This window comes from Elephas maximus, chromosome 7 (assembly GCF_024166365.1).
Source record: "Elephas maximus indicus isolate mEleMax1 chromosome 7, mEleMax1 primary haplotype, whole genome shotgun sequence".
Taxonomy (NCBI): Eukaryota; Metazoa; Chordata; class Mammalia; order Proboscidea; family Elephantidae; genus Elephas; species Elephas maximus.
In genome coordinates, this window is record NC_064825.1 from 136,855,709 (window position 1) to 136,916,656 (window position 60,948).

At 56.2% G+C, this 60,948-nt stretch overlaps 1 protein-coding gene across 1 annotated transcript; it reads right to left on the bottom strand.

The window, feature by feature from the left end:
* Positions 1-15,551: 15,551 nt before the first annotated feature.
* Positions 15,552-52,906, bottom strand: LOC126080709 (mucin-2-like). The gene is made up of 58 exons (XM_049891888.1): positions 52,831-52,906; positions 51,655-51,931; positions 50,409-50,523; positions 49,797-49,887; positions 49,611-49,720; positions 49,291-49,507; positions 48,965-49,090; positions 48,378-48,495; positions 48,163-48,301; positions 47,814-47,924; positions 47,631-47,700; positions 47,173-47,310; positions 46,866-47,030; positions 46,331-46,425; positions 45,948-46,074; positions 45,504-45,759; positions 45,113-45,165; positions 44,913-45,013; positions 44,312-44,463; positions 43,922-44,060; positions 43,429-43,539; positions 43,039-43,218; positions 42,633-42,872; positions 42,190-42,346; positions 41,841-41,972; positions 41,192-41,339; positions 40,587-40,630; positions 39,888-40,118; positions 39,337-39,354; positions 37,711-38,770; positions 36,537-37,542; positions 34,946-36,185; positions 34,161-34,648; positions 33,039-33,455; positions 31,125-32,333; positions 30,003-30,422; positions 29,814-29,907; positions 28,589-29,236; positions 26,010-27,334; positions 25,622-25,661; positions 24,671-24,882; positions 24,264-24,438; positions 23,539-23,786; positions 22,891-23,074; positions 22,349-22,562; positions 21,497-21,675; positions 21,218-21,287; positions 21,000-21,100; positions 20,415-20,446; positions 19,417-19,594; positions 18,957-19,061; positions 18,701-18,741; positions 18,349-18,471; positions 17,878-17,976; positions 16,620-16,748; positions 16,426-16,465; positions 15,954-16,080; positions 15,552-15,789 (listed from the first exon to the last, which is right to left on the bottom strand). The coding sequence occupies exons 1-58, from the start codon at positions 52,904-52,906 to the stop codon at positions 15,552-15,554; spliced, it is 14,379 nt and encodes a 4,792-aa protein (XP_049747845.1).
* Positions 52,907-60,948: the final 8,042 nt, after the last annotated feature.

The following is a 60,948-nucleotide window of genomic DNA, read 5'->3' on the forward strand; positions in this document are numbered from 1 at the left end:
CACGAGGCCACTGTGAACACTGGTGCTGTGGTATGGTATGCTGCTGCCTATTAGGCATCCTTCCCAGGAGGGTGTTCTGGAGGCTGGACCTGAGCAGGGGCACGTGGGACCCACCCAGCAGGGTTATTGGTGCAGGGTCTCAGGCATGAGCCCTGGTCCCCCTCAGTGGTCCCTAGGGTCTCTAAGCCCAGGTAGGGTCTGACTGTCAACTGTAGAGAGGGGAGCCCAGGCAGGGTAGTGGGACAGGCACAGAAGGGCAGTGATCCCAGCTTCCCTTGGAAGAGGTCTGGCCAGCAGCAGCTATTAAGTAAAAGAAAGACCAGCTGTCACTGAGGGCAAAAAAGTGGGGCTGACTCAGGGACAGGTGGGGGGTCAGTGGTGCCCTGGCTGTGGGCAGCTGTGTCACCGTGTCCCAGCAGCCAGATAAGCCAGAGAGGGGACTCCTGGTCTCCCAGCCATCAGCCCCTCGGGCACCACCTTCCGCTCAGGCCCTGTCCCAGTCATCCCACTGACAGCCCTGTCCTAACAGGGCTGGTCTGGGTTGTTGGCCTCGTCCCCAGGACGAGGGTCAGGTCAGCTGTGACCTGTCCCTGGACCCTGCAGCAGTGTCAGCAGTGTGGAGGGGAGAACCTCAAGCCACAAAGCCACCCTGTTGTGGGATTAAACCACAAGCCTAGCAACAAAAGGGGCTGAGGGCAGAGGAGCCTGGTGCTGTGGCCTTGGGTCTCCCTGGAGGCCACTGAGGCTGGACGTCAAGGGTCAAGAGTTACAGAGCCCCTGGAGAGAGGGCACAGTGGTCTCTTGGCCACCAAATCCCTTCCCTGGGTCCCTGAGAGACCTTGGGTGCAGCCACCCTCCGCTCAGGAAATGGGGTGATGGGTGACTCACTCCCTCTGGCCACTGCCAGGCACAATAGTAGCCATTTGTGGCCTGAAGCAAAGCCCAGTGACAGCCCCCACCCCCGAGATGAGAGTCCCCTTTGGCCTCAGGCCATCAGGAAGAAATTTCTACTGCCATCTCCCTGGGAATTTGTCAAATAGATCAGGTGACACTTGAGGAGGCTGGTGGTGACAAATGCCCAAATTACGGGCTGAATACACAAGGAGATCCTGGCCTTGGGAGGGGAGCCGTAGGCTGTTCTAGCAGGTTTAAAACAGCTGAGAGCCCCCCGGCCATGTGGCAGAAAGAGGAGAGCAAGAGGTAGCCTGGGGCCCAACTGCAGCCTGGGGTCCAACTGAAGCCCCAGGTCAACCGTGACCTCAGGTCTAACCAGAGCCATAGGGAGGAGGGGACAGAGGAGGGCACATGTCCCCCGGCACAAGTCCAAGTGGGAGCCAGACAAGGTGCAGACATTCTGAGTCTCCATAAATTTGAAAAGCGCCTGACTGAGGCAGCCAGACAAGAGAGAGGAAGGTGTTTCTGCTGACATGTAACTGCTATCAACACATAGCATTTTCAAATGGGGGAGCAACTTAAAGATCGCCCCTGGGGCTCATATGCATATGAAAGCTGGACGATGAATAAGGAAGACTGAAAAAGAATTGACGCCTTTGAATTACGTATTCAATATTGAATACACCCTGGACTGCCAGAAGAACCAACAAATCTGTCTCGGAAGTACAGCCAGAGCTCTCAGTAGAAGAGAGGATGGCAGAACTTTGTCTCAGGTGCTTTGAACACGTTATCAGTTGGGACCAGTCCCTGGAAAAGGACATCACGCTTGGTAAAATAGAGGGTCAGTGAAAGAGAGGAAGACCCTCAGAGAGATGAATTGACACAGTGGCTGCAACGGTGAGCTCAAACATAGCAACGATTGTGAGGATGGCGCAGGACCAGGCAGTGCTTTGGTCTCTGGGTCACTACGAGTCGGAACTGACTCGATGGCACCTGACAACAACAGCAGACCTGTCAAGTTGGAGAGTTACAGGGAAGGCACCAGTGCCGTTCATTAAATGTGTCTGGCTCCCCCGTCTGCTCACACTGCAGTATTGCATACTCTGGTCCCTCGCGGTTGAGCAGAGCCTCCTGACTACTGAGAAGATGGAGATACCGGGGCACGACCCTCCACCAGGTAAACCAGTTGTCACCGTGTTGATAACAACTCATGGCGACCCCACGTGAGTCAGAGTAGAACTGTGCTCCCTAGGAAGTAGATCCCTAGGCCTTTCTTCCAAGGTTCTTCTTGGTGGACTCAAACCTCTGACATTTTGGTTAACAGCTGAATGTGTTCACCCTTTGCACCACCCAGGACTGTTTAGTCTCAACTGCGACCATTGGTGATCTTTGAGATGACAGCTGTTCCATCAACCCAGGTCTTGGGGTGAGAAGGTGAGAGCTCAGCCTGGCCATGCTTCCATAGACAAGGAACATCAGTGAGAGAGGGGAGTTTCCTTACAGCACAGCAGCCTAACATACCCTGACTGATAACACTGTATTAGTAGATTGTCTGTCCTTGAACCATCCTCTGAGTCCTGGGATAAAGCTTACGTGTTTACAATCACTGGGATCTTGAAGTGTCCTCCATACAAAGTACTACCCTTCCCTGAGTGTCTGAACCAGCTGAGAAATAAGCAAAAGGAGCCAGCGCATGAAGAGGAAACCAAAACGTTATTTACTGATAAATTCTAGTGTGGAGACCTCGGATTAAGTTTGCAGGCAAGTATGCTTCCTAACTCTGCCCTCCAGAGTTAAACAGACTACCCCTCCAACCGTGAGACCTGGATAAGCCTCACTCCTGGGAGAACCAGCAGGGAGCAGGTCTCCTTGGAGGCTGGCTCAGCCCCAGAGAACGGGGAAAGACGTTGCCATGTGCATGCCATGTTTCTTTTTTTTTTTTCTGTTAAATTTCACTCAGGATTTCAGTCACTCACACACCCTGGGATGAAGTAAATACGGGGTGTAAGGGCCAGGAATGACCTCTAATGGGACCAGGTCCGCCTGGAAAGAGACGCCGGGAGCAGAAGGAACCCAGGCCCCAGCAATGCTTTTTTACAGATGCCTCAGGATTTGGTTTGCTAACGTATTCTTTTTTTTTTTTAATGTTAGGTCTTTTTTTCTTTTTATTGTGATGAAAATAGACAGACTACAACATTTGCCAATACAACTTCCATATTTACAATTCAATGACTTTGATTTTATTTTTTAGGTTGGGCCACCGTTATCACTACCCTTTTCCAAAATATTATACCACCATTAACATAAACCCAGTGCCGCCCAAACAAAAAATCCCCCTTCCACCCTTCTTCTCACTCTTGGTAATCATTCAGAATCTTTAGTTTCTACATATTTGCTTATTTCATATAAGTGGGATCAGTCCTTTTGCAACTGACTTATTTCGCTCAGCATAATGCTTTTTTTTAATAATTTTTATTGTGCTTTAAGTGAAAGTTTACAAATCAAGTTAGTCTCTCACACAAAAACCCTTATACACCTTGCTACACACTCCCAGTTACTCTCCCCCTAATGAGGCAGTCTGCTCTCTCCCTCCACTCCCTCTTCTCATGTCCTTTTCACCAGCTTCTAACCCCCTCCACCCTCTCATTTCCCCTCCAGGCAGGAGATGCCAACATAGTCTCAAGTGTCCACCTGATCTAAGAAGCTCACTCCTCACCAGCATCCCTCTCCAACCCACTGTCCAGTCTAATCCATATCTGAAGAGTTGGCTTCGGGAATGGTTCCTGTCCTGGGGCAACAGAAGGTCTGGGGGCCATGACCACCGGGTCCTTCCGGTCTCAGTCAGACCATTAAGTCTGGTCTTTTTATGAGAATTTGGGATCTGCATCCCACTGCTCACCTGCTCCCTCAGGGGTTCTCTGTTGTGTTCCCTGTCAGGGCAGTCATTGGTTGTAGCTGGGCACCATCTAGTTCTTCTGGTCTCAGGATGATGTAGTCGCTGGTTCATGTGGCCATTTCTGTCTCTTGGGCCCGTAATCACCTTGTGTCCTTGGTGTTCTTCATTCTCCTTTGATCCAGGTGGGTTGAGACCAACTGATACATCTTAGATGGCTGCTTGCTAGCGTTTAAGACCCCAGATGCCACTCTTCAAAGTGGGATGCAGAATGTTTTCTTAATATATTTTATTATGCCAATTGACTTAGATGTCCCCTGAAACCATGGTCCCCAGACCCTCACCCCTGCTACGCTGGCCTTCGAAGCATTCATTTTATTCAGGAAACTTCTTTGCTTTTGTTTTAGTCCAATTGTGCTGACCTCCCCTGTACTGAGTGCTGTCTTTCCCTTCACCTAAAGTAGTTCTTATTTACTATCTAATTAGTGAATACCTCTCTCCCACCCTCCCTCCCTCCCCACTCCCGTAACCACAAAAGAATGTTTTCTTCTCAGTTTAAACTATTTCTCAAGTTCTTATACTGGTGCTCTTATACAATATTTGGCCTTTTGCAACTGACTAATTTCACTCAGCATAATGCCTTCCAGGTTCCTCCATGTTATGAAATGTTTCACAGATTCCTCACTGTTCTTTATTGATGCATAATATTCCATTGTGTGAATATACCATAATTTATTTATCCATTCATCCGTTGATGGGCACCTTGGTTGCTTCCATCTTTTTGCTATTGTAAACAGAGCTGCAATAAACATGGGTGTGCATATATCTGTTCGTGTAAAGCCTCTTATTTCTCTAGGATATATTTCAAGGAGTGGGATTGCTGGATTGTATGGTAGTTCTATTTCTAACTTTTTAAGGAAGCGCCAAATCGATTTCCAAAGTGGTTGTACCATTTGACATTCCCACCAGCAGTGTAGAAGTGTTCCAATCTCTCCACAGCCTCTCCAACATTTATTATTTTGTGTTTTTTGGATTAATGCCAGCCTTGTTGCAGTGAGATGAAATCTCATTGTAGTTCTGATCTGCAATTCTCTAATGCTTAATGATCGTGAACATTTCCTCATATATCTGTTAGCTACCTGAATGTCCTCTTTAGTGACGTGTCTATTCATATCTTTTGCCCATTTTTTAATTGGGTTGTCTTTTTGTAGTTGAGTTTTTGCAGTATCATGTAGATTTTAAAGATCAGGCACTGATCGGAAATGTCATAGCTAAAAACTTTTTCCCAGTCTGTAGGTAATCTTTTTATTCTTTTGGTGAAGTCTTCGGATAAGCATAGGTGTTTGATTTTTAGGAGCTCCCAGTTATCTAGTTTTTCTTCTGCGTTTTTCATAATGTTTTCTATACTGTTTATGCAATGTATTAGGGCTCCTAACGTTGTCCCTATTATTTCTTCCATGATCTTTATCGTTTTAGATTTTATATTTAGGTCTTTGATCCATTTTGAGTTAGTTTTTGTACATGGAGTGAGGTATGGGTCTTGTTTCATTTTTTTGCAGATGGATATCCAGTTATGCCAGCACCATTTGTTAAAAAGACTGTCTTTTCCCCATTTAACTGATTTGGGGTCTTTGTCAAATATCAACTGCTCATATGTGGATGGATTTATGTCTGGATTCTTAATTCTGTTCCATTGGTCTATGTATCTGTTGTTGTACCAGTACTAGGCTGTTTTGACTACTGTGGTGGTATAATAGGTTCTAAAATCAGATAAAGTAAGGCCTCCCACTTTGTTCTTCTTTTTCAGTAATGCCTTATTTAACCGGGGCCTCTTTCCCTTCCATATGAACTTGGTGATTTGTTTCTCCATCTCATTAAAGAATGTCCTTGGGATTTGGATCGGAATTGCATTATATGTATAGGTCGCTTTTGGTAGAATAGACATTTTTATAATGTTAAGTCTTCCTATCCACGAGCAAGGTATGTTTTTCCACTTATGTAAGTCTCTTTTGGTTTCTTGCAGAAGTGTACTGTAGTTTTCTTTGTATAAGTCTTTTACACCTCTGGTAAGATTTATTCCTAAGTATTTTATCTTCTTGGGGGCTACTGTAAATGGCATTGATTTGGTGATTTCCTCTTCGATGTTCTTTTTGTTGGTGTAGAGGAATCCAACTGATTTTTGTATGTTTATCTTGTATCCCGATACTCTGCTGAACTCTTCTATTAATTTCAGTGGTTTTCTGGAGGATTCCTTAGGGTTTTCTGTGTATAAGATCATGTCATCTGCAAATAGAGATACTTTGACTTCTTCCTTGCCAATCTGGATGCCCTTTATTTCTTTATCTAGCCTAATTGCTCTGGCTAGGACTTCCAGCACAATGTTGAATAAGAGTGGTGATAAAGGACATCCTTGTCTGGTTCCTGATCTCAGTGGGAGTGTTTTCAGACTCTCTCCATTTAGGGTAATGTTGGCTGTTGGCTTTGTATAAATGCGCTTTATTATGTTGAGGAATTTTCCTTCTATTCCTACTTTGCTGAGAGTTTTTATCATGAATGAGTGTTGAACTTTGTCAAAGGGCTTTTCTGCATCAACTGATAAGATCATGTGATTCTTGTCTTTTATTTATGTGGTGGATTCCATTAATTGTTTTTCTAATGTTGAGCCATCCCTGCATGCCTGGTATGAATCCCACTTGGTCATGGTGAATTATTTTTTTGATCTGTTGTTGAATTCTATTGGCTAGAATTTTGTTGAGGATTTTTACATCTACATTATTGAGGGATATAGGTCTATAATTTTCTTTACTTGTGGTGTCTTTACCTGGTTTTGGTATCAGAGATATGGTGGCTTCATAGAATGAGGTAGGTAGTATTCCATCCTTTTCTGTGCTCTGAAATACCTTCAGTAGTAGTGGTGTTAATTCCTTTCTGAAAGTTTGGTAGAACTCTGCAGTGAAGCAGTCCAGACCAGGGCTTTTTTTTTGGTTGGGAGTTTTTTTTATTACCTTTCCATCTCCCCTTTTGTTATGGGTCTATTTAGTTGTTCTACGTCTGTTTGTGTTAGTTTAGATAGGTAGTGTGTTTCTAGGAATTCCTCCATTTCTTCTAGTTTTTCAAATTTGTTTGAGTATAGTTTTTCATAGTAATCTGATATGGCTCTTTTAATTTCAGTTGAGTCTGTTGTAATACCGCCCATCTCATTTCTTATTTGGGTTATTTCCTTCCTCTCCTGTTTTTCTTTTGTCAGTTTGGCCAATGGTTTATCAATTCTGTTGATTTTTTTTCAAAAAACCAGCTTTTGGTCTTGTTAATTCTTTCAATTGTTTTTCTGTTTTCTATTTCATTTAGTTCAGCTCTAATTTTTATTATTTTTTTTCTTCTGGTGCCTGTGGGTTTCTTTTGTTGCTCTCTTTCTATTTGTTCAAGCTGTAGGGTTAATTCTTTGATTTTGGGCCTTTCTTCTTTTTGGATGTGTGCATTTATTGATATAAATTGGCCTCTGAGCACCTCTTTTGCCGCGTCCCAAAGGTTCTGATAGGAAGTGTTTTCATTCTCATTGGATTCTATAAATCTCTTTATTCCATCCTTAATGTCTTCTATAATCCAGTCTTTTTCGAGCAGCGTATTATTCAGTTTCCAAGTGTTTGATTTCTTTTCCCTGCTTTTGCTGTTATTGATTTCCACTTTTATGGCCTTACGGTCAGCGAAGATGCTTTGTAATATTTCAATGTTTTGGATTCTGCTAGGGCTTGCTTTATGTGTACTAGAAAAGAAAGTATAGTTGGTTGCTGTTGGGTGGAGTGTTCTGTATATGTCTACGAGCTCAAGTTGGCTGATTGTGGCATTTAGATCTTCCATGTCTTTATTGAGCTTCTTTCTGGATGTCCTGTCGTTCACCGAAAGTGGTGTGTTGAAGTCTCCTACTATTATTGTGGCACTGTCTATCTCACTTTTCAATGCCGATGGAGTTTGTTTTATGTATCTTGCAGCCCTGTCATTGGGTGCATAAATATTTAATATAGTTATATCTTCTTGGTGTATTGTCCCTTTAATCATTATATAGTGTCCTTCCTTATCCTTTCTGATGGATTTAACTTTAAAGTCTATTTTGTCAGAAATTAATATTGCCACTCCTGCTCTTTTTTTATTTTGTTTGCGTGATATATTTTTTTCCATCCTTTGTGTTTTAGTTTGTTTGTGTCTCTAAGTCTAAGGTGTGTGTCTTGTAGGCAGCATATAGACAGATCTTGTTTTTTAATCCCTTCTGCCACTCTCTGTCTCTTTATTGGTGCATTTAGTCCATTTACATTCAGGGTAATTATGGATGGGTATGAATTTAGTGCTATCATTTTGATGTCTTTTTTTGTGCATTGACAGCTTCTTTTTCCCACTTGCTTTTGTGTGCTGAGTAGATTTTCTTTATATATTGTCCTTTCCTCATATTTGTTGTTGTTGATTTTGTTTCTGCTGAGTCTGTATTTTTCCCTTGTATTTTATTTTGATGAGTAGGGTAGTTTGTCTCCTTTGTGGTTACCTTATTATTTACCTTTATTTTTCTAAATTTAAAACTAACTTTTATTTCTTTGTATCGCTGTATCTTTCTCTCCATATGGAAGGTGTATGATTACATTTCTTAGTCCCTCTTTATTAATTTAATGTTGTCTTCTTTTATATAATAACACCACCGTTACCCTGTGTTGGGCTTTTTTTTTTTTTTTTTGGGTTTCCCTGTCTGGGTTGACTTCTGGTTGCTCTGCCCAGTGTTCTAGTCTTGGATCGATACCTGATATTATTGATTTTCTAACCAAAGAACTCCCTTTAGTATTTCTTGTAGTTTTGGTTTGTTTTTTATGAATTCTCTCAACTTGTGTTTACCTGGAAATGTCTTATTTTCACCTTCATATTTAAGAGACAGTTTTGATGGATATATGATCCTTGGCAGGCAATTTTTTTCCTTCATTTTTTAAATATGTCATCCCATTGCATTCCTGCCTGCATGGTTTCTGCCGAGTAGTCCGAGCTTATTCTTATTAGCTCTCCTTTATAGGTGACTTTTCTTTTATCCCTCACTGCTCTTATAATTCTCTCTTTATCTTTGGTTTTGGCAAGTTTGATTATAATATGTCTTGGTGACTTTCTTTTAAGATCTACCTTATGTGGAGTTCGATGAGGATCTTGAATAGATATCTTCTCATCTTTCAAGATATCAGGGAAGTTTTCTGCCACCAAATCCTCAACAATTTTCTCTGTATTTTCTGTTATCCCTCCCTGTTCTGGTACTCCAGTCACTCACAGGTTATTTCTCTTGATAGAGTCCCACATGATTCTTAAGGTTTCTTCATTTTTTAAAAATCTTTTATCTGATTTTTCTTCAGATATATTACTGCCAAGTGATTTATCTTCGAGTTGAGAAATTCTAGCTTCTACTTGCTCAATTCTGCTCCTCTGACTTTCTATTGAGTTATTTAATTCTGTAATTTTGTTGTTAATCTTCTGAATTTTTGATTGCTGTCTGTCTATGGATTTTTCCAGCTTATTAAACTTTTCGTTATGTTCCTGAATAACCTTTCTGATTTCTTCAGTTGCTTTATCTGTGTGTTCCTTGGCTCGTTCTGCGTTTTGCCTCATTTCCTTCCTGATGTCTTGAAGGGTTCTGTATATTAAACTTTTGTATTCTGCATCTGGTAATTCCAGGAATGCACTTTCATCTAAAAGATCCCTGGATTGTTTGTTTTGAGAGCCTGTTGAGGTGATCATGGCCGGTTTCTTTATGTGACTTGATATTGACTGTTGTCTCCGAGCCATCTATAAGTTATTGTACTAGTTTATGCTTGCTTACTGTGTCATAGCTCCTTGCTTTGTTTTGTTTTGGTATACTCCTGTGGGTTGCTTGACTGAGCTAGCTTGATTATTTTCACCTTTGGAGCTCTGGTGTCCTGTCCCCAGCTGGCTAGAGCTGTTATCAGGTATATCAGTCTTGGAGTCCATTCAGTTTTCTTGTATGAATTCAGCTCAGGTTTCCAGGTAGCTGATATCAAGTGTGTGGTACGGCTCTGTCCTACAGTCTTAGAGGGGCAGGGGTGATTGGCATATATACTGGTATGTGATTGCAGCAGGAGGTCACACTCTGAACAAGGCAGGGGGCTGAGAACCAACCCCCAAATGTCTCTGAGGAAAGCATGTCTCTGTTCCCTAGAGTGTGCTGGTGGGTGGGCTCTGCAGAGGGACCGTGGGCACCCAAAGTTTTTGTTGTAAGGACTGGGAGGTACCAGTTATCTTTGGACCCCTGTCGCAGGTGGCTGGGCGACCCAAGTGGAGCCACCCTCCTTAGGTCCCTGTTGAGGGTAGGTGAGGACCTTGTTTAATAGGCAAAGCAATGTCAAATGTCAAACACCCACCGCTCCACCGCACCACTGAAATGATTGAAGTTTGCCAACAAGGGCCTCTTCTCCCGAAACAGGCCCACAAGGGTCCGTGCAGAAGGGAAAGGTGCTCAAGGTCCATGAACAGTTTATGCCTGGACAGGAGTCGCTTCTGTCCTGAGCTCCCCCAGTTAATGGAGCTGGCAAATTATCTTTTCCCCCCAGTTGGAAATTTTTTCCTTCCCCAAGGCCGGGAGGACGGCTCCAGGTGCTCACCAGGGTCTATCTCAGGCCAAGGGACTCAGCCTCTGAAGCTGGCTGGGGGTGGGGGGGGGCGGTAAAATATCCGCAAGTCCTTAGCTTTTGCCGAGAGCGCCCTTCTGCTCAGGTTCCAGAAGTGTGAGTGGGCTGTGTGGCTGCTGCTTCTCCCTGAGGAAACTGCAGCCGAACACTAGGACCAGCCCGCCACCACCGCCACTACCGCCATCCCAGGAATGGTGCCTGAGGGGTCCCCGCGATTCAGGTCCAGTAACTCCTCTCCGCTTCCGAATGGTCTCTTCCTCCCCCTGCCCCTCAGTTGGTTGTCTAAGCTTGTCTTTGATGTTCAGGGCTCCCAGCTTGTCCCAAATATACTCGTTTCACTTGTTTTTTCAGGTGGTTGTTGTAAAGAGGGCTCGCCGGAAGCATCTGTCTGTTCCGCCTTCTTGGCTCCGCTCTGCTAACGTATTCTTGAGGGAATGGTTTTTTATGTAGGCCTTGGGATTGGGTTTGCTCATGTATTGTTTAGGGCTTCTTCATCTATGTTAACAAATGAGATTCGTGTCCCACTTTCTTTCCTTCACTACCACGAACTATTTTGGTATCAAGGTTGTGCAAGTTTCCAAAACAAGATGGCCAGCTTTCCCACTTTTTCTATCCCCTGGTTTTGTGTGTGTCGCCTAATGCAGTAGAACCAAAACCAGCCCCGTTGCCGTCAAGTCGATTCTAGCTCGTGACGACCCCATGTGTCACAGGGTAGATCTGAGCTCCATAGGGTTTTCTTTTTTTTGGCTGTAATCTTTTTTTTTTTTTTTAATTGCACTTTAGATGAAAGTTTACAGAACAAACTAGTTTCTCATCAATTAGTACACACATTGTTCTACGACATTGGTTAACCACCCCATGACATGTCAACACTCTCCCTTTCTCAACCCTGAGTTCCCTATTACCAGCTTTCCTGTTCCTTCTTGCCTTCCAGTCCCTGCCCCAGGGCTGGTGTGCCCCTTTAGTCTTGTTTTGTTCCCTGGGCCTGTTCAATCTTTGGCTGAAGGGTGAACTCAGGATTGACCTCATTACTGAGCTGAAAGGGCATCCAGGGGCCATACGCTCAGGTTTTGTCCAGTCTCCGTCAGGCTAGCAAGTCTGGTCCTTCTTTTTGAGTTACAATTTTGTTCTATATTTTTCTCCAGCTCTGTTTGGGACCCTCTATTGTGATCCCTGTCGGAGAAGTCAGTGGTGGTAGCCAGGCACCATCTCGTTGTGCTGGACTCAGTCTGGTGGAGGCCATGGTAGATGTGGACTAGTCTTCCCTTGTATCTTTAGGTTTCTTCATTCTTCCTTGCTCCTGAAGGGGTGAGACCAGTGAAGTATCCTAGATGGCCGCTCAAAGGCTTTTAAGGCCCCAGACGCTACTCACCAAAGTAGAATGTAGAACATATTCTTTATGAACTATGTTATACCAATTGAGCTAGGTATTCCCTGAGACCATGGTCCCCACAGCCCTCAGCCTAGCAATTTGGTCTCTCAGGGAGTTTGGATGTGTCTATGCAGCTACCATGACCTTGCCTTGAACAGGTTTGCTGGCTTCCCCTGCATCCATGCAGTTTTCTTGGCTGTAATCTTTACAGAAGCAGATCACCAGGCCTTTCTTTCATGGTGCCATTGGGTGGATTTGAACTGCCAACCTTTAGGTTAGTGGTTGAGTCCAAACCATGTGCACCACCCAGGGACCTTAGTGTAGTAAAGCTTCTGATTTTTCATACCCCCCTGTGTCCATGCCCACACTGGTCTGGGCTTGGCTATCATAGTGGGTTGGGTGGTGGCCCCCAACAGATTTCTCCATGCTCCAGCTCCATAGCCTGTGAATGTAACCTTATTTGGAAAAAGGTCTTTGCCGATGTTATTAAGCGAAGGCTCTTAAATGAGCTCATCCTGCAAAGTGTCCTTATAAGAGACACACAGATGACACACAGGGAGAGAACACAGATGACACACAGGGAGAGAACACAGATGACACACAGGGAGAGAAGGAGATGGTCATGTGATTCCACAGGCAGATGTGGAGCCATGCAGCCATAGGCCAAGGAGTGCCTGGGGCCACCAGAAGCTGGGAGAGGCGATGAAGGATCCTCCCCTAGAGCCTTGAGAGGGAATGTGCTCTGCTGATGCCTTCATTTTGGACATCTGGCCTCCAGAATTGTGAGGGAATAAATTTCTGTTGTTTTAAGCCAAGCGGCAGCTCCTGGAAACTCACCCAGCCACGTACATGGCTTGTTTTGGCCGATGGAACAGCAGCAAATATGACACAAGCAGACATGAAAAGTGCCCTTCCTGTCCTCTAACTGCTCATGGGAACAATTTGGCCACCACGTGAATGATTGGCTTCTTTTGGAGAATGACAGAACTTGGGGAGAGGCCTCCATCAACCCAGCAGTTCCAGCCAAGGCCAGCATGAACCAGCCAGCCCTGCAGGCCCACCAGCTGACAACAGACTCACGAGTGAGCCCAGTCCAGACTAGAAGAGACACCAGCTAAGCACAGCCCAAACTGCGAATTGCAGAGTCATGAGCTAAATAAATGATGGATGTTTATTGAGCAACTAAGCTCATTTAAATTTTTTATTAAGGTATTATTTATATAAAATAAAATACAGCCATTTTACTGTACAGTTTGATAATCTTTAATAAGGTATACTGTCATGTAATCACTACCATAATTAAGATACAGAAATGAAAATCTTGCTTGTATCATTTTGCAGTCAGCCTCTCATGTCTTAATTTCCTAGGGGTGTTGTAATGAAAATGCCACAAGTGGGTGTCTTTAAACTTTGCCTATCCTTTTTTTGTTTGTTTATTTTATCCCAAAACAAAGATTTTCTTCTATATTTTTTCTAGAAGTTTAATAGTTTTACCTATTTCACTTAGGTGTATTATTTTTGTGTATGGTGTTAAGTAAGGGTTGAGGTTCACTTTTTTCCATATAAATAACCAGTCATTCCAGCATCATTTGTTAAAAGACTATCTCCGTTTTAGGCTGGGTTCTCTAGAGAAGCAAAACCAGTAGAACATATAAATATATGTTTATATTGAGAGATTTATATCAAGGGAATGACTCAGTCTGTTGTAGAGACTGGAACGTCCTAAGTCCATTGGTCAGGATAGAGGCTTCTCCTGATTTCATAGCAGCAGGGGCTGGCAAATCCATGATCACAGATCAGACAGCAGGGCTCTTGCTCAAAGACTGTGAAGATCAACAAACTCCAAGATCGGCAGACAAGACGGTAGGTAAGCTGCTAGCTCAAGTCCCCAAGAACTGGAGGTCAGAGGAACAGGAGCCAGCTGCAGGATCCAGAGTGAGCAAAAGCCCTCGAGCCTTGCCAGAAAGTCCACCTACATTGGATGCGGGCCACAAACCCAAGGAAACTCCCTTTCAGCTGATTGGCTACTCACAGCAGATCCCATCATGGAGGTGATCACATTATAACAAATCTAATCATGGAAGTGATCACAACATCATAAGACTGCCAAACCACTGAGAATCACGGCCCAGCCAAGTTGACCTTAACCATCGCAATCTTTATCCTATTAATTACTTTGGCATCTTTGTTGAAAATCAATTAATCATAAAAGTATGCATTTACTCCTAGTCTCTCTACTCTGTTCCACTGATCTATATGCCTACCTTTTTGTTCTGTTGTGCATAGGGTGACCATGAGTTGGAACCAACTCATTGGCACCTAACAACAACATCTTTGTGCCAATACAGCATATTTACAGTATTAATACTGTAGCTTTATACTGTGTCTTGATCAGGTAAGGTGAGCTCTCCAACTTTGTCCTTCTTCAAAAAAAATTTGGTTGTATTAAGTGCTTTGTCTTTCCATGTAAATTTTCAAGTCAACTTCAAATCAACTTAACTTTGGGATTGTACTAATTTTTACATCCATTTGGGGAGGGCAGCCATATTACCTTCCAAGCCATGACTGTGGTATACTGCTCCATTTACTTAAGTATTTTTAAATTTTGCTTTGTAATGTGTTGTAGTTTTTAGTGTTCATGTATTATACAGCTTTTGTTAAATTTATTCTCAAGTATTTTATTTTTGATACTGTTATAAAGTTGTTTTCTTTAATTTCATTTTCTAATTGTGCATTTGTATGATATAGAAATATAATTGATCTTTGTGCATTGACCTAGTATCGTGCAATGTTGGTGTATTTACTTATACATTGTAATAGATATTTTATAGGGCTGTTAGGGTTATCTACACACACCTGCAAATAAGGAGAGCTTTACATATTTCTTTCTCATCTGTATGCCTTTCATTTCTTTTTCTTGTCTTATTGCACTGGCTAGGACCTCCAGCACAAAGTTAAAGTGAAGTGGTGAGCAAAGACATCCTAACCTTGTTCCTTTTTGTCTCTGGGCTGTAGGAGCCCTCGCCCTGCCCTCCTGGTGCGTGAGCTGAACCTTCACTATTTTTCTCAGTATAAAGCCCCATTTTACTAGGTGGGCACATTTCACACACATGCTTACACATGCACACACATGCAGACATGTGCGCATGTGTGTGCATTCTTGCTTGGGAACCATAATGGCTCCCTGGGGCTGGGATGAAGACCTCGCACAGCTGAAACCCTAGAAATGTCTGTCAAAGGGACCTGAGACTCCTTTTTAAAAGGTCAGGATCTGAGGGCTTCCTGGAAGGGGACTGTCTGCATCTTGACGGGCTTTGCACAAACCAGGAGTGGGACAGTTTCTTGGGGGGGCGGGCAAGGGAAGGTGGTTACTGGGGATCACATTTTGTACATAGTATTTGCGAAGGTCAGGCCCATCTGTGTATATGCACAATGTCCCCTTTGTCCTGTGGGGACTGTCCACCTTACCTTACCCTCATGAATCTGCTGGACCTTGGCCCCCACCCAGCAGCTCCTTCCACCCAGACCCACTCATGGTACCAACTCAAAACAGACCAATGAGGCAGCTCTGCGTGACTTTATTACCGGCAAGCAAAGGAGAGGACGAAGGCTAGGAATATAAATATCTGCAAAAGACCAGCCGAGTCAGGAAGCAAGGAAGCTCAGAGGGTCAGCAGATGGGCTGGGGCCAGCAGGAAGGTAGGGTCTGGACGGCCATTCCAGCAGCTCACGGCCTCCTGGGATGCCCGGGCCCGGGGGCGGAGCGCCGGTCACGGTTGAGGGCCGTGGGCTGGGCAAGCGGGAGCTTGCAGGTGGTGTCCTGGCACAGGCAGCTTTCAATGTGGGTGTAGGTGTGCCGCAGTGAGCGACCGCCCGGGCAGTGCAGCACCACCTCACGCTGGCTGGTCCGCTCCTCCTTGCAGCAGGAACATTTGTGGTCCAGGGACTGAGCCTCAGCGGAGTACCTGGGGAGGGAGAGTGGGGTGAGGGGCTGAGCCTCAGCCAAGTACCTGGGGAGGGGGAGTGGGGTGAGGATCACTCCCTCCAGGAAGACTTGGAACCCACACCGCCCCCAGCAGGGCAGGAAAGGCCCCGTGGCCCGCACAGCCCCCATAGCATGGGGACTCACATGGCGAAGGTCCCGCAGGACCCCGAGCAGTAGTTCATGTTGACCGTGTTGGTGCAGCCTGCATGTGTGATTGTCCTCCTAACCGGGATGGTGGAGCAGGGGATTCTGGTCTCATTGAGGGGGGTGCCTGAAAGAGGGTGAGGTGGGGTTCTGGGGATTACATAGGCTCCCTCTCTGCTCTCTCTTGGTCCCTGGGATGGGACTCTCTCCACCCCAAGCAAACTGCCATCAGCCACTCTCCAGGGAGGCAAGTACCCGCCTCCAGCTGCCTGCTGGCAAACTGGATTCTGTCTTGCTCCTGCCTGGGATGGCATTACAGCTCCCTCAACACCCCAGTTTCATCCCCTTAGTATCCAGATGTGAGTGGAAGGCACAGAGGGGACAGGGGTGCCTCCACTCCCTCAAGGAGGCCCAGGTTGAGCCCACCTGCCAGACCCCACCTAGGTGCCGACCCACCCGAGGTGGTACTCACATTTCTTGCAGCAGCCATTGGGCATGAGGGTTACAGAGCCCTGGGGGGGAGGGGGATGAGAATGAGCCAGAGCCCCCCACATTGAAGGGCAAGCACCCCCTCCTGCCTTGGAGTTTGGGAGGGGTAGTTCCTGTAGAAGGGCCCCCAGCACAGGGCCTCCTGCTGCCCCACCAGTGGGGACTCAGCCTGCTCACCGGGAGGCAGTCTCTGGCGTCGAAGTTGGGGCAGGTGATGTTGGAGACAGAGGAGATGAGCTGGTTGTGAATTTTCACGCAGCTGAAGAAGGTGCAGTTGTTCTTGGGGTCTTGCTTCATGTCCCCAGGCTGGGGGCAGAGCAAAGACTGGGTTAGGGCGAGCAGCAGACCTGTGGGGCCCCCCAGACCCTGGTCCGCCCAGAGCACAGACCAGAAACACCCTGGCTGGGCCGAGTCCCCAACCCCGGGTCAAACGCAGCACCTCTGGCAGAACAGGTTTGTGGGGCCAGGACCTTGAAACAAGTGGCCCCCAGTGGGGGCACCAGGGACAAGTGCCGGCCCATAGTGGGCCAAAAAGGACATTTGTGCCCTAAACCTCAGAACCTGAGATGTTATGTGGACAAAGGGACATTATAGATGTAACGAAGTTGAAGATGTAAGTTAATTAAGATCATCATGGACTACCCAAAAAACAAAAATCCAAACCCACTGCTGTCGGGTGGATTCTGACTCATATAGTGAACCGAAAGGACCGAGTAGGACTGCCCCATAGGGTTTCCAAGGAGCAGCTAGTGGATTTGAACTGCCGACCTTTTGGTTAGCAGCCAAGGACTTTACCACTGTGCCACCAGGGCAGGCTGGCCTTAATTCACTGACCAGTGCCCTCAGGAGACACAGAAGGGAAGACACCAGGAGAGGAGTGGGCTTCGTGGAGACTGAGGCAAAAAATGGGGAACACCGAGGATAGCTGGCTACCACCAGAAGCTGGAAGAGGCAAGGAAGGCTCGTCCCTTAGGGCCTTTGGAGGGAGCGTGGCCCTGCCGACACCTTGATTTCGGACTTCTGGCCTTCGGATGGTGAGGGAACACATCCGTGTGGTTTAAAGCCACACAGTTCGCGATAATTATGTTAGGGCCGTCGCAGGACACTCATACGCAGCCTTTTCCATGACTAAGAGGATTCGGCCGGGGAAGCCCCGAGTCTTCCCAGGCCCTGGCCCTGTCCCCTGTGTCAGGAGACGAGCGGGAGACCCCGCCCTCCTGGCCCGCCCACAGCCCCGGGGCCCCGCCCGCAGCCCCAGGGCCCCGCCTGCAGCTCCGCCCACAGCCCCAGGGCCCCGCCCGCAGCTCCGCCCGCAGCCCCCGGGGCCCCGCCCACAGTCCCCGGGGCCCCGCCCACAGCCCCAGGGCCCCGCCTGCAGCTCCGCCCATAGCTCCTGGCCCCGCCCACAGCCCCGCCCGGGCCCTGCACAGCCCACCTTCAGGACGAGGTTCTGGTTGTCCTGCTGTCGGATGACGCAGTGGGTCTGCTCACACTTCTTGCAGCACTCGCCGGGGGCCTCCACGAGCTCGAAGCCCTGGGAACACGGCCCGGGGACTGAGCCTGCGGTGGCCACCCACCCCAGGACTCAGCCCACCCCAGCTCCTGGGACCGCTCCCACCGACCGCGGCCTCTCGCGGGCCGGGCGTGCTGCGCACCCACCTCGGACAGGGCTGCCTTTGGAGCCGCCAAGACCCTCCGTCGTGGGAGGCGGTCCCAGGAAGGACGGTAAAGAGGTGGGCGAAGGGGAGCACGTGGAGGGGCGGGCATTGGAAAGGGGAACGGAGCTGTGGTCGGAATCGCCCTTGTCTTTGCTACAATAAGCCTTTAAGACGAGACCGTGGGAAGGGGCATGGGGTGATGGGCTCTCCGGACAGATCTAGAGGGAGGTGAGGGCGCCGGCGCTTACGGGGTTGCAGTGGGTGATGCAGGGCACGTGGGTGCAGTTGATGACGTGCAGCTGGGTCTCCTTGTTCACGTCTTTGGTGCAGAAGCAGTTCTGGCACTTGGAAGCATAAACTGGAGAGCCGGGCTTTGGGCACACGGGAGACGGTGAGGCGTGACCCCCGCGGCTCACCACCCACTTCAGAACCGCCGACTCCTGTCCCTGAGGGCGGCCCTGATCCTGACCCCTGTGAGGGAGCCTCCTAGCGTGGACCCTCACAGGTCCCCCGCCCCGCCCCCGAGTTGCCCAGGAGCCCCACCCTCTCCGCCCCACCTCCGCCTCCATCCCGCGCCCTGCCCCTGCCCCCAGGGCTCACCTGGTACTCAGCATTTTCCACGACACATACGCCCTTGGGCTCTTGGGAAAAAGGGTGAGAACGTGGGTCAGCGACAGAGGGGGGCCTGTGCCCATGGTGGGGGCCTGTGTCCATGGTGGCTGCCTGTGCCCCCCAGAGACTGAAGCCCCCCAGGCCATGCTGCTCACCCTAACCCACAGCCCTGACCCGGGCAAGGTGCCCGATGGTGGCCATCAGAATCCCCCCACCCCACGTCCAGGACCAGGGCGCTGCTCACCACATGAGTAAAGTGGGCAGCACCTCCCAGGGACTGTATTGCTCTTCGGCTCAAATCCCAGTTTGCACGTAGGAGGCTTCTCCAGACACCGGCTGGTGTTGCACTCTGGGAGGGGAGGAGAACGCAAGAACAAGAGCATGGCTCCCTCCAGGGGCCTCTGTAGATGTCCCCCCCCCCCCGCCCCCAGGCCAACCCTGAGCCCACAGCCCTCCTCCAACACTCCAACACGTGGCAACCTTCGCGGTAGGCCATACTGACACTCCAGCCTCCAGCGCAGGCCCTGCGGGGCCCCATGGGTACTCCCCCAACTAGTTCCATCTGGAAGAACTGCCACCCCAGGGGCCACAAGGGCTATGGAGGTGACAGCATGCACCCCAGCCTGCAGGGGACATGCTCAGTGACATCGAGGGCCCGGAGAGAGACCCCGCCAGGAACCCCCTGCCCCCAGGGGTCCTCTTACTGCAGGAAGTAATTTTGCAGCAGGTGTCATCAGGGTTGACCTCCGTGACGGGGTAGGTGCCATCCTCCTCACAACTTGTGGACAGCTGCAGGCTGCATTTCTTGGGCTGGCAGAAAATGCCTCTCCCGCCCTCCAGGCAAAGGCAGTCTTTGCAGTCGAATTCAAAGCGCTCCCCAAACTGCGGGGGAGGGAACGGAGTGAGCCAGGAAGAAGGGCGGCTCGGCTTTGCTGTGGTCAGCTGCACTGGGCAGCCTGCTGAGGAGTCTTGTGGGAAGGCTGTGCCCCTCCCCACCTCTGAGCAGGAGGGTGGCTGCTCATTCAGGGAACTGGTTACTAACAGCACACCGCTGTGACCGTCATCAGGGTTTGCCAGCCTGGGCCTGCTGGCATGCGGCAGGTGCACAACACGTGTCTGGTGGATTCATACAGGTCTGAGCAAACAAATCAGTCATGCACCTGGTGACCATGTGCAAGGAAACACAGGAAACCCTTGGGTAATTAAGGTGTTATCTCAGGTTTGGATACAGTGTCACTGGCCAATGGTGGTGGGTGGACAGGTAAATGGTTGGATAGGTGAGTGGCTGGGTGCTGAGTGGAAGGAAAGGTAGATGGATGGGTGGGTGAGTGAGTGGGTAGGTGTGTGTATGTATGTATGGGTGGATGGACGGCCGAATGAATGGACGGAAGGTGGCTGGGTGGTCAATGAGTGGGTGGATGAGTATGTAGCTGAGTGAATGGGTGACTGGACGGGTAGGTGAATAGATGGATGGGTGAGTGGGTGGGTGAGTGGGTAACTGGATGATGAATGAATAGATGGGTGAGTGGTAAGGTGGCTAAACCCACTAGTTCAGCTGTCCAGGACCTTAATGGCCTGTTACTTGGTTTTTGAGGCTCCCATATTCTCACATCCTCTCTCCCTCCACCACACCCCAGACCCCCAAGTTCTGGGCTGGCAACAGAATCTCCCCCAGTATAAAGGTGGGGGTAGGGGTGCTTACTGCTCTGGGCACGTCATCGGGTCCCACACAACCTGGAAGTGGGGAGGAAATAGATTCTGTTACAAGAGTCCTGGCCCCCACACCCCAGGGAGCTGGGTCAGCCTCATGGCCTCTGGGGACCCAAGGAGGTGGTGGGAGGGAGGGAAAGCCAGCCGGCATGCCAGACAAACTAGAACAGTACAGAACAGAGGACATCCCCGAGACTATCTCCCTGAGATACACTTTAAACCTGGAACCGGGTCTATCTGGAGATCACTTTTACCAAAACAGCACAGTGGCACACAAAATAAAGGATATTACCCATAAGACCAGTGTCCTACTTAAAAAACATCCTATGAGACCAAAACGTCAACAATTTCTCAAAATTAAAGATGAAAAGATAAGGAGGCAGGGAAACTAGAGGACTGGAGAGGGAACAACCTGAAGGCAATGAAGGGGAATGCTGACAAAAACGTGGTGATAAATGGAATTAATGTCACTGAACAACTTGCGTGGAAACTGTCACATGGGAACCTAACTTGCTGTGTAAACTCTCATCAGAAACTCAAGAAAATATTATTTTAAAAAAGCCAGCCGGCAACTTACCGCAATGCCGCACGCAGACGTCGAAGCCGGGGGCGTAGTTCTTGGTGCCCCTAGGACAGAAGCAGCCTTCCACCAGGTGCGTGGTGTTCTGCTTCTGGGAGCTGGGTATGGGGGTCACCGTCAAATGGAGGCACGGACGCGGCTGGACCACTTCGCGCAGATGTTGCCGCCCGGCTCCCCCTGCCGGCCCCGGCCCTGTCCCCCCGCAGGCGGCTCACCTGGACTTGCAGGTGGGCTCCTCCGCAGGCCCGCAGGCCCGGTACTCCCGGTGGGACGGGCAGGTCAGCGCTGGGGAGGGAGGAGGAGTCAGGGGCGGGGCCGGCCAAAGGCGCACGGGTTCTGAGTGACAGGCCTGCCGTCCCGCCCCCAGAGAGGCCCGCGGCCGGCTGGCGGTGCAGCGTTGCGCTCAGCAGGGCGAGGTCCGCAGCACGCCGCCCCTCCAGCCGCTCTAGTCCTGGCCCGCCTCGCCCCCCATCCCGGCCAGGAGCGGCACTCACTGCAGGCCCCCTGGGTGCGGGGTCGCCAGTCCACGCAGATGTCCGCCTGTGCACAGAGGGCCGCGTAGGTCTGCAGGCTGGCGCACTCCAGGCCCTGGCCAGGCGCGAAGCAGCTGTCAAACACGCAGGCGTCGTAGTAGTCCTGCGGCGGCGCCAGGGAGTGACACTGGGCGAACAGGCTGCGGGAGGGCGCGGGTCAGGCTCCAGCAGCAGCGACCCCTCCCCTCGCTCGCAGCCGGCACCTGCCGTGGACCACCCCCATCCCCATGCTGACGGGGCGGGAGGTGGGGGAGAGGGGGTCTGCCAGAGAGGGGTGACCGCAGCCCAGTGACCAGAGGGGCATCTGTGACTGAAGACAGAAGCAGAGAACTGTGGCCATGGGGAGGAGAGTGGGGCTGTGGCCCAGGGATGCAGCTCTGGTCAGGCCCCCAGAGGGAAGCTGCACCTCTCAACCATACCCTGTGGTGGGCCCCTGCCAGCAATGCCTCTGGGGCGGGAGCTTGTTCTCTGATTGCTGCCAGCTGCCCAGGGGATGGCCCAGCCTGCCTCCTCCCCATCAGGCCTGGCCTAACTAGGCGCGAGCCGGCTGGTCTACCCCATGCCTCAAGCCAGCTGAACGTGCGCCCTCCCAGGGGGCAGGTGACATGTAGTCAGGCAAAAAGGCACAGGCGGGAGGGATGAAAAGGCAGCGCAGCCCTGTGGGACCAGGTCCTGGGGTCCGGTGACCCAGCCTCTCACCCTGCACCATCCATCTCCATGGAAGAGGAGAGCAGGCCCAGAGAGGCTGGGCTTCCACACAGCCCTGCAGTCCCCAGAGACCAGGCTGAGGCTCAGACAGGCTGGGCAGGTCACCTGTCTTTGATGAGCTCACAGAGAGGGGACGGCACACAGGAGGTTGTGTTCGCTGGCTTGGTGACAGCTGGGCGCTTGGTGGTGCCCACAGTGTGGGGGCAGTTGGGCTTGGAGGGGTCGTTCACCACCCATTCGTCGGCCACAATCTCGCAGTTGGAGACGATCTCCCCACTGGGCCGCATGCAGTCATCCGCAGTGTTATTGGTGCACGTGCCTACACCATAGGGAGGCCGCCATGAGCCTCTCAGGAGCCAGGCTGGCCCACAGAGGACCCTCCTCACCCCAGACTGTACCCTATGACCAGCCCAGAGGACGGGGGGCACAGACTAGGCCAGGTGACTGGTTCCTCTCAGGGACTGAACCCAGATGATTGTGACAGGCCCCGAGCAGAACAGGAAGCCCACAGCAGCCACCAGGTCCATGCACACACACTCACACACATGCTCACACACATCCATCCACACACACACAGGCACACATGCTCCCACGCACAGGCAACCTCTGCCCCAGTTGCCACCCCGAGCACAAGCTCATTGGCTTACCACACTGGCCCTGGGTGTTGTTGCCAAAAAGCCTGTAGGGCAGCTTGATGGAGAAGGAGAGGCCATTGTAGGAGATGAGGGCGCCCAGCTCGGGGATATCCACCACGTAGTTGATGCCCAGCTCATACACCTGCAGCCCGTCCTTCTGGTAGGGCAGTGCCACTGCCTGCCTGTTGACCTGCACCTGCGCCAGACAGATGGACGCACCAGATCAGGGGGCAGCCGGCAGCGCCCAGAAAGGAGGCTCATCAACTGAGCAGACGCCATGCCCACCCCTGCTCTCAGATCTCTGCCCTCCGCTCTCCCCTTCCTTTTCCCTTCTGACTTCTTTCCAGCAGGACCAGGGGTGAGCCAGCAAGGGCTCTTCCCTCAGAGTCTTCAGGACGTGGGGCCCCCAGGACACCAGCAGTCAGGTGGAGTGAGGTCCCCGATGGAAAAGGCTCAGCTGGGTGAGTCAGGGCCTCACTGCATCCTCCGTCCTCGGGACGGGGCCTCTAACCCAGAGACCTGTGCGCAGAGTGGGCAGGGGCAGGAGCAGGTGAACACACTGGAGGGCCCTTGAGAGGGGCTGCCCCACCACTCTCCCACTTCTGGGAGGCACTGCACCCCAGCCTCCGTGACGCCCTGCCACTCCGCTGTGCCACGTACCTGCACCTTTATGGGCACCATTTGCACTGTCTTGATCAGTACTTCCTGCGTCTTGTGGTGCACGATGAGGGTTCGGGGACAGGAGACCTTGTCGTTGACGTCACAGTGGTAGTTGTCGATGTAGACCCCAAAGTTGTCCACCTTGGGGGTGATCTGTTCCACCAGCACGTATGTGCAGTTGCCCTGGTAGCTGTAGTAGAGCCCGTCGAAGGTGACGTAGTGTGGGTCCCCCCAGCCTGTGCAGTAGCCTGGGGAGGAAGCACCCGTGAGCTGGTGGTGCCCGGCCGGGGGTCCAGGGCTGGGACCCAGGACCCAGGACCTGGTTAGTCCAGAAAAGTCCGGCCCCCGGGCATCTGCCATGGGGTGCCGAGGTACACCCCATGGCAGCACACGCCACAGGCCAGGGTGGGGGGTGACCTGGCCTCAGGTCCAGGAGCTTTGAGCTCAAACCTCAGCTCCAGTCCTTCTCAACCTCAGTGGCACCCTCACCCCCCCGACCACACGGCACCAAGCTAGGTCCTCATTGCCCAGGCCCCAGCCCAAGGTGGTGGGTGGACAAGGGGACCTGTGACAAGTCCCTTGGTCCATGCCTGGCCCTGGCAAACACCCTGCCCTCAGGGGCCACTGTCTGACCAGGGTCTGCACCCAAGGGGCCACAGCCATCTCTTCCTGGAGCCCTAACCACTGAGGAGAGGAGGCAGGAGGACGGCAGCAGGGGTACTCACAGTCGCACTCCCAGTGCCAGCAGCAGCCATCGGGATCCCACACCTCCACGGGCTTGAGGCCGTTGGTGCAGGTGGGCATGGGCGGGGGCTTGCACTCCACCTTCACAATCTCCACCGTGTTGTCGTGCTTGCAGGTGGCCATGAGGCAGTCACAGAGCCTCCAGGTCTCATTCGCCTGCAGGCAGTGGGGGGGCACAGGGTCACATGGCTCCCAGGCCACCCAGACTCAGTCCTGCTCCCCGGGAGGGGGCTGGATGCCTACGGTCTCACCCAGGAGGCTGGAGGCTGAGGGAAGCTGTGCAGGAGGCCCCTCAGCCCTACAGACAGCCCAGGGGTGCGGCTGTGGACAGCCTGAACAATACCTGGCTCTGGGCCTGGGGTACAGCACCCACTCACCACCCACTGACCTGTCGGGGAGGATCAAAGTTAGGGCATCCAGTGGGCGTGGTGGTCGGCGGGGGCGTGGATGGTGTTGTGGAGGGACATGTTGGCTTGGAGGGTGTGCTAGCCGGTGAGGGCGTGGATGGGCAGGACCAGTTGAAGAACTCGAGGGTGCACTCCAGGGAGCAGTTCACGTAATAGCAGAGGTCCCCATGTGTGCCGTTGTACACCACTTCGCCTACGGAGAGGGGGGAGAGGCTGGTGTATGCCCTCAAGTGTCCCCATGGAGGCCTCCAAAGGAAGGCCCATCCTGCCTGCTTCAGGGGCCTGGGGGACATAGCCCTGACAAAGCTGAGTTTTCCCAGAGCCTTTTGTTAGAGAAATCATCCCACATGCTTATGTTCTGGGAAACAGCTGGGCTTACAGCAAGGAGCAAGCAAGACTTCATGATTCACTCCAGCAAACTAAGTTTCCTTTCCCTTCCTTCCTGCCCCTCTCCTCCTGGCCCCCTGGTCTCCCAGGACCCCAGTGGCCTGATCATAAGGAAAGAAAGCATTCAGTGCAAAGCGGCCCTATTGCCACCTCAGTGCATACCAGCCAATGCTAACTCAGTCTCAAGGGAGGAGGTAGGACAGTGGTGGAGCCTCTCAACCACTGCAGAGGACTCCCCGCATTACACCTTCTTCCCCCTCCCCATCCTCTCTCCCCGTGTTGCAGCTCCCTCTTGAACAAAGGCCACCCTTGCCTGTTCTAACATTCTCCTGTGCAATCTGTTCTTAGGTACCCCAACACACCTCTTTGACGTGAGGCCAACCAGGTCCTGGGCTTGTAGGAGCCCTGGCCCCATGCACCCAGCTTCTAGATTCCCCAGGAAGCTGTGTATGGACCTTCAAAAGGACTTCTAAACGACTGGCAGAAGAAGGCAGAAACCCACCACCCTAGGTTGCCAGGGTACAAGAAAGCAATAGCATAGATACCTGGGCTGAAGAATGTGCCATTCAAATAGCAGCACCATATCTCAGTGACGGTTGAGACTGGAGCGCTGCTGTAGATGACGCTGGGTGTGGGCGATGAGCTGACTGCGGAGGTGGACAAACCGGGGGTCTCCGTGGTCATGCTGGTCGTCGCAGAGGTCGTAGGCTCAGTGGTGCTAATGGGGGGTATTGGGCTCCCTGTAGCTGTGCTGATGGTGGGTTTTGGGGTCTTGGTCCCTGGGGTGGTGATGACAGTGAAAGTTGTGCTCCTTATCGTGGTGCTAATGGAAGGTGTTCGGATTGTGGCCCCTGTAGTAGTGCTGACAATGGGAGTTGTTGTCCCCGTGGGGGTGCCAACAATTGTGGTAGCGGTCCCTGGGGTGATGCTGACAGTGAGGGACGTGGAACCTGGGGTGGTACCGACAGTGGCAGTTGTGGTACCTGGGGTGGAGGTTGTGCTCCCTGGGGTGGTACTGACAGTAGGGGTCGTGGTCTCTGGGGTGGTGCTGATGGTGGAGATCGTGGTCCCTGAGGTGGTACTGACAGTGGGGGTCGTGGTCCCTGAGGTGGTACTGACAGTGGGGGTCGTGGTCCCTGAGGTGGTACTGACAGTGGGGGTCGTGGTCCCTTGGGTGGTGCTGATGGTGGAGGTCCTGGTCCCTGAGGTGGCACTGACAGTGGGGGTCGTGGTCCCTGGGGTGGCGCTGATGGTGGAGGTCGTGGTCCCTGATGTGGTACTGACAGTGGGGGTCGTGGTCCCTGGGGTGGTACTGACACTGGGGGTCGTGGTCCCTTGGGTGGTGCTGATGGTGGAGGTCCTGGTCCCTGAGGTGGCACTGACAGTGGGGGTCGTGGTCCCTGGGGTGGCGCTGATGGTGGAGGTCGTGGTCCCTGATGTGGTACTGACAGTGGGGGTCGTGGTCCCTGGGGTGGTACTGACAGTGGGGGTCGTGGTCCCTGGGGTGGTACTGACAGTGGGGGTCGTGGTCCCTGGGGTGGTGCTGATGGTGGAGGTCGTGGTCCCTGAGGTGGTACTGACAGTGGGGGTCGTGGTCCCTGGGGTAGCGCTGATGGTGGAGGTCGTGGTCCCTGAGGTGGTACTGACAGTGGGGGTCGTGGTCCCTGGGGTGGCGCTGATGGTGGAGGTCGTGGTCCCTGAGGTGGTACTGACAGTGGGGGTCGTGGTCCCTGGGGTGGTGCTGACAGTAGGATATGAGGTACCTAGGGTGGTGCTGATGGTGGAGGTCGTGGTCCCTGGGGTGGCGCTGATGGTGGAGGTCGTGGTCCCTGAGGTGGTACTGACAGTGGGGGTCGTGGTCCCTGAGGTGGTACTGACAGTGGGGGTCGTGGTCCGTGGGGTGCTGCTGATGGTGGAGGTCGTGGTCCCTGAGGTGGTACTGACAGTGGGGGTCGTGGTCCCTGGGGTAGCGCTGATGGTGGAGGTCGTGGTCCCTGAGGTGGTACTGACAGTGGGGGTCGTGGTCCCTGGGGTGGCGCTGATGGTGGAGGTCGTGGTCCCTGAGGTGGTACTGACAGTGGGGGTCGTGGTCCCTGGGGTGGTGCTGATGGTGGAGGTCGTGGTCCCTGAGGTGGTACTGACAGTGGGGGTCGTGGTCCCTGGGGTGGTGCCGATGGTGGAGGTCGTAGTCCCTGAGGTGGTACTGACAGTGGGGGTCGTGGTCCCTGGGGTGGCGCTGAGGGTGGAGGTCGTGGTCCCTAAGGTGGTACTGACAGTGGGGGTCGTGGTCCCTGGGGTGGTGCTGACAGTAGGATATGAGGTACCTAGGGTGGTGCTGATGGTGGAGGTCGTGGTCCCTGGGGTGGCGCTGATGCTGGAGGTCGTGGTCCCTGAGGTGGTACTGACAGTGGGGGTCGTGGTCCCTGAGGTGGTACTGACAGTGGGGGTCGTGGTCCGTGGGGAGCTGCTGATGGTGTAGGTCGTGGTCCCTGAGGTGGTACTGACAGTGGGGGTCGTGGTCCCCGAGGTGGTACTGACAGTGGGGGTCGTGGTCCATGGGGTGGTGCTGATGGTGGAGGTCGTGGTCCCTGGGGTGGCGCTGATGGTGGAGGTCGTGGTCCCTGAGGTGGTACTGACAGTGGGGGTCGTGGTCCCTGAGGTGGTACCGACAGTGGGGGTCGTGGTCCGTGGGGTGGTGCTGATGGCGGAGATCATGGTCCCTGAGGTGGTACTGACAATGGGGGTCGTGGTCCCTGGGGTGGCGCTGATGGTGGAGGTCGTGGTCCCTGAGGCGGTACTGACAGTGGGAGTCGTGGTCCCTGGGGTGGTGCTGACAGTAGCAGATAAGGTACCTAGGGTGGTGCTGATGGTGGAGGTCGTGGGCGCTGGGGTGGTGCTGATGGTGGAGGTCGTGGTCCCTGAGATGGTACTGACAGTGGGGGTCGTGGTCCCTGGGGTGGTACTGACAGTGGGGGTCGTGGTCCTGACAGTGGGGGTCGTGGTCCGTGGGGTGGTGCTGATGGTGGAGGTCGTGGTCCCTGAAGTGGTACTGACAGTGGGGGTCGTGGTCCCTGAGGTGGTACTGACAGTGGGGGTCGTGGTCCGTGGGGTGGTGCTGATGGTGGAGGTCGTGGTCCCTGAGGTGGTACTGACAGTGGGGGTCGTGGTCCGTGGGGTGGTGCTGATGGCGGAGGTCGTGGTCCCTGAGGTGGTACTGACAATGGGGGTCGGGCTCCCTGGGGTGCCGCTGATGGTGGAGGTCGTGGTCCCTGAGGCGGTACTGACAGTGGGGGTCGTGATCCCTGAGGTGGTGCTGACAGTAGGAGATAAGGTACCTAGGGTGGTGCTCATGATGGAGGTCGTGGTCCCTGAGGTGGTACTGACAGTGGGGGTCGTGGTCCGTGGGGTGGTGCTGATGGTGGAGGTCGTGGTCCCTGAGGTGGTACCGACAGTGGGGGTCGTGGTCCGTGGGGTGGTGCTGATGGCGGAGGTCGTGGTCCCTGAGGTGGTACTGACAATGGGGGTCGTGGTCCCTGGGGTGGCGCTGATGGTGGAGGTCGTGGTCCCTGAGGCGGTACTGACAGTGGGAGTCGTGGTCCCTGGGGTGGTGCTGACAGTAGGAGATAAGGTACCTAGGGTGGTGCTGATGGTGGAGGTCGTGGGCGCTGGGGTGGTGCTGATGGTGGAGGTCGTGGTCCCTGAGATGGTACTGACAGTGGGGGTCGTGGTCCCTGGGGTGGCGCTAATGGTGGAGGTCGTGGTCCCTGAAGTGGTACTGACAGTGGGGGTCGTGGTCCCTGAGGTGGTACTGACAGTGGGGGTCGTGGTCCGTGGGGTGGTGCTGATGGTGGAGGTCGTGGTCCCTGAGGTGGTACTGACAGTGGGGGTCGTGGTCCGTGGGGTGGTGCTGATGGCGGAGGTCGTGGTCCCTGAGGTGGTACTGACAATGGGGGTCGGGCTCCCTGGGGTGGCGCTGATGGTGGAGGTCGTGGTCCCTGAGGCGGTACTGACAGTGGGGGTCGTGGTCCCTGAGGTGGTGCTGACAGTAGGGGTCGTGGTCCGTGGGGTGGTGCTGATGGTGGAGGTCGTGGTCCCTGAGGTGGTACTGACAGTGGGGGTCGTGGTCCGTGGGGTGGTGCTGATGGCGGAGGTCGTGGTCCCTGAGGTGGTAATGACAGTGGGGGTCGTGGTCCCTGGGGTGGCGCTGATGGTGGACATCGTGGTCCCTGAGGCGGTACTGACAGGGGGAGTCGTGGTCCCTGGGGTGGTGCTGATAGTGGGGGTCGTGGTCCCTGAGGTGGTACTGACAGTGGGGGTCGTGGTCCCTGGGGTGGTGCTGATGGTGGAGGTCGTGGTCCCTGAGGTGGTACTGACAGTGGGGGTCGTGGTCCCTGGGGTGGCGCTGATGGTGGAGGTCGTGGTCCCTGAGGTGGTACTGACAGTGGGGGTCGTGGTCCGTGGGGTGCCGCTGATGGTGGAGATCGTGGTCCCTGAGGTGGTGCTGACAGTGGGGGTCGTGGTCCCTGAGGTGGCGCTGATGGTGGAGGTCGTGGTCCCGGAGGCGGTACTGACAGTGGGGGTCGTGGTCCCTGAGGTGGTACTGACAGTGGGGGTCGTGGTCCCTGGAGTGGCGCTGATGGTGGAGGTCGTGGTCCCTGAGGTGGTACTGACAGTGGGGGTCGTGGTCCCTGGGGTGGTGCTGATGGTGGAGGTCGTGGTCCCTGAGGCGGTACTGACAGTGGGGGTCGTGGTCCGTGGGGTGGTGCTGATGGCGGAGGTCGTGGTCCCTGAGGTGGTACTGACAATGGGGGTCGTGGTAACTGGGGTGGCGCTGATGGTGGAGGTCGTGGTCCCTGAGGCGGTACTGACAGTGGGGGTCGTGGTCCCTGAGGTGGTACTGACAGTGGTGGTCGTGGTCCCTGGGGTGGCGCTGATGGTGGAGGTCGTGGTCCCTGAGGTGGTACTGACAGTGGGGGTCGTGGTCCCTGAGGTGGTACTGACAGTGGGGGTCGTTGTCCCTGGAGTGGCGCTGATGGTGGAGGTCGTGGTCCCTGAGGTGGTACTGACAGTGGGGGTCGTGGTCCCTGAGGCGGTACTGACAGTGGGGGTCGTTGTCCGTGGGGTTGTGCTGATGGTGGAGGTCGTGGTCCCTGAGGTGGCACTGACAGTGGGGGTCGTGGTCCCTGGGGTGGCGCTGACGGTGGAGGTCGTGGTCCCTGATGCGGTACTGACGGTGGGGGTCGTGGTCCCTGAGGTGGTACTGACAGTGGGGGTCGTGGTCCCTGGGGTGGCGCTGATGGTAGAGGTCGTGGTCCCTGAGGTGGTACTGACGGTGGGGGTCGTGGTCCCTGAGGTGGTACTGACAGTGGGGGTCGTGGTCCGTGGGGTGGTGCTGATGGCGGAGGTCGTGGTCCCTGAGGTGGTACTGACAATGGGTGTCGTGGTCCCTGGGGTGGCGCTGATGGTAGAGGTCGTGGTCCCTGAGGCGGTACTGACAGTGGGAGTCGTGGTCCCTGGGGTGGTGCTGACAGTAGGAGATAAGGTACCTAGGGTGGTGCTGATGGTGGAGGTCGTGGTCCCTGAGGCGGTACTGACAGTGGGGGTCGTTGTCCCTGAGGTGGTACTGACAGTGGGGGTCGTGGTCCGTGCGGTGGTGCTGATGGTGGAGGTCGTGGTCCCTGAGGTGGTACTGACAGTGGGGGTCGTGGTCCCTGAGGTGGTACTGACAGTGGGGGTCGTGGTCCCTGGAGTGGCGCTGATGGTGGAGGTCGTGGTCCCTGAGGTGGTACTGACAGTGGGGGTCGTGGTCCCTGGGGTGGTGCTGATGGTGGAGGTCGTGGTCCCTGAGGCGGTACTGACAGTGGGGGTCGTGGTCCGTGGGGTGGTGCTGATGGCGGAGGTCGTGGTCCCTGAGGTGGTACTGACAATGGGGGTCGTGGTAACTGGGGTGGCGCTGATGGTGGAGGTCGTGGTCCCTGAGGCGGTACTGACAGTGGGGGTCGTGGTCCCTGAGGTGGTACTGACAGTGGTGGTCGTGGTCCCTGGGGTGGCGCTGATGGTGGAGGTCGTGGTCCCTGAGGTGGTACTGACAGTGGGGGTCGTGGTCCCTGAGGTGGTACTGACAGTGGGGGTCGTTGTCCCTGGAGTGGCGCTGATGGTGGAGGTCGTGGTCCCTGAGGTGGTACTGACAGTGGGGGTCGTGGTCCCTGAGGCGGTACTGACAGTGGGGGTCGTTGTCCGTGGGGTTGTGCTGATGGTGGAGGTCGTGGTCCCTGAGGTGGCACTGACAGTGGGGGTCGTGGTCCCTGGGGTGGCGCTGACGGTGGAGGTCGTGGTCCCTGATGCGGTACTGACGGTGGGGGTCGTGGTCCCTGAGGTGGTACTGACAGTGGGGGTCGTGGTCCCTGGGGTGGCGCTGATGGTAGAGGTCGTGGTCCCTGAGGTGGTACTGACGGTGGGGGTCGTGGTCCCTGAGGTGGTACTGACAGTGGGGGTCGTGGTCCGTGGGGTGGTGCTGATGGCGGAGGTCGTGGTCCCTGAGGTGGTACTGACAATGGGTGTCGTGGTCCCTGGGGTGGCGCTGATGGTAGAGGTCGTGGTCCCTGAGGCGGTACTGACAGTGGGAGTCGTGGTCCCTGGGGTGGTGCTGACAGTAGGAGATAAGGTACCTAGGGTGGTGCTGATGGTGGAGGTCGTGGTCCCTGAGGTGGTACTGACAGTGGGGGTCGTTGTCCCTGAGGTGGTACTGACAGTGGGGGTCGTGGTCCGTGGGGTGGTGCTGATGGTGGAGGTCTTGGTCCCTGAGGTGGTACTGACAGTGGGGGTCGTGGTCCCTGAGGTGGTACTGACAGTGGGGGTCGTGGTCCCTGGAGTGGCGCTGATGGTGGAGGTCGTGGTCCCTGAGGTGGTACTGACAGTGGGGGTCGTGGTCCCTGGGGTGGTGCTGATGGTGGAGGTCGTGGTCCCTGAGGTGGTACTGACAGTGGGGGTCGTGGTCCCTGAGGCGGTACTGACAGTGGGGGTCGTTGTCCGTGGGGTTGTGCTGATGGTGGAGGTCGTGGTCCCTGAGGTGGCACTGACAGTGGGGGTCGTGGTCCCTGGGGTGGCGCTGACGGTGGAGGTCGTGGTCCCTGATGCGGTACTGACGGTGGGGGTCGTGGTCCCTGAGGTGGTACTGACAGTGGGGGTCGTGGTCCCTGGGGTGGCGCTGATGGTAGAGGTCGTGGTCCCTGAGGTGGTACTGACGGTGGGGGTCGTGGTCCCTGAGGTGGTACTGACAGTGGGGGTCGTGGTCCGTGGGGTGGTGCTGATGGCGGAGGTCGTGGTCCCTGAGGTGGTACTGACAATGGGTGTCGTGGTCCCTGGGGTGGCGCTGATGGTAGAGGTCGTGGTCCCTGAGGCGGTACTGACAGTGGGAGTCGTGGTCCCTGGGGTGGTGCTGACAGTAGGAGATAAGGTACCTAGGGTGGTGCTGATGGTGGAGGTCGTGGTCCCTGAGGTGGTACTGACAGTGGGGGTCGTTGTCCCTGAGGTGGTACTGACAGTGGGGGTCGTGGTCCGTGGGGTGGTGCTGATGGTGGAGGTCGTGGTCCCTGAGGTGGTACTGACAGTGGGGGTCGTGGTCCCTGAGGTGGTACTGACAGTGGGGGTCGTGGTCCCTGGAGTGGCGCTGATGGTGGAGGTCGTGGTCCCTGAGGTGGTACTGACAGTGGGGGTCGTGGTCCCTGGGGTGGTGCTGATGGTGGAGGTCGTGGTCCCTGAGGCGGTACTGACAGTGGGGGTCGTGGTCCGTGGGGTGGTGCTGATGGCGGAGGTCGTGGTCCCTGAGGTGGTACTGACAATGGGGGTCGTGGTAACTGGGGTGGCGCTGATGGTGGAGGTCGTGGTCCCTGAGGCGGTACTGACAGTGGGGGTCGTGGTCCCTGAGGTGGTACTGACAGTGGTGGTCGTGGTCCCTGGGGTGGCGCTGATGGTGGAGGTCGTGGTCCCTGAGGTGGTACTGACAGTGGGGGTCGTGGTCCCTGAGGTGGTACTGACAGTGGGGGTCGTTGTCCCTGGAGTGGCGCTGATGGTGGAGGTCGTGGTCCCTGAGGTGGTACTGACAGTGGGGGTCGTGGTCCCTGAGGCGGTACTGACAGTGGGGGTCGTTGTCCGTGGGGTTGTGCTGATGGTGGAGGTCGTGGTCCCTGAGGTGGCACTGACAGTGGGGGTCGTGGTCCCTGGGGTGGCGCTGACGGTGGAGGTCGTGGTCCCTGATGCGGTACTGACGGTGGGGGTCGTGGTCCCTGAGGTGGTACTGACAGTGGGGGTCGTGGTCCCTGGGGTGGCGCTGATGGTAGAGGTCGTGGTCCCTGAGGTGGTACTGACAGTGGGGGTCGTGGTCCCTGAGGTGGTACTGACAGTGGGGGTCGTGGTCCGTGGGGTGGTGCTGATGGCGGAGGTCGTGGTCCCTGAGGTGGTACTGACAATGGGTGTCGTGGTCCCTGGGGTGGCGCTGATGGTAGAGGTCGTGGTCCCTGAGGCGGTACTGACAGTGGGAGTCGTGGTCCCTGGGGTGGTGCTGACAGTAGGAGATAAGGTACCTAGGGTGGTGCTGATGGTGGAGGTCGTGGTCCCTGAGGCGGTACTGACAGTGGGGGTCGTTGTCCCTGAGGTGGTACTGACAGTGGGGGTCGTGGTCCGTGGGGTGGTGCTGATGGTGGAGGTCGTGGTCCCTGAGGTGGTACTGACAGTGGGGGTCGTGGTCCCTGAGGTGGTACTGACAGTGGGGGTCGTGGTCCCTGGAGTGGCGCTGATGGTGGAGGTCGTGGTCCCTGAGGTGGTACTGACAGTGGGGGTCGTGGTCCCTGGGGTGGTGCTGATGGTGGAGGTCGTGGTCCCTGAGGCGGTACTGACAGTGGGGGTCGTGGTCCGTGGGGTGGTGCTGATGGCGGAGGTCGTGGTCCCTGAGGTGGTACTGACAATGGGGGTCGTGGTAACTGGGGTGGCGCTGATGGTGGAGGTCGTGGTCCCTGAGGCGGTACTGACAGTGGGGGTCGTGGTCCCTGAGGTGGTACTGACAGTGGTGGTCGTGGTCCCTGGGGTGGCGCTGATGGTGGAGGTCGTGGTCCCTGAGGTGGTACTGACAGTGGGGGTCGTGGTCCCTGAGGTGGTACTGACAGTGGGGGTCGTTGTCCCTGGAGTGGCGCTGATGGTGGAGGTCGTGGTCCCTGAGGTGGTACTGACAGTGGGGGTCGTGGTCCCTGAGGCGGTACTGACAGTGGGGGTCGTTGTCCGTGGGGTTGTGCTGATGGTGGAGGTCGTGGTCCCTGAGGTGGCACTGACAGTGGGGGTCGTGGTCCCTGGGGTGGCGCTGATGGTGGAGGTCGTGGTCCCTGATGCGGTACTGACGGTGGGGGTCGTGGTCCCTGAGGTGGTACTGACAGTGGGGGTCGTGGTCCCTGGGGTGGCGCTGATGGTAGAGGTCGTGGTCCCTGAGGTGGTACTGACGGTGGGGGTCGTGGTCCCTGAGGTGGTACTGACAGTGGGGGTCGTGGTCCGTGGGGTGGTGCTGATGGCGGAGGTCGTGGTCCCTGAGGCGGTACTGACAGTGGGGGTCGTTGTCCCTGAGGTGGTACTGACAGTGGGGGTCGTGGTCCGTGGGGTGGTGCTGATGGTGGAGGTCGTGGTCCCTGAGGTGGTACCGACAGTGGGGGTCGTGGTCCGTGGGGTGGTGCTGATGGCGGAGGTCGTGGTCCCTGAGGTGGTACTGACAATGGGGGTCGTGGTCCCTGGGGTGGCGCTGATGGTGGAGGTCGTGGTCCCTGAGGCGGTACTGACAGTGGGAGTCGTGGTCCCTGGGGTGGTGCTGACAGTAGGAGATAAGGTACCTAGGGTGGTGCTGATGGTGGAGGTCGTGGGCGCTGGGGTGGTGCTGATGGTGGAGGTCGTGGTCCCTGAGATGGTACTGACAGTGGGGGTCGTGGTCCCTGGGGTGGCGCTAATGGTGGAGGTCGTGGTCCCTGAAGTGGTACTGACAGTGGGGGTCGTGGTCCCTGAGGTGGTACTGACAGTGGGGGTCGTGGTCCGTGGGGTGGTGCTGATGGTGGAGGTCGTGGTCCCTGAGGCGGTACTGACAGTGGGGGTCGTGGTCCCTGAGGCAGTGCTGACAGTGGGGGTCGTGGTCCCTGGGGTGGCGCTGATGGTGGAGGTCGTGGTCCCTGAGGTGGTACTGACAGTGGGGGTCGTGGTTCCTGGGGTGGCGCTGATGGTGGAGGTCGTGGTCCCTGAGGTGGTGCTGACGGTGGGGGTCGTGGTCCCTGGGGTGGCGCTGATGGTGGAGGTCGTGGTCCCTGAGGCGGTACTGACAGTGGGGGTCGTGGTCCCTGAGGTGGTACTGACAGTGGGGGTCGTGGTCCCTGGAGTGGCGCTGACGGTGGAGGTCGTGGTCCCTGAGGTGGTACTGACAGTGGGGGTCGTGGTCCCTGAGGTGGTACTGACAGTGGGGGTTGTGGTCCGTGGCGTGGTGCTGATGGCGGAGGTCGTGGTCCCTGAGGTGGTACTGACAGTGGGGGTCGTGGTCCCTGAGGTGGTACTGACAGTGGGGGTCGTGGTCCGTGGGGTGGTGCTGATGGCGGAGGTCGTGGTCCCTGCGGTGGTACTGACAATGGGGGTCGTGGTCCCTGGGGTGGCGCTGACGGTGGAGGTCGTGGTCCCTGAGGTGGTACTGACCGTGGGGGTCGTGGTCCCTGAGGTGGTACTGACAGTGGGGGTCGTGGTCACTGGGGTGGTACTGATGGTGGAGGTCATGGTCCCTGAGGTGGTACTGACAGTGGGGGTCGTGGTCCGTGGGGTGGTGCTGATGGTGGAGGTCGTGCTCACTGGGGTTCTACTGACAGTAGGGGTCGTGCTTCCTGGGGTGGTGCTGATGGTGGAGGTCGTGGTCCCTGAGGTGGTACTGACAGTGGGGGTCGTGGTCCCTGGCGTGGTGCTGATGGTGGAGGTCGTGGTCCCTGAGGTGGTACTGACCGTGGGGGTCGTGGTCCCTGAGGTGGTACTGACAGTGGGGGTCGTGGTCACTGGGGTGGTACTGATGGTGGAGGTCGTGGTCCCTGAGGTGGTACTGACAGTGGGGGTCGTGGTCCCTGGGGTGGTGCTGATGGTGGAGGTCGTGGTCCCTGGGGTGGTGATGATGGTGGAGGTCGTGGTCCCTGGGGCAGTGCTGATGGTGGAGGTCGTGGTCCCTGAGGTGGTACTGACAGTGGGGGTCGTGGTCCCTGGGGTGGTGCTGATGGTCGGGGTTGTGGTCGGTGCAGTGGTGGTAGGGGTGGGAGTTGGAGTTGTAGGAGAATGTGTGGAAGTACACCCTTCCGTGCAGCAGCAAAAGTTGATCTCGTAATCGTGGCAGAGGGGGTGTAGGTTAGCCCCTTCTATCTTTTGATTTTCATTCTTGCACTCCAGCCCAACAGAGAGGTTACATACCACTCTTTGTCCAAGTTGCTCAAGTGTCTTGTCGGGAAACATCTTGGCTCTGCAGGAGATATGGGCTGTCGAGTCTGACCCACAGACACTTGGAATAGGCTCAAAGTCACCACCACCTGGCGTGAAGGTAGGTTTGCCCGAATTGATCCAGCCGGTGCAGTTACAGTCATAACATAAAGTTGTGGTAGATACCGTGGTTGATGTGGTGGTTTTGAAAGCACTGGTCGTTTCTGGGGTGAGCATGGTAGTCACAGTTGTGGTAGAGATTGTGGTCTCTGTGGTGGTGGTAGTGGTGGGGGTCGTGGTCTCTGGGGTGGTGCTGATGATGGGAGCCGTTGATGAAGGGATGGGGGTGGTCATGGTGGTCAGGGTTGTCACTGGTGTGGTGGACTCTGGTGAAGGGGAGGTTATGGTTGATGGCCGGGAAGGGATGGCAGTCGGTGGTGAAGGGGTAGGGGTGGTTGTGGTGGTCGTGGTTGTCACTGGGGTGGTGGACCCTGGGGTAGGGGAGGTTGTTATGGTTGATGGTGGGGGAGAGGTGGGAGTTACTGATGGAGGGTTGGGTGTGGTCATGGTGGTCGTGGTTGTCACTGGGGTGATGGACGATGGGGTAGGGGAGGTTATTATGGTTGATGGTTGGGGAGTGGTGGGAGTCGTTGATGGAGGGTTGGGTGTGGTTGTGGTGGTTGTGGTTGTCACCGGGGTGGTGGGCCCTGGGGTAGGGGAGGTTGTTATGGTTGATGGTGGGGGAGTGGTGGGAGTTTTTGATGGAGGGTTGGGTGTGGTCATGGTGGTCGTGGTTGTCACTGAGGTGGTGAACCCTGGGGTAGGGGAGGTTGTTATGGTTGGTGGTGGGGTAGTGATGGAAGTCGTTGATGAAGGGGTAGGGATGGGTGTGGTGGTTGTGGTTGTGACTGGGGTAGTGGACCCTGGGGTAGGGGAGGTTGTTATGGTTGGTGGTGGGGTAGTGATGGAAGTCGTTGATGAAGGGGTAGGGTTGGTTGTGGTGGTTGTGGTTGTCACTGGAGTGGTGGACCCTGGGGTACGGGAAGTTGTTATGGTTGATGGTGGGGATGTGGTGGGAGTCGTTGATGAAGGGGTAGAGATGGTTGTGGTGGTCGTGGTTGTCACTGGGGTAGTGGACCTTGGGGTAGGGGAGGTTGTTATGGTTGATGGTGGGGGAGTGATAGAAGTCGTTGATGAAGGGGTGGGGGTGGTTGTGGTTGTCACTGGGGTGGTGGACCCTGGGGTAGGGGAGGTCGTTATGGTTGGTGGTGGGGTAGTGATGGAAGTCGTTGATGAAGGGGTAGAGATGGTTGTAGTGGTTGTCACTGGGGTGGTGGACCCTGGGGTAGGAGAGGTTGTTATGGTTGATGGTGGGGGAGTGATAGAAGTCGTTGATGAAGGGGTGGGGGTGGTTGTGGTTGTCACTGGGGTGGTGGACCCTGGGGTAGGGGAGGTCGTTATGGTTGGTGGTGGGGTAGTGATGGAAGTCGTTGATGAAGGGGTAGGGATGGTTGTAGTGGTTGTCACTGGGGTGGTGGACCCTGGGGTAGGAGAGGTTGTTATGGTTGATGGTGGGGGAGTGATAGAAGTCGTTGATGAAGGGGTGGGGGTGGTTGTGGTTGTCACTGGGGTGGTGGACCCTGGGGTAGGGGAGGTTGTTATGGCTGATGGTGGGTGAGTGGTGGGAGTCGTTGATGGAGGGGTAGGGGTGGTTGTGGTGGTCGTAGTTGTCACTGAGGTGGGTGGCCCTGGGGTAGGGGAGGTTGTTACGGTTGATGGTGGGGGAGTGGTGGGAGTCGTTGATGGAGGGTTGGGTGTGGCCGTGGTGGCCGTGGTTGTCACTGGGGTGGTGGACCATGGGGTAGGGGAGATTGTTGTGGTTGATGGTGGGGGAGTGATAGAAGTCGTTGATGAAGGGGTGGGGGTGGCTGTGGTCGTAGGACACACCTCCATTGGCAGGCAACATTTGACACGTATCTCATAGTCGTAGCATTGTCCAAATGGTCCATTTCCAAACTGGTCTTCATTTTTGCAAATGAACCCAACAGAGATGTTACACTGAGTCTTCTGGTCCAGCTCCACCCAGCTGAGGTGGGGCTCTGTGGCTGACCTGCACTGGATGTCCACAGGGGCTTTGCAGACACTCTCAAACGTCTCTTGGTCTCCATCATTACTGCCAGAAGTCGGATGGTCCTCGTTGATCCAGTCCGACCAGAAGCAACAGATCTCTAGGAAAGAAACCAAATGGTGGTCATTCACACTGAAAAGAGGCCTTTTTCAGGAGGTCTGTTCTCTGAGCCCACTGTTCCCCACACCTGCCCCCACAGGCTACTACCCCATCATTGCCCAAGGACCCAACTGCAGAGTCAGAGCATGGGCTGGCCATTTTGACCCTAATTTTGCAGCTGAAAATCTGAGGCCCAGAGAGGGAAGGGGCCCTCACCGACCTGGGTCTCAAAGCTCCAGCCCAGGGCCCTGTCCTTAGCCATTTTCAAACCCTCATATCGAAAAATTAATAACCAAAGGGTCACTGTTCCAGGGAGGAAGTGGCTTGTCTCTACTCTTGGCCAAAAACACTGTTACCCAGAGCTGATCAAGTCCCACTCCATCTGTCCCTGTACTCAGCAAACTGTCACCAAAAAATACCCCTTTGGTCCATAAGCAGATGTTCTTCCAGACCAGACCAGACCAGCCCAGCCCCACATCCAGTCCAGAGGGAAGCTTCCTTAGTAATTTTGTAATGCTTTGTTCTCTGCCCTACTTGTTATTGTAAGGCATCATCCACATGACTTACTCGGAGTTGCTGAAGAACCTACAGCAAAGAAAAAACAAATACATAAATACAAGAGGATTATTATTGAATTCATTATAGAGTTCAAGATCTACATTTTTTTAATGTTTAAAATTTTCTTTTTTTGGTGGCTGTCCTAGCCTGGTGGCTTGTTAAGTAGCAGCTAGGATTCTAAACAGAACTGACGCAGAGGAGCTTAAGAGCACATCTCTGGTTTCTCTATGGGGTACTATGAGTCAGAATCAACCCAATGGTAGTGGGTCTGGCTTTTGATTTAGGGATATTTCCTTGCTGGTTTTGGGAAACTTCCCCATGGTGCCTTTCATTTTGGCCTGGGCTCGGGGATGTAGCCATGGTGCTGGTGTCTCACCTCACAGAGGGAGAGGAGCCAGGGAACAAGTCCCTGGACTGAGAAGAGGGTAAGCACCCTGTCTGTGATCAGAGCCAGACGCACCAGGCTATGTCCCTCCCCCTGCCCCTAGAAGCTCCATTTCTGTAGGATACACATGCAGGGAAAGAGCCCTGTAGGTGGGGTACACGGCCATGGGCTGTACCTGTGCTGGTGGTCGGTGTGCTGGTGGTACTGGTGGTCGGTGTGCTGGTGGTGGTGGTGGTCGGTGTGATGGTGGTGGCGGTGGTGACGGAGGTGGTGGTGGAGGTTGTTGGGGTTGATGGGGGCGGCGTGGGAGGTGTGCAGATGTTGAAGTGCTGCTCTATCGTCCCATTGGGACCACAGATCTCAGAGTAGCAGAAAGCGCCATCCTGGGTCTGGTTGACAACCTTTCCTGGGGGTGGAGGGCCGATCATTAACACATCAGGAGCAGGGTGAGACTCACAAGACCCCCCTGCCTGTTGCAAGTTAAGGAAAGGCCGGTGTCCCCCAGCTCAAACAAGTGGCAAACCAATGCCCGATGGGACCTGTCCCCAAAGTGTCCCCTTTGAGAAAGGAGCCCCCAAGAGGGTGCAGGCTGGATTGTGAGGAGAGGTGATGGAGATGCACCATGAGGACATCAGCTCCCCAGAGAAGAAAAGAGAAGGTGCCACGTAAGCCTCATGGAGCTGCTGCAAATCGGGCAGGACAGGGCAGGGCAGGGCCTAACCAGCACAAAGGTGCAAAGCCCAAGGACAAGCCCCAGCCACCCTCCCTGGGTAGACATGCTTGGGCTCCCAGAGTCCAGGAATAGGCAGCCCAAAGCTTTGCTGGGTGGGCCCTGCCCACAGTCTGGAGGGGTGGAGCAGCAGACAGCACTCACCAACATCGGGCTGGCAGATGACCTCTGAGGTGGTAGTGCACACACTGCAAAGCAGGCGCAATCAGAGGCTGGCCCAAGGGGCACTGGACCACCCCTGCCCAGGGCCACTGCCTCCCCCTCCCAACACCAGCCTCTCCCCACCCCTAGTCCTGGGTCCCCAGCCCCAAGACTCTGCACCAGAACCAGGTTCCAAAGGCCTACCCACTTGGGATCCCGCTGTGAGCACAGGCAGGGTGAGGTGGGGAAGGCTGGAGTGAGCCGCCCAGGATGAGAACAGAGGCCTCCCTTTCCCAAACCCTGGTTCCTGTGTGTGTGTATGCATGTGTGACCAGGAATGTGCACGTGTGTACACATGTGTGCCTATGTGTATGTGTGTCTGCGTGTATGCATGTGCATGTGTGCATATGCTCCTGTACATGTATGTGGCTTGTGCCCACATGTACACATTTTTGTGTGTGTGTGCACGTGTGCTGGTGGATGCACGTGTGGCTGTGAGCCCATGTATGTATGCATGTATGTGTCTGTGTGTATGTGTGCACATCCATGTGTTTGTGTGCCTGTGCACACTGGCCTCCCCCAGCCCCCCATGATGTGGGCTCAGGTACCAAGACTTGCAGATCTCCTCAGTGGGTACCGATGCCCCAGGCGGGTAGCGATCATCCCCGACATAGCAGCCACACTTGTCTCTGGTGACACATTTCTTCAGGTCCTCATCATAGATGGGCCTGTCCTTAGGGCACCGGGGGTAGCAACCTGGAAGGTACAGGGTACAGGGCTTGGACCACCACAGAGGACCCAGGTCCACCAGACCGGGCCATCATGCCTACGCCTGAGGGCGCTTCTCTCCCAGATGGATGCTCCTGGGAGAAAGCCAGGCATCGGGAAGTGGAGACCTGGACCCCCTCCCCGACCTGGTACCCCTCTAGGCCAAAGGCAAGCTCGGCCATGTCCACCTGCTGACTAGCAACCAGGCCCCACCCAGCTTCCACCAGTCCCGCCCCAGGCCCTTGTCTGGCCTCTGTCCATTCATTTGCTTCTTTTCTGTTCCCCTCCCCATCTCCCAGGGAGAGCTGGGCTCCAAGTACCTTGTTCAATAAACAGCGAGTGGGTGGTATGACCACTTTTTGCTTCCTACAACAGGGGGAGCCTGCCCGCCCTGGGTCTTGGGTCCTGGCTGTAGGGCCTCTGTCTTGGGGTGGAGTACCCAGGCAGCGCCCTGTCCCGCAGCCCGGGTGCGCCCCCTCTCTCGCTCACCCTCCAGGTAGGACACAGAGATGTTGGAGTGGATGCCGTTGATGGTCCTGCAGGTCTCGAAGCTGCGGTTCCCGCATGGCTCGTAGTGCCACTCACACTCATCCGGAGGGTTGTAGTAGTCACAGAAGATGGCTGCGAGGGGTGTGGGGGGTCAGACCCTCAGGGTACCAGCGTGGCGGGGGGGGACTGAAGGGGAAGCTGGGACATGCCAAACTCGCTCCTGCCATCCCAAGTCCCATGGTGGCCCCTCGGGTGGGAGGAGGGGTGCACACCAGGAGCCTGGATGTTTGAGGAGCGCCTGCCCGGCCCTGCCTTGTAGAAGTCCCAGGCCCCAGGCACCCGCACTCACGGCACAGGTCAGGTGTCCTCCAGAAGACGCAGGCCTGCTCCTTGGTGCACTCCTGGGCGTAGGAGGCCACGGCCGAGCAGAAGCACTCGCAGTCACCGCCCGTGTCGCAGGAGCAGGAGTCCTGGACACAGGCCTCATAGAAGGGCTGGGGGTCCACCTGCCGGAAAAGCCACAGTGAGCCCTGGGACTGCTGCCCTCGTGGGCTCCCCCAGTTGGCCCAGCTCGGGGACCCCAGCTGTCATGCGGCGGTCCTAAAGCCTGCCCCTAACCACCGCCCAGAGCTGAGTGCCATCCGGGTGTCAGGGCCTGATGTACCGGTTCCCCCTGGTGAGCCCCTGAGCCCAGGAAGGTGGGCGCCCAAGATGGCCCTGCCCACAGGCAGCGGGCAGCCGGCACAGACCCCCCGTGCCCCCACCCCCGGCCTCCAGGGGCCCCGCCCCCACCTTGCTGTGGCAGACTTGGAAAACACTGCTCTTGATGATGCTGCACTGCTTTTCCGCCCAGGAGTGGCGGTGCGGATTCAGGCTGCAGGGCTCAGGGATAGCGGTCACATCCGTGCAAGTGGGGGCCTCCTTCCAGCTGTTCCCAAAGTCCAGCTCGCTGTCCACCACCATGTGGTCCCGTGTGGTGAAGTCGTTGTTGGAGCGGTGGTCGAAGTTGCCACACAAGCCACACACGGTGCCCTGAGAGCAGGAGAGGCAGCGGGGCCTTCGCAAGGGGGTGGCGGGAGGGGGAGGGCCCCAGACTGTCCGTCCTGGCAGAGGGGCCAGGCAGCTGCGCACGAACCCAGGTGCCCCAGATGAGCACACGGAGGGGGCCCAGGAAGTGGGGGGGGGAGGGCAGGCGCACCTTGTAGGAGGGGGCGAGCTTGATGAAGATGGTGGTCTTCTTGTCCCAGATGACAATGATGCCTGTGCTAGCCTCCACCACCAGGTATTGGCCCACCTCCCGCGTGGTGTAGGACACGCGGTGCCCCACGTCCCGCTGGATCACCACTCGGTGCTTGTCTTCCAGCTTCAGCTCCGTCCTCTGGATGTCGGAAGGGGTGTCACCAGTGGCCTCACTCCCAAGAGCCCACCAGCCAACGACACAAGAGCTCACAACCCCTCCCCCCATCCTGAGAGCCCAGCACTCCTCCTTGGAGAGCCCACACACCCGGTCCCGAGAGCCCACATCCCTGGTCCCAAGAGCCCACACGCCTGGTCCTGAGAGTCCATGTCCTGGCCCTACCACACTTACCCCCAGGAAGATCTTAATGGCCTTGGAGCAGGTCACACCCGTGGTGCCACAGGGCACGTTCTCGGTGATGATGCTGAAGGATCCCAGGGAGTTGTTCCGGCCGCAGTAGTCCTGGGGGCAAAGGTACGTGAGCCGGGGTGGGGCCACAAGGGCTAGGGCACACCCCACCCCAGCCATGTGAGCTGGCACCACCACTGAGCCAGAGACCCATCTGCGTCCCTTCTCAGCTGGGATACCAGGGCCTCAGCCCTGCCTTGGTAAGGAGTAAGGAACCAAAGGAGAGGGATTTGGCAATTTGACAGACCCTTCCCTCTCGGTGCCTGATCTGCCAACTCTACCTCCCCTCTGTGTACCCACAGGGAGGCAGAGAGGTGGATTTAAGGTGCCGGCCCACCCTCCACTGGGAGCCTGAATCCTCCAAGGGTGGGGTTCTGGACGGAGGGATGGCTGAGGGAGGAAGGGCCCCTTTCATCCCAGGCCTCCCCCTCCTCACCTGAGCAGCCACGTAGGAGCAGTGCCCGTCGAAGTCATAGTACTTCCCATCAAAGGTGATGTAGTGGCCGCTCCCATAGATGGCGCAGGTGCCGTGGCACTTGAACTGTGTGCACGTCCAGCGTCCTCTGTGGCAGGTGCTGAGGAAAGCGGGGGGAAGGGCTGGGAAGGCTGGGGGCCAAACCCCTCCCCTACTAGAGGGCAGCTCACAGCGACTCCTGCAAGTACCCATGTCACCCCAGAAATGCCACTCAGACCCCATGCCTGGCAGACACAGGGAGGTGGTGCTATCTAGCCCTTCAAGATCCAGGGGACCCTTGAGGAGGAGGCACCGCCCCTGGGGCCTTTCCAGTGGTTGGAGCTCTCAGGGGCTGGTTGGGCCGGGCCTTACCAGGTATTGCAGTCCACCTTGATCTTGCTCCCAGAGAGGTACAGGTCCTTGTTGTGGACGCAGGGACACTCTTCCTCCACCACGCAGCCGCCTCTCCCATCATCGATCAGCCCATTGGGACACACGCAGCCACTAACACACTCCGTCTGGTACTGGGGGTGGGTGGAGAGTGGGGCTCAGGATGGTGGACTCGAGAGGCCAGAGCCCCCCCTGCACGAGCAGCCTCTTCTTCTCATATGCTTCTTCTCCCCATCCCACACCGACCCCACCTGACCCAACCCAGGACCCTACCCCTCAAGCCCACCCCTGGGCAGGAAACAGGTGAGGGCTGCCTGCCAGGGGCCCCAAAACTGGCCCTTGTGGTTTCGGCAGGCTGAGTGGAGGCCCAGTCCACTGCCTCCCTCCAGATGCCAGGGACATCAACAATGTCCACATGTTCACAGGCCTGGGCATTGGGGCCTTGGAGCCTGGGGATGGGGCATCACACAAGCCTGCTTGTGCCTCCTCCACGTGGGCTCCAGGGCTCTGGGTGAACCACCTGCTACCCAATGCAACTGAGTGTGATCGGCCACTGGACCCCTGAGGCCCAGCTGGCACTCACATAGCCGGCAGCCAGCGTCTGGCAGCTGACAGGGCGGGGTTTCCGGACGGCCAGCGCAGTCAGGTTGTTGCAGTCGATGTAGACCTTTGGGGCTTTGCAGCCTGTAGTACGAAGCAGCCACATCAGCTCAAGCTGAAGTAGGGGGGCGAAGTTTGGGCAATGAGGTGGGGGGTGGGGAGCAGCTTGGGAGGGGCACTTACTCTCGTTGAGCAGCTTGATCGGCTGGCAGTGCAGGCTTCCATTCTGGCAGATGCTGCAGGGGAGAGATGAGAGGTGAACGGGGCCTTCCGGGGCCTTCCGGCAGCAGCTCGAGTGACCCAGGCATAATCCCCATGCAGAACTGTCACAAGCCACTGCTGCCCAGGAACAGATTAGCTGGCCACCATCAGCTTCTCTCCGGCCCCACCGCACCAGACACAGAGGCAGACCCCAGGCTCTGTGGGGATGGTGGGATTGAGGCCCCACGTGTCTCTGCACTCCCAACAGAGCCTCTCTTCATCTTGTAGCAGAGCCGCAGAAGGCGTGTCTCCATGGGACAGAGCCACTCCCTCCGCCCCCGTCCTCCCCTCCCGCGGGGCTCTGGCCACCCACCATCGCTCCTCCTGCCGCAGGACCACGTCGCCTGCCTCCAGGTAGAGGCCACGGTGGTAGCAGGAGCACTTGGCCAGCGTCACGCAGCGCCCCTTCTCATCCAAGAAGGTGTGATCAGGGCAACCACAGCCATCCACAGGCACAAAGCCCTTAAGGCAGTGCTTATTGGGCTCAGAGAGGGAGCGGCAGGTCTGCTGGCAGGTGGTCAGGTTGTAGAGAAAGATCTGGGAGCTGGGGCAAGAGCCCACGTCCTTGTCTGTGGATGGGGGAGAGGTGCCGGTGTGAGCCGAGGGGCAGCCAGCTCTGCCCTTGCCCCACACACCTCACCACGTGTGGACGTGGCAGTGCCCACAGTCCCAGGCCCCTCCAGCAGAGCCTGCAGTGAGCTGAGCCCCGCCCCCCTGACCCCCTATGCCCCACGGAGCCCAGCAGGGCAGCACTCACTGCAGACGCGCTCCCGCCAGCCCCACAGCATGACGCCCTTGGCAGCACAGGCGCGGGCATAGGAGGACAGGGCGGCACACAAGCAGTCCTCGTTGTTCTGGCAGTTGCACGTGTCGTACTTGCACCTCTGAGTGGCAGACATGGGTGCCAGCGGTCAGAGAAGGAGATTAGGGTGCAGGCACACACAAACGCCCCCACACGTGCACACGTGAACTTGTACACTGCACATGTGTGCAAGCTCTCCCAAATATGCACATGCACACACACAGAACGCACACTGGCTTACAGGTGCACACACACACTCTGGAGGCACAGAGCAGTGCCAGGCCAGGGCCTCCCAGCAGTATCAGGGTGAGGCCTCCTGAGATCACGTGTGCACCCACCTTGTAGTACTCAGCGGGGTCCACAGAGGAGTGGCACCTGCCAAAGGGGGTCTCTGTCTTCTTCAGTAGTGAACACCAGTGCTCAGCATAGTTGGCTGCAGGGGGGCAGGAGTTCAGACCTCAGCAGGGGCGGGTTCACCCTGAAGGCAGGCTCCTGAGTCCTGCCCCCAAGCTGGGCTGAACCCAAGCCTGGGAGCCTCCTGACAGGTTGGCTCTCTGGTGGACCAGCTCAGGATGTGCTGGCCATGTGCCCTTCGAAAGGCCAGGTGACCCCTCCCGCTCTTCACCTGGAGGTCCCAAACCTGCCCAGGGATGGGGTAGGGTGCGAGTGGGGTGGCAGGTGTCGTGGCACCAGGCCGGCCCTGGACAAGGACACCACCCAGTGCCTCTCCAGCCCAGCCTCATTTGGCAGCCTGCCCACTTCAGACACCATAAATCACCCACTGGCAGGAAATAGCCGGCAGCCCTGAGCAGAGAGTTGGTCCTGCTTCCCTATTCCACTAGCCGATGCCCCAGGGTGTCCTCCCTAGCTCACCGCTCTCGATGCTGAGGGAGCAGGGGTCGTCCAGCCAGTCCAGCTTGTCCTGGCAGCTTGACTGGGCCTTCCAGGTGTTGGCGAAGCCCGCACCTGTGGCCTCCACCAGCCCGCTGGCCGTCTTGAAGTCATCACCCTCCAGGCCATTGAAGTTCCCGCAGAGGCCTGGGGTGGCGGGGGGGAGGATAGGGTTGGGATGGGTAGGGGCCGAGTGAGGAGGACCAATGGCGGCGGAGGGGGCTAGGACCGATGGGAGGTGGGGGCCTGCAAAGCCTGAGGGATGCGGCGGCAGTGGGAGGGCACTCACCCTGCACCTGCCCCTGAGCACCCTGGTCCAGCGTGGCAAAGAGCTGCATGGCAGGGGCCAGCTGCACCTGCAGCCGTAGGCCGAGGTCAGTGCTGACGATGATGTGGTAGGACGAGGGCCGGAAGATGGAGAAACTGGCTGCAATGCAGAGCACGGGGCAGTGAGGGCCGGCAGGGCACGAGGCAGCCCCCAAGCCCCACCCCGGGCCCCCGACCCTCAGGAGGGGGCCTCCAGCTGCTCTCCCACCTCCCCTACCCCCTGGCCCGCCAGAGGCCCAGGAGGGAGCATCTGCCCTCTCCCAGAAGGCCCAGCCCGAGGCTGTCCTCCTGTCCAGCCCAGGCCTAAGTGGGCCGCACCATTCGGGCAGACTCTGGGATGAGCCCCTACAGGCCCAGCTGAGCTAGAGAGGCCTGACCCTTGGGGGCAGGTAAGTCCCGGGCACCCTCCCGCAGGCTCACCAGTCACGTGGGGCAGGTTGACCTCCAGCTCATTCAGGAACACGCTGCCGTCAGACTTGAAGGCCACCACCTGCCGACAGGGGGCATTGGGCTAAGAGGAACTCTGGGATCAGTGGGGCCAGGAAGGGCAGGGCAGGCAGGGTAGGGGGCCAGGGGCAGGAGCAGGTGGCGCAGGACACCCACGTTCTTCTTCTTATCGGTCAACAGCACCACCGTCTTCAGGCAGGTCTGCTTGTCTGTGGAGCCACAGGGGGCCAGCTCGCCCAGCAGAGTGTAGGAGTCGTTGTGGTCACTCTGCAGGTGGGTCACGAGGCGATGCAGTTGCGAGGGGCAGCAGGCCCACGCCCCCCAGGATCCCACACCCCCAGGACCTCTCACCCTGAGGATCCCACACCCCAAGGACCCCACGCCCCAAGGACCCTGCATCCTGAGGACTCCATTGAGACTGAGGAGGAGCCTACCTCACCCACCCCACTGCCCACTGCCCGCCAGACCCCTGTGGACAGGGTGGTCCATTCCAACGGGCTCCCACCTTGGCCAGGATATAGTAGCAGTCCCCATGGAAGGTAAACTTCTTCCCGTCGAAGGTGGTGATGTGGGAGCCACCCTCCAGGGCACAGGTCCCAGGGCATGGCAGGTCTTTGCACACCCAGCGGCTGGACTTGCAGGTGCTGTGGGCAGCGGGGGCAAGGTCAGGCCTCACGACCCTGCTCTGCCACCCCACCCTGCCCTGGGCGGCACACTCACCATTGCTCGCACTGGTTGGTGACCTGCTGGCCTGGTGAGTACAGGTGTCCGTGCAGCTTGCAGTGGCACTGGCTCACAGGGATGCAGCCACTCCCGGCAATGTCGTCGTACACGGTGCCTGGACAGCGAGGGCAAGGGATGTTACCTGGGCTGGCACAGCCACTGCCCAGGCCTCCAGAAGGCGCTGGAACCCTCCCCTGGGGGCTGCTAGGACCAGGGCCACAGCTGCAGGTATCTCTGGTCTTTAGGGCTGACATCTGTGGTCCCTACCATGTATCTAGGTCAGGGATGTGTCTGGGGAGGCCTGGGCGGGGGGGTCCCTAGGCTCTGGGTCGTTGGCCAGAGGAGTCTGTCCCCGGGGGGGATGACAGGAGCCCTCCTTGATCAACCATGGTGGGGGCTCTTCTGCCAATTACGTTCCTCCTATGTGAACTTTGCCCCCAACTTCAGGGCAGCAATGTGGGTGGGTGTCATCACTGCCCTGCATGGTCGTGGACAATCATGGCTTCCATCCCGGGGAGAGGCAGGTGCCCCCACCTCCCACGCCCCGCCCCGCCCCCCGCCTGGAGCTCGGCTTCCATGCTCACCTTCTGGGCAGAAGCAGCCATCCATGCTGTGTTCTTCACAGAGGCTGCTCAGCTCCAGGTGTGAGCACGTGTCCACGCAGGGAGAGCCGCTCTCCAAGTAGACCATGTTCCCAGGGCAGCTCTTGGCTACGCAGGCAAACGGGGGCGGTGAGCTGGCCCCACGGGCACACCGGGGGGGCAGGGGTGTGCAGCAGGGCAGGGTGGGTGTCTGCCTAAGGTCGCCGCCTCCGGGGTCAGCTCAGACGTGGTGCCTTGCCCACCGCCACCTGGCTGCCCCGCCCGGCCCGAGCCCCTCTCGCGTCTGCCCCGAGGCCAGCGGTGCTTACAGCAAAGGGAGGCGCTCCTCCAGCTGCGCGGCCGCCCGCCGGCGTGGGAACACTGGCGCGAGAACTCGGCGACTGTGCTGCAGAGGCAGGCGGTCCCGTTACCCTCCGCGCAGCGGCAGCGGTCCTCCATGCAGGCCCGCACGTACACCTCCAGCGGCACGCGTTCCAGGCAGTCCGAGAAGGCCTCCGCGGTCAGCAGCCGCTCGCACTCCGCGCGCTGGCGGACAGGCGCAGTGAGCAGCTGCTCGGTCCCGCCTCCCCCCACAAGGGCCACCCACCCTGGGGATGCCCTTTCTGGCTGGGTCCCTGCCTGGACTCACATGCTGGCCGCAGGTAGCAGGGACCACCTCCTCCTCAGGGTCCTCGCACACCACCTCTGGCTTGTTGACCTTCTGCATGTTGCCGAACTGGGTTGGGCTGAAGAGGATGCCTGGGAGGGACAGTCTGTCAGCAAGGGGTCCCAGAGCACCACCCCCAAGCCGAAGAGACCCTGGGGCGGTCCTCACCATCATTGAGGAACTCTGAGTAGGTCTGCAGGCCGTTGAAGTCCCCACAGAGGCCACACGTGTGGTTCCGGAACTTACTGTCCAGCTCGAGCTGTGGGGAAGGGGCAGGTGAGCTGTGGGCAGGTGGGAACCAAGGGGCCAGGGCAGGCGGGCACCAAGGGGCCAGGGCATCGAGAACCCAGGAAGGTGGGCACCACTGTGGACATGGCAGATGGGCACCAAAGGGCTGGGGAAGTCACCCAAAAGCACCCCCGCCATCACGATGGTCTCCTCCTTTGAAGGAGTTTGAGCTTCAGTTGTGGCAGGAGGGTTGGGATTAGCTATCAGGAAGCACCTAGGGCAACAGGGTCTAGGACGGGTCCAGGGAAAGGGTAAGGTCCCCTGACCCTAGGCCCCAAGTGTTACCTTCCAGGGCGAGGCAAGCTCCAGGCCAGGCAGATTGTGCAGGCCATCTCTGCCCCTAAACCACTCCTAGATCTCCTGGGGGTCCTACACTGTCTCTGCCTTCTGGGACCTTGGGGTTCTCAACTACAAGGGAGGGGTTGGACCACAGGTCCCGCTGCCTTCGCCCAAGGTCCCCAGTCCCCAGAACTGGTCAGGGGCTGCACGCACCATGAGGGAGTCCTCGCGGTTCCATATGAGGGAGAGGCCGGCACGGGAGTAGACCTTTGTGTAGGCATCATTCTTCTCGATGAGAAGCCCCGAGCTATAATGCGGGGTGCTGACCCTGGGGGTGGGCTCCAGGTCACTGGCTGGCCCAAGCCAGTCTGCACTCTGCCACCACAGGGGCCCACCTCCCTGGGCACCCCTTCCCAGCCAGCTGCCTCAGGGATGGCCAGTCCTCACCTTCCCCCTCCCCCAGCCTGGCACCCACCCAGTCCTATCTGCCCAGCTCAAATCCCCTGCCACAGACAGTCTTGGCCGCCCTCTGGGGGAGGACACAGGTAGTGGCCAGGGTAGGAGCCAAACCCTGCCTACCATCTCCCTGCTCCTCACTCCCTTCCTCGTCGGTGGTCTGTGCAGGACCCCTTCCCAGGGGCATGGAGAGGAGGAGGGCTGGGCTGGGCTACACACCCGTGCCAGCCTCTCGCTCAGAGGGTCACCAGCAGTGTCTGCTGAGGTAGGAGACTTCTCCAGCCCCTGCCTGCCCCTTGGCCCCTGCGGCTGCTGTCCCTGATGCTGGCGGGACCCCATGCACCCCCTGCCTGCACCTGATGCTGACCCGGGCACCTGCCCTCGCCCCAACCTCCACCCCTTGTGGCTGGCTGCCTGCTGACCAGCTGGCAGGCAGAGCAGGAGCATGGGTGGAGGCCTTGTGCAGGAAATAAAATGCCAAGAGCAGGGAGAGGGCAGATTTGTAAGTGGGGGAACCAGCCTGACAGGAACACATTTAAGAGGTTTCTATTATTCCGGAGACAATGGGAGAACAAGAGCTGGGCAGTGGGGAGGGGGCTCCCAGCCTCACCTCTGTACCCCTTTTGTAACTCTATCCAGGGGGCGCTCCAGGCCCTACCCTGGGACTAGGCCCAGGCACCCCTGCCACACACCAGAGCCTGGGTGGTCTGGAGGAGAGGGAGCAAGTGACTCTCAGGCAGCCCCCATGAGACAGAGTGCCCCTGGGACCCACCCCCACCCACGGGGCTCCCTGTGGTGCTCAGCCAGTGTTTGCTGGATGAATATTGGTGATGTGAGCTCAGACCCTGACCCTCTTGCTTCTTAGCTTCATGGCCTCAGTGGAGGGGGTCCTACCACCCTCGGGCTGTGGGCTCAGTGGACCTGGCCCAGCAGCAGGAGCACCCTCACCCTTTTCCCCAGCCCCACCCCCCATTACGAGGACACGGGCCCCTGCTGCACTCACAGGGCTCCGTTCACCACAGTCAGCTGCTTCGTCAGGTACACAGTGTCATCCCCGATGGTCAGGAGGATGTATTCGAGCTCAGGTTGGCCCCTGCTGTGGCCCCGGCTGCGCTTCAGGTGCACGGCAAACTCCTTGTAGGAGTCGCGGCAGTCGGAGGCAAAGTTGTAGTCACAGAGGCCGCGGAACTGGTAGATGTCACCGTCAAAGGTCTTGTAGTGGCCATCCCCCCACGTGCTGCAGACTGTGTGGCCATGGTTTTGGGTCCTACCTTTTTTTTCTGGGGGGCAGTGGGGCACAGAGGTGCGTGGTAGTGGGCAGCCCCATGCAGGTACATAGGCTGCCCACCCAGCCTCCCTGTGGACCTGACCATGGTGGGGGGCCAGGAGGAGCCTGGGAGTGGCTTAGGGCCCGTCAGGCTCAGCATGGGTCCCCAGAGAAGGCCCCATGGTTTGTCCTTCCCAGAGGAGGGATGCTGCCAGGCCCTGGTGAGCCGCCCAAGGTCTTGGGCCCCTGAAAAGACATCTCCAGCTGCGATGCCCTTGCACTCCAATCCGACGTGGGATAGGGCACCCTGGGCACCCTGTCCACCTGGCCACCCCTGCTGCTCGCTAGCCACTCTCCTTCCTTCCTGTGCCCCACCCAGCTGCCCCTACTCAAATCTGCCCATGTTCAGCCAAAATACTGTGGCCAGGGCAGGTGGCCTGGGACACAATGGGACAGTTCCTCCCCATCCCACACCCTCCATCTTTTTGACTAAAACCCCCTGCCCTACAGAATGGACATCTTGGTTTGGACCCTCCCTGGGGCCCTGGGACCTGCCCAGCCCAGCTCCCCTTCAGCTGTCCCATACTCCGATGGGCAACAACCCAGCTCAGATGCTACTGCCTGGCAACTTGTTCCCACACTCAAGCCAGTGAGCACCCTCAAAGGGAAGGCAGGAGAACCCTGAGCCACCTCGTCCTTCTGTCCCTCTGCCTTCAGAGTCATCAGAGAGGGCTGCAGGAGGCAGACCTAGAGTGGGCCGTCCAGGCTTCCCTGGTGCCTTCCAGGACCATCCCAGAGGCTCGGCAGAGGAGGACCAGGTGTGGACCTCCAGGTTCAGACTCACCTGTGCTCCGGCTGCCCCCAGCCCCTACCCCAGGACTCTCAGCCTGTCTGCCTGGCCCACACCCTTACCTCTCTGGAGCTGTGTGCCCCCGGCCGAAGACAGGGCCAGGCACATGGCCACCAGGCGGGCTAGAGGCAGCCCCATGGTGGCTCAGATGGGGGTTTGGGAGAGCAACCTGGGGCAGGGGTCTGGGCCTTATATTCCAGCTGAGGAGGCGGGAAGTGCAGGGGAGGGGTAAGGGGTGGGTGGGGCGCGTGCAGATTATCAAGAAAACAGCTGTAGGGGCTTGGATCGCGAGCCCCGTGGGGAAATATTGACTCAGGTTATCACAGATTTATCTTTTTATTGCCCTTGGGTAAATGTGGCTTCCTCAGGATGCGGCAGCCCAGTGACCCCAAAGCCAGTCCACACCTGAGTTTAACCTCCCCCGCTTCCCAGTCCAGGAGCAGGGGCCTCCTGCCAGAGGCTCATCCTGGCTTGGGCCCTGCCCAGCCCATGGCCCTCAGACCCACCAGTCCGGCATCCCTAGCAGAACACAACAGGACGAGGTGCTTCCCTGAGGCCTCTTTGTGACCCCACATGTTCCCTACAGTCTCAGCTCCAGAGCCCCCAGCCTGGCAGTGGGGGTCAAGGTGGCACAGCCCCTCACACAACACCACCCGTTCAGGCCCACATCCCACACTGGAGATCATCCTGGGAGCAGCAGCCCCCACACAGGGACCCGAGCCCTGGGCCAAGATTCGGGGGGCAGACTCAGCTGCCCAACTGGGCAAGTGCCTCCCCAAGGGGTTCCCGGGGATCCAGGAGGCCCCGCCCTGAGCAGAGCTCTGCTCCCCAACCTCGCAGGGCCCAAGGAGGCACTCTGTGTAGAACCTCCCAGCTTTGTCCACCCTAACCCCCCTGTTTCCCAGGCAGAGCCGGCTCTGGAATTACACAGAACTAGAGCTTGGGGAGCATCCCTGCCCAGGGGGGACAGCTTCCAGAGCCAGGCCACGGGGGATGTAGGGACTAGCTCAAGGCCAGAGTGGCAGGCATGAGGGAATGGTCCCACAGCCGGTGGAGCTCAGAGCACAGGTCTGCTCCCTCTGGGGTTGTGGGAGGGCCACAGCGTGGGCCCAGCAGCCCCAGGCTGCCCTGACCACAACTTCCGTGGGGCAGGGGAGGGGCGTCCTCCCCAGAGCTATAAGCCGTGGCCCTAAAGGCTCCCAAAGCCCGGGACTGCTCCTAGGGCAGCCACAAGCTCCCCAAGCATGTGTGGGAATACCTCAGTAAAATTTGAACCTGGCATTGAACTTTCCTGTACTGACCTTGAACCTCAAAGACCACCTGGCACCACCCCCAGCAGGCACAGGTGAGCACCCACTGTGTATCTGGTGGGTAAACTGAGGTCTTTGGGGCACCCCTCCTGCAAGAGGAGGTACCTCGAGGACCCTGAATTTGGTAGCAAGAGAGTGGAGAGTGCTCTCCAGCCAACAGGAAAGCCTCAAGGTCCAAAGGGAGAGGCCCCGAGTTCAAGGGCTATGGAAGGGACTCCTTGAAACAGTTCCGGCCACCTGTGGATGTGGCAAGGGCTTCCTGCTCAAGGCTCCCCCACAGCAGCCATGACCAGGAGCAAAGGCCCCTGTGTCCAACCCCACCCTGTGAAGCCCCGCTCCACCCTCTGGACTACTGCAGACATGAGCTCTAGACCACAGCACAGAACTCAGGGCCAGAGGATGTCCAGGGTGGGGGTGACCAGAAGCACCTTATCCCAGCATCCTGTTCCCTTGCCGGAACCCAGGGCCTGGGGACATGGGGGCCTGAGTGTGTGGCTCGAGTTGGGAGGAGCTGGGATTAGGGAAACCAGAGCCCCAAGAAAGAGCCTGGCCATCGTGCCACTTCCCTGTCCAGGTCATCACATGCTGGCAGCAAGCCTTGGGGAAACCCACAGATGAGGCCCCTTTACGCCTGGGGCACTGATTTTCCACACCAGATCCCCACTGCCCTGGCTGCAGGCCAGGGGCTCCTGGGGAGGCCCCAACCTGCTACAGACCTGGAGCAGATGCCTAGCCTCACTTCAGAGCCAGAGGTCACATCCTGCTCACACCTGGCCCTGGGGTGCAGACAACAGGATACCTGGGGGAAGAGGCCAAAGCCTGGCCATCAGCACTGGCATCTTGGGGCCACTTGTCACTGAAGCACAGCTTCACTGAGGCCTTGGCTTGAGCAAACCAACCCTCATCACCCTAGTCCTGCAGTGACTGAAGACTCACGTAGGCCAGTCCTGGGCGGTTGCCCTGGGAGATTGTTGTTTCAGTTGCCATCGAGTTAATTTCTACTCATGGTGACCCCGTGTGACAGAGTAGAACTGCTCCATAGTGTTTTCAAGACTGTGATCTTTGGGAAGCAGATTGCCAGGTCTTTCTTCCAAGGTGCCTCTTGGTGGACTTCAACCTCAAATTTTTTGGCTAGTTGTTCAGCACTTAACTGTTTGCACTACCCAGAGGGTAATATCACTCTTCTTCCCATATTGTGGATGGGGAGACCGAGGCCCATAATGGCAAATAGGTCTCCTAAGGTCACATAGCCCGTTGGGAGGCACCTGTTCCTAAACTCTATCCTGGGCCCCAACCACAGCTGTAGCTCTGCAGTCAGCAGTCTGTATTTCCAAGAACAATACTGAACACAGAATGTGTGGAGGCCCAGAAACTCCTGAAGGAATGAATGAGTGAGTGCAGGATGTGAGGGTGGGAAGTGTTTGAGAAAAAAGGTTAATTCACTAAGTTACCCAAAAATATGGTTTGTGTTAGCGCACCATCACTAATGCCAAGGATGAGGAAACTGAAGTTTCTACCCACTTCCGCAGTCTGAAACTGATCAAACATGCAATCAAGATGCATTGATAATTACTGGTGATTGAAATGCGAAAGTTGGAAATAAAGAAGAAGAATCAGTAGTTGAAAAATACGGCCTTGGTGATAAAAAAAATAACGCCAGAGATCGCATGATGGAATTTTGCAAGACCAACGACTTCTTCATCGCAAATACCTTTTTTCAGCAATATAAATGGCAGCTACACACATGGGTCTCACCAGATGGAAAACACAGGAATCAAATTGACTACATCTGTGAAAAGAGGCCATGAAGAAGCCCAATATTGTCAGTCAGGATAAGGCCAGGGGCCAACTGTGGTACAGACCATCAATTGCTCATATGCAAATACAAGCTGAAGCTGAAGAACATTAGAGCAAGTCCACGAAAGCCAAAATACGACCTTGAGTATATCCCACCTGAATTTAGAGACTATCTCAAGAATAGATTTGACACATTGAACACTAATGGACGAAGACCAGAAGAGCTGTGGAATGACATCAAGGCCATCATACATGAAGAAAGCAAGAGGTCATTAAAAAGACAGGAAAGAAAGAAAAGACCAAAATGGATGTGAGAAGAGACTCTGAAAGTTGCTCTTGAATGTTGAGTAGCTAAAGGAAACAGAAGAAATGATGAAGTAAAAGAGCTGAACAGAAGATTTCAAAGGGCCTCTCTAGAAGGCAAAGTAAAATATTATAATGCAATGTGCTAAGACCTGGAACTAGAAAACCGAAAGAGAGGAACATGCTCGGAATTTCTCAAGCAGAAAGAACTGAAGAAAATATTTAAGCCTTGAGTTGCAACATTGAAGGATTCTACAGGGAAAATAGTGAATCACGCAGGAGGCATCAAAACAAGATGGAAGAAATACACAGAGCCACTGCACCAAAAAGAATTGGTCGACATTCAACCATGTCACGTCAAGACCCAGTGGCACTGAAGGAAAAGGTCCAAACTGCACTGAAGGCATTGGCGAAAAACAAGTCTCCAGTAATTGATGGAATACCAATTAAGATGTTTCAATAAGGAGATGCAGCGCTGGAAGCACTCACTCGTCTATGCCAAGCAATTTGATAGCTACCTTGCCAACCAACTGAAAGAGAACCCATTGGTACCCATTCAAAAGAAAGGCGACCCAACAGAATGCAGAAATTATTGAACAATATCATTAGTATCATATACAAGTAAAATTTTGCTGAAGATCATTCAAAAGCAGCTGCAGCAGTACATCAACAGACAACTGCCAGAAATTCAGGCCAGATTCAGAAGAAGACGTGGAACGAGGAATATCATTGCTGATGTCAGATGGACCCTGGCTGAAAGCAGAGAATACCAGAAAGATGTTTACCTGTGTTGCATTGAGTATGCAAAGGCATTTGACTGTGTGGATCATAACAAATTATGCAAAACATTGTGAAGAATGGATCTTCCAGAACACTAAATTATGCTCATGAGGAGCCTGTACATGGATCAAGAGGCAGTCGTTTGAACAGAACAAGGGATACCGCATGATTTAAAGTAAGGAAAGGTGTGCACCAGGGTTCTATCCTTTCGTCATACTTATTCAATCTGTACGCTGAGTAAATAATCTGAGAAGATGGACTATATGAAGAACAAGAATGGGGCATCAGGATTGGAGGAAGACTCATTAACGACCTGCAATATGTAGATGACACAACTTTGCTTGCTGAAAGGGAAGAGAACTTGAAGCACTTACTGATGAAGATCAAGGACTACAGCCTTCAGTATGGATTGCATCTCAATATCAAGAAAACAAAAATCCTCACAACTGGACCAATAAGCAACATCATGATAAATGGAAAAAGACCGAAGTTGCCGAGGATACTTGGATTCACAATCAACACCCATGGAAGCAGCAGTCAAGAAATGAAACAACGTATTGCATTGGGCAAATCTGCTGCAAAAGACCTTTTTAAAGTGTTGAAAAGAGAAGATATCACTTTGAGGACTAAGGTGCTCCCATCCCAAGCCATGGTATTTTTAATAACCTCATATACATGTGAAAGCTGGAAAATGAGTAAGGAAGACCTAAGAAGAATTGACACCTTTGAATTATGGTGTTGGTGAATATTGAATATACCATGAACTAGCAGAAGAACCAACAAATCTGTCTTAGAAGAAGCACAGCCAGATTGCTCCTTAGAAGCGAGAATGGCAAGGCTTCATCTCACATTCTTTGGACATGTCATCAGGACAGACCAGTCCCTGGAGAAGGACATCATGTTTGGTGAAGTAGAGGGTCAGTGAAAAAGGAAGACCCTCAATGAGATGGGTTGACACAGTGACTGCAACAGTGGGCTCAAACGTAGCCATGATTGTGAGGGTGGCGCAGAACCCGGCAGTGTTTCATTCTGTTGGACCGACTCGATGGCACTTAACAACCTAACAAAATCACCCTCATGCACCCTGACACATCCCTTAGAGCCAGGGGTATCTGAGGGGCTGAGAATCTTCCACTGAGGCTGGGGTCCCCATGAGGCTACTGAGGGAGTGGGGGTCTGCTCTACAGACAGCAGGGATCCTCCTTGGTCTGAGAAGGTGGGTGTCCCCTTTAAGACTGAGAAGCAGGCATCTTTCCCAGGTCTGAGAAGGTGCAGTCCTTCCCAGGTCTGAGAGGTGGGAGCCTCCCCAGGTCTGAGAATGTGGAGTCTTCCCCAGGTCTGAGAAGATACAGTCCTCCCCAGGTCTGAGAAGACAGTGTCCTCCCCAGGTCTGAGAAGGCAGAGTCCTCCCCAGGTCTAAAAAGGTAGAGTCCTCCCCAGGACTGAGAAGGCAGAGTCCTCCCCAGGTCTAAGAATGCAAGAGTCCTCCCCAGGTCTGAGTAGGCGGGAGTCTTCCCAGGTCTGAGAATGCAAGAGTCCTCCCCAGGTCTGAGTAGGTGGGAGTCTTCCCAGGTCTGAGAAGGCAAGAGTCCTCCCCAGGTCTGAGTAGGCGGGAGTCTTCCCAGGTCTGAGAAGGCAAGAGTCCTCCCCAGGTCTGAGTAGGTGGGAGTCTTCCCAGGTCTGAGAAGGCAAGAGTCCTCCCCAGGTCTGAGTAGGTGGGAGTCTTTCCAGGTCTGAGAATGCAAGAGTCCTCCCCAGGTCTGAGTAGGTGGGAGTCTTCCCAGGTCTGAGAAGGCAAGAGTCCTCCCCAGGTCTGAGTAGGTGGGGGTCTTCCAGGGTCTGAGAAGGCTAACCCTATGGCCCTCTGGGTGGGGCAACAGTGGTGACCCTGAGGCCCAGGGGTCTCTGACACTAACACCCTCTTGGACCCAGTCACAAGGTCTCAGGTGGTGACCTCTCTGAGCTGTGATAGGGCAGGGTCCAGCCTGCAGCAGGGCACTGAAAGCTGAACCCCAACTCCCTAACAAGGGGCCAGGAATGGTGTCAGGAAGACAGCAGGTGAGGGCTGTCAGGCTGAGGGGAGCAGAGTCACCCCCAAACCCCCACAGAGACTCTGGGGGGGCCCAAACCTGTATCCTAGAAACCCCAGCAGCCTCCCCCCAGCTTGGCTCCCTGTTTGCAGGGACCTCCCTGCTCTGGTCAGGACACCCAAGCCCCTCACCCCTTGGGAGGCGTGGTGTGAAACAAAACCAAAGTGGGAGCAAGCTGACAGGCCTCAGGCATTCTCAGCTAACCTTTGACAAACAGATGTCTGCAGGACTGACAATGAGTCGGCTTCTAGAGGGAAGGCCCTAACCCCAGGTTCTCAACGTGGCCCCACAGGCCCCTCCTTGGCAGTGCATCAGCTGAGGAGGCAGCTGGGTCGGTAGTCGTCATCAGCCTCAGGGTTCAAGGGGACCCCACCAGCACCCACATGGCTCTCCAAGTGGGGACACTGGGGGAATGTGGTGGGTGGAGAACACAGTGGCTCAGGCCTCATTGAGGGCATGGCTGGGTGGTACCTTTTCTACAATGAGGATATGGACAGCCCGAGGGTGGAAGGAACTCCGCCCCCACCCAGCCACATGCCCAGGGAGCGGGCCTGGTGTCAGGGTTGGCTGCACCCACCTCCGCATTAGCCTGGCACCGCAGGCACAGTTCTGCTGCTTGGACCCGGAGCCAGGCGGCCTTGTGTAGGGCAGATCCCACTGGACAGGGTCCCGGGTACCTCTGAGCCTTCCACTTGGCAGGCCCACACCCAACAGAGTTTGCCCTGATGAGATAGCACTCCGTTGAACTGCCTGGTGTTTAGGATCCTGACCACAGGGAGGAGGCAGCAAAGATGTCACAGAGGGTAGCCTAGAGTGAAGGTCCCTCTGCTGTCTGGGCACAGACCCTGACTCATCAGGAAGTCAGGAAGATAACCTCTGGACCAGAGCCACAGGAGGGGAAGGAGGAAGGAGGGGAGGGAGGGAAAAGGAGACAGAGGAGGAGCTGGAGGACAGGGAGGGGAGAAGAGATAGGGGGAGAGCAGAGACGGTCCCTGCCTCAGCTGCCTACCCCAGCCAGCTGGGCCCACTTGGAGGTGGGGCTGACGGACCAAGTCCTGCTCCATAGCAGGGTCAATGGAGAGCTCACTCAGGGTGGCCTTGGGTTCCCAGGCCCTCAGGAGACCCCAGCCCCAGCTCCCTATGGGGACAGAGAGCAAGGGCCAGACGTATACCAGGCAGCTGAGTGCCTGAGAGCTGAGGGTGGCTGGCAGGGCACCAGCTGTGGAGACTCAAATGCTGCTAAGACCACATTTCCTGGGGCTCTCAAAGGTTCTGAAAGACCTGGGGGGGATGCTGTCCCAGGTCCCACATTGTCACCCCACACCCTGCAGGGGTTTAAAAATGGGACATTTGACTCCCTGCCTGCAGGGGAGTGAGCCATACCCACAGAGGTCACAGAGCACTCATCCTCACCAACGAGGGGTGGAGGGTAGACTCTCAGGCCTCCTGTCCCTGCAACATCGTGGCAATCGTGTGGCCGCCCCGTTTAGGTTTATACGTGTGCCATCCAGGACCCAGCCCCACTCAAGGATCTGCCTGCAGGTAGGCACACGGTCCTCAGGGGTAGGGGTGGCTTTAGCCATGGAAGAGTTAACTGAGAAAGGACAGCATCTTTCTACTCCATTAGTCCTTTAAATGTAAAAAAAAAAAAAAGTACCTATAAACAGTAAAAAACACTTCACTCGATAGTAACAGTGGGCTGCAATTTAAATACAGCAAGCACCTGCGTTCCATTTGGCACCTTTCACCTGCTTTTATCTCTAGACTTGAAGGTAGTTTTTGTGATTCCATTTAAATAAACACTATCTTAGGATGGATTTAGATTTTTAAAAAAACTGTGAGGGTACAGAGATCCCATTTGCCTCACGCCCGCTCTCTCCTGTGTTTAATGTCTCACCTT

Bases quoted from the DNA above. Each gene is read 5' to 3' on its own strand.
- LOC126080709 (XM_049891888.1), bottom strand. From the start codon at position 52,906: ATGGGGCTGCCTCTAGCCCGCCTGGTGGCCATGTGCCTGGCCCTGTCT. The intron at 33,456-34,160 runs ACCCCAGGGACC...ACCTCAGGGACC, and splicing joins CGACCTCCACCATCAGCGCC to ACGACCCCCACTGTCAGTAC. The intron at 18,472-18,700 runs GTGAGCCCTGGG...GTGTGCCCAAAG, and splicing joins TGGAAAATGCTGAGTACCAG to CCCGGCTCTCCAGTTTATGC.